Source organism: Barbus barbus (assembly GCF_936440315.1).
Source record: "Barbus barbus genome assembly, chromosome: 24".
NCBI classification, from domain to species: Eukaryota; Metazoa; Chordata; class Actinopteri; order Cypriniformes; family Cyprinidae; genus Barbus; species Barbus barbus.
In genome coordinates, this window is record NC_136752.1 from 13,198,630 (window position 1) to 13,258,257 (window position 59,628).

At 37.8% G+C, this 59,628-nt stretch overlaps 3 protein-coding genes across 4 annotated transcripts in view; 2 read left to right on the plus strand and 1 right to left on the minus strand.

Annotated features, from left to right (window-relative positions):
• Nucleotides 1-5,379, plus strand: part of LOC306843853 (uncharacterized protein) — a 6,208-nt gene extending 829 nt beyond the window's left edge. Inside the window, exons 2-3 of the mRNA XM_079375542.1 lie at nt 3,079-3,734; nt 4,551-5,379. Coding sequence (XP_079231668.1) covers nt 3,226-3,734; nt 4,551-4,698 — 657 coding nt within the window. The 5' untranslated portion in view covers nt 3,079-3,225 and the 3' untranslated portion in view covers nt 4,699-5,379. The remainder of the gene's footprint in view (nt 1-3,078; nt 3,735-4,550) is intronic.
• A 1,651-nt stretch (nt 5,380-7,030) lies between these two features.
• chrna2b (cholinergic receptor, nicotinic, alpha 2b (neuronal)) lies at nt 7,031-15,549 on the plus strand (the record flags this gene model as incomplete). Its single annotated transcript, XM_079376191.1, has 6 exons — nt 7,031-7,100; nt 11,429-11,580; nt 12,026-12,070; nt 12,278-12,387; nt 13,250-14,393; nt 15,424-15,549. 6 exons carry the CDS (start codon nt 7,031-7,033, stop codon nt 15,547-15,549), a joined length of 1,647 nt encoding a protein of 548 aa, XP_079232317.1.
• ptk2bb (protein tyrosine kinase 2 beta, b) lies at nt 15,031-31,639 on the minus strand. 2 transcript variants are annotated; one of them, XM_079375784.1, is made up of 31 exons: nt 31,520-31,639; nt 27,828-28,060; nt 27,106-27,284; nt 26,923-27,010; nt 26,748-26,827; nt 26,438-26,500; nt 26,296-26,350; nt 25,385-25,525; nt 25,204-25,278; nt 24,994-25,095; nt 24,764-24,896; nt 24,424-24,463; nt 24,209-24,237; nt 24,054-24,101; nt 23,845-23,939; nt 23,555-23,636; nt 23,027-23,127; nt 22,338-22,453; nt 21,539-21,639; nt 21,246-21,335; nt 19,914-20,118; nt 19,562-19,670; nt 19,405-19,464; nt 19,090-19,212; nt 18,692-18,841; nt 18,554-18,589; nt 18,396-18,420; nt 18,194-18,240; nt 17,946-18,080; nt 17,765-17,845; nt 15,031-17,586 (listed from the first exon to the last, which is right to left on the minus strand). In XM_079375784.1, exons 2-31 carry the CDS (start codon nt 28,017-28,019, stop codon nt 17,350-17,352), a joined length of 3,018 nt encoding a protein of 1,005 aa, XP_079231910.1. In that variant the 5' UTR covers nt 28,020-28,060; nt 31,520-31,639; the 3' UTR covers nt 15,031-17,349. The 2 variants fall into 2 exon arrangements, with proteins under 2 accessions (XP_079231910.1, XP_079231911.1); XM_079375785.1 differs by having other exon boundaries at nt 27,828-27,986; nt 31,520-31,577.
• Nucleotides 31,640-59,628: the final 27,989 nt, after the last annotated feature.

Here is a 59,628-nt window from a genome sequence, read left to right on the forward strand (position 1 = left end):
GGCTTTTATGGTTCCAATAACATCATTTAAGTATCTAAAAGGTTTAACTGTTTTCTCCGTTGTAAAACATTACGAGCTCTGGATTGGCATTGCGAGCAGTTGTGTGGGATCAAAACGAAGAGACTAATCAAATCAAGACTTTTGTGCCATTGTTCATTTACAATGTTGATCAGTAATGTTTGCATATGATGTCCTTTTGCACTGCTTGGTTAAGGAACAATATGCATCATTCCGAGACATGAAAACCAGTTTCAATATTTATTTTTCTCATCTCAATACATTTGACACTTTCAGACTTAATTAAAAAATAAAACACCTTGCAAAAACATTTAAGTTTTTAATTTTAACTGTGAAAAAAATAATAAGAGATTCATTCATTTTCTCAAAGTGCTTCAGGACTAAATGAAAAATAAATCACTGCTTTCATCATTGCATGCACAGCAGAGCAGAAGTTCATTACAGGCTGTGCCGGTCTGTTGAGTTACAGATATTATCCTTCCTTCATGAAGCACAAATGTCAATCAGCAAGCATGAACAACAAATTACTGCTGTAGAGAGGCAAAGATGCTCTTGATTGTACTCCTTTAAATTGTTCTTTACTAAAAGAGCTTGATTGTGATTGATAGTGTCTTTGTTTTTTTTTTATTTTAAAATACCTACAGATTTGACAGGTTACTATACTGACTTGAAAAACTGAATGCAATCCCAAAAGTCAAACCTTTAAAAAAGATGACTGCAATAAACCAACAGATTTGATATTCTACTACAATAATGCGAAAAAATATAAATACATAAGCAGAAAAATGAAATTTTCATGCTGCCCAGAACATGCACAGTAAGATTTTTTTCAGGCAAAGCCTGCTGAACTACTGCAGAATCCAAAAGTGCTCACACTGTGGAAAAGAGAGCCGTCTTCCCTCGAAGACAAATATCGCATTTCACACATTTCCAGATGTTGAGAGGAGTGTTGGGACGCCCTGGAGTAAGACAGAACATTGAAAGAGATTGTGTGAGTTGTCAGTTCAGTCACATCTGGAGACATGAGAGATGAGGTGATGAGCCCTCTCTGCATCAGAGAGCAGGAGATTTTAAATTAGACTTTATTAAAACATCTTTAACAACCTATGATACAAAATTAATTATTTTTCTTTGCCAATTAAAAAATCAAATTCCTTCCTTTTTTTCAAGAAAACACAAACTTCTCTACATTTTGTTGTGCTTAAAATAAGAAACACTTTTTCAGTTGATCTATTGTCATATTTATTTGAATATTCAACTTAAAAAACAAACTTTTTTCAATTTATAAAACCAATTAAAACACCCAGGAATGTCCAAGAATAATCCAAGATTATGCTTTTTAACCCCAAGGGCACTATGCAGAAACTGTAAAAAGTAAAGAGTCTTAAGCCTGCGTGATTGTATTAAGATGGGGCTCACAATTTTTCTTTGAAAGGGTGAAAAAAGAGAGAGCGAGAGAGGGGTAGAGGGCACTCTTCCTTGTACATGGAAGACTAAACAAACAACCTCCCCTTCCAGAGAGGTCATGTGCTACACCTCAGGGCCCTCACATAAATGAATGTGTTCGCTACACACACCAGCAGGAAAAACCCTGTAAAAGTCTACTGCTTCATTTAGCATTCACAGTGCAGTTGGCAGACAGTATAGTTTCAGAAATACAGTAACAACTTCTGACCTCTCATTATCTTGTTTTAAAATACGTTTCAGAAAATGATGGTTCAGTCAGGACCTCTTAAGTCAAAAAGAATACCATAGACAAGCCTTTAATTCAACTTTTATTGCATATTTACTAAAGTTACATTTGGCGGTATGGCTCTGTTCCAAGTTCCCTGTCCTTTTCATGAGCTCCATGAAAGCCAAGTCAGGGAAACAGCAGCCACTTCAGGGGCAACCCTCCCATTTTAGGAATAGGAGAGTAGCACAACCCCCCCCAGAACAGAGCAAGCAACAATGACAACAAAATGACATTAAGTTAAACAAGTTAAAGGAGGAGATGGGGAGGAGGTGGGATGCAAGCAGTGTACAGAGGAAGCAGCAAAGCAAGCAAACAGAAGCCGGGTTTAAGTAAGGCGCCCTGTTTGAGATTGGCCAATTGAGAGCTTGGGAGCCGGATCAGCTGATAGGGGCCGGGTTTGAATTTCTCCAATCAGCTAATAGCGGAGCTTGACTACGAGGCCTGCCTGAACTAACGCAGAATGCTTGATTAAGATATGTGTTTTTCTTGATTAGTTTTTATTCTTTAGCTTTTCTTTAACTCTGTAAACATTTTTCCCAATTTTAAGCTGTAAAAACATTTTATAGGAAAGCTTGTTTCCACCATGGAATAAAAATAAATAAATAAAGGTAATTCTGACATTTTCCCTCACAATTCTGTGTTTCATCTGATCATTCAGATTTTTTTTTTCTCAGAATTGTGAGATATAAACTATATATATTCACATTTCTGAAAAGAAAAGTCTAAATTCTGCAATATAAACTAACAATTGCAAGAACTATTTCAGAACTGTGAGATAAAAAGTTATATTTTATTGCATGGTGGAAATAAAAGAGAATTGCAAGATGTAAACTTGACATCCTTAGGGAAAAACTCAGAAAGTAAGTGTTTATTTTACATTTCTGACTTATTTTCTCCGAATTGCAAGTTTATATCTCACTTTTTTTGTATGTGGCAGAAACAGGCTAACATAGCTTTCAACATTGATAATAAAAATCAACGTTTCTTGAGCACCAAATACGCATATTAGAATGATTTCTGAAAGATCATGTGATACTGAAGACTTAATTGCTGCTGATAATTCAGCTTTGTCATCACAGGAATAAATCACATTTTAAAATATATTCAAATAAATTGTAATAATATTTCACAATATTACTGTTTTTACTGTATTTTTGATCAAATTCATGCAACCTCAGTGAGCATGAGAGCCTTTCAAAAACATTAAAAACAAAACCTTACAGACTCCAAATTATTGAACAATGCTGAATAGTTTCCATTGAAGAAAAGCTTTGGTCTGTTCTCAAAGCAAAACATTACTTAAGCATCTGTTTATTTCTTCACAGATGAGGTCAGAGCTTTGCAGCAGTGGTGATTGTGTGGAAAAACTCTTGAGGGGCTCAAGAGGGACCTCACATTTGTCATCGCTTGGGTTCTCATCCATTACTCCGTCAAGCCCCAGGTCATAGAGGTCCTCCCGCTTCTCGGCCATTATGAGGCTTCACTCTACTCTGGGCACTTGGCTCTTCACACTCCTAGTGATGCCAGTCTACTGCCAGAGTGGTGATGATGGAGAGTGGGGATCTGGTGATGTCTCTGGGACAGCAGTCACTGTCAACTCCTCCGCTTCAGTCTTCCATGCAGTCGGGGACGAGCCAGACAGGACCAGGCCAGTTTTTCAGAGCCTGCCAGAGACAGAAGGCGGCGACTGTTATGTCAACTTTCACACCAGCCAAGTCATGTTAAGGCGGTTACGAGCTTTCAGAGAGGAAGTTACTTATCTAAAGGCCCTTCAACATGGGAACCAGGCAGTGATGGAGAATCTTGTCCAGTTTGTAGGAGCAGAGATGGGAGATCAACGCTACGAGGAGGTGATCCAAGAGAACATTGTTGGAATCAAGGAGGATCACGTGAGCTGTGAGAGCGTGGTGACAGAAGCAGCAGAGGAGTTGGAGAGTCAGCTGGAGGGAGACGCTCAAGCTACTTTGGCTGGAATTCAGAAGTGAGATGAGTTGAATCTTAATCAGACAGTCATATGCTCATGTCTTCAAGGCAAAACCTTTTAACAATTTAAGATGCTAAGGCAACAAACCTGAATGATAAAGAGGAGAGAGGAAAGTCTAATACAATTTGCTGTTTACACATGAGAAATGGTGATGGAAGATCAGAGGTGAAAATGTCTATATTTTTCTAAATATATAGGTATACTGTGCATCCCATAATAACTTATAATAACTGTTCTGTTCTATTTGAATATATTTTAAAATGTAATTTATTCCTGTGATGCAAAACTGAATTTTCATTGGAATTACTCCAGTCTTCAGTGTAACATGATCCGTCAGAAACCATTCTAATATTCTGATTTGCTGCTCAAGAAACATTTCTTATTATTATCAATGTTGAAAATGTGCTGCTTAAAATTTTTCAAAAGAAAATAATTTATGTGAAATAGAAATCTTACTGTCACTTTGATCAATTTAATTGCTTATCATTAATTTTTAAAAATATTATTAAAATATTTAATTCTATATATATATATATATATATATATAAACACAGTGATGAGTGTAAAAAAGCTTGTAGATCGGGTAGAGCCTCAGACTAACCACAATGACGTGACATTGATTCTGGTCTCTGGGTTTTCCATCACCAGCCTGGACAGTTAGAAGGAATGTGAATTTCAGCCCCTTTGAGGCCCCTGGTTCAAGAAAAACTATGCTGAGGCCCTAAGGAGGCCCCTGTTCATTTCCTTCTTTGCCTCTCTCTGTCTCTCTCTGAGTATTTCTGATGTTGTGTCTACTTTATATCTTTATCTAAGAATAAAAGAGGAGTCCCTTGCCTTTGAAGAAATGCTGCGTACCGCGGCGGACATCGCCACTCGACTGGAGAGCTCCTCACGAACCCTGCATGTGGAGATGATCGAACAGCTGAGAAAGAACATGAGACAGCCGCGCAAAACTAAATGATTCAGTGGGAAGCCGTCCAACCTGGAAAAACAGATAAAAGTGTTATATGGCATGTCACATCTATATTTATCCACAATGTTTTAATAACAGTAAAACAATGTTGTCACCTTAAACAGTCCATATGTGGACCATTTGATTGCATTTTTTAAATATTTTATCTCCCTGGCCTACTATGTTTTTAAAAGCAGTATTGTCAGAGAATAGACTGAAATGCAAACTATATTTTTCTTTCTTGTTCGATGTTCATTTGTGAGCCATAATGAAAACATAATGGCTTTGTGTACAACGAAATTTAAAAATCTTGGCAGTGAGGTGACATCTTAAAAGAATATTCTCTTTCCAAGTATAGACAACCCCGCAGCTATTGTCTGGCTGTCTTGGCGCTAGGGAGCAGATGGTGAAAATACTGTATGAGGGTCTGGAAATCAGCAAGCATGAACTCTTATACGTCGGAGAGCGAGAGCAAGATGGAAAAGAAAAAAGAAAGAAAGAAAAAAACATGGCAGTGATGTCACTGAGAAATAAATAAAAATGTGACTTGGCAGCTTGGACCCAGAATCTAAAAGAATCAGAAGAAAGAATCAGAAATGTTTGCGAATGTTATTTTAAAATATGTTGTAATTACTCGAGTATGATTAAATATACTGTAAGTATACTATTAAAATACAAGTGTATTACTCTATTCAGTTGTGGTCACTTTTACTATATGTGTTTCTGCGGGATTTCTGTGTGTACGCTGGCAGCTATTATTTTCATAGATGCTTGTGTGAATGAATGAGTTTTAGTGACTAGCTAGGCTAAATACTATATTGAGTATTCTGTATTTATATACTGGCAGAATACTCTGCAGTCGTGGCCTAATGTATAGAGAGTTGGACTTGTAACCTGAAGGTCGTGGGCTCGAGTCTCAGGTCCGGCAGGGATTGTAGGTGGGGGATAACCAACACTCTCTCCACCCTCAATACCACGACTGAGGTGAGACCCTTGAGCAAGACACCAAATCCCCAACTGCTCCCTGGGCACCACAGCATTGCCTGCCCACTGCTCTGGGTGTATGTTCACGACTGTGTGTACACAGTACACAGAGTGTGGATCACCATACTTGGCCACACACCACTTCCCCCTTGATGGTGGGTTATAATCACTCTTTAAGTTGCTGAATATGATATTCACAAAAAGTAAATAAGTAGCAACAATTAGAGAAGGTATTTTTTTCAAGTCATTTTTCTGCTAGAAATTGCTCATTGAGAGTGTGAACTCTATAAATTGATTAAATTTAAAAGCCCCACAAACGACTGTAAAGTAAATGTCATTGAAAAGCCATAGTTATTTATCGGTCAAAAGGTGGGAACCCTGAAATGCAACTAATTATTATTATTAGTTTTTTTTATTATTATTATTGGTAAATTTTTTATGATGCTTTGTCTTGGTAACATCTATATACAAATAGCAATGAGACATAAGTACTGCCTTCTTCTACGGTCTTGTGTGTTTAATCAGCATAATAATTATTAATAATAGATGTCTCTAAACTTATCCACAGTAAAAACCTGCATTTCAGTTTCACCTTCTGAGTTCTCGCTCCACTTCAGCATTTATTCAGCTACCCTGACCTCTAGCGGAGGTTAACTGCTATAACAACTCAATCACTTCATGCAATAGGGATGGCCCTGATTTGACAAGGATTGTCTCAATACGAGTTCGCGAACGTATCCATTAAACGTGAGTTAATTAACCTATGTTGTTTTTATTTGAAAAAGAAAAATAATTCAGATTTGTTGAAAGCAGACATCGGGCAATTTGGAATGTGGTCAAGCTCGTGAACTTGTGATGTGTTCCCTCCCTCCCTTTCTGTCTGACATGAAAGTGGGTAGGCGGATTGAGAGAGAGATGCTCAGTCTGGAGTAAACCCTGGAAACAGCAGGAAGCAGGTCATGAGTGCATCTATACACTGTGTGACACAAATGGAGTTGCTTTGGGAAATATCTGCTTCTAAAAATCCTTATTTTTGGATGCATATGGAGATAAATAATACTTTTGCAGAACGGAATCTGATCTTCCGCTGAACAGGTGCGCAAAACTTTTTCACGTAGAGAGAAAGAAACTTCAGGGTTGGATAAATAGCCTATGGATAAACACTGGATTTATGTTACTTAATTCGAAACATTTTTACGAAAAACTGATTTTTGCCAACACTTATAATACATGTGATAAAAAATAAAAATAAAAACTTGACGAGAACATTTAACCCTGAATACAACCAGCAGATGATGCAGAGTATGACACCACAACAGCAGATGAACATATAGAAATGTATTGAATTGGCTGTATGATGGAGCGCTTTCAGAATCAGCGGTTTTTCCTGAGGATTTCTCTTCTCTGCACTATCCTATGTGAGTCAAGTAAGTTTCACTTCTGATTTTTTTCACATTTTCTCACATTTTCTCACATCTTTCTTATTGCTTAAGAAAAGAAACCAGAGAGACTCTTGGAACATGGTAGCTGGTTTCTAGTCCAAACTGGCTATTAATTGTTAATGCTCATTTCCAAAAACCACACTGACCACCTTAATCTGGTTATGATAGCGGCTTTGATGCTGGTCTAAATCGGTCTGTCAGCTTGAACCAGCATGGCCACTCTAAACCAGAATCTTTTCTAAAAAAGGAGCCTTAAAAATAAGCCACAGAGTTTATATTTGATTGCTTTACTTTAGGCATTTCCAACGTGCATTGATTAATTCGATTGTCAGTTAAGAACAAACTCTGCTTAAATATCTCAAAATATCCAGCGTAATCTGGTTTTTAGCTGGTCACAGTGGGAGACCAGTTTATTTTAAACCAGCAATCCATGAGCTGGTTTAAGATGCAGATGCTTTCATCCACAGTCAGAGATGTGTAGACATTAGAATGGCACGCACGATTGCCAGTAAAATTAAATGTCCTCTCCACGGCCAAGCTGACGCTTAAATCAAGGCAGATTTATTGGGCTTGCTCATCACTCTGCGTTTACGCGCGCACTCTCCACGAGCGTCTCTTCATTTATGTGTCCGCTCGCTGTCAGCAGCCGCTGGACTCCTGATGAATGAATATCACTGCGGGCATCTGACGAGCTTGCAGCTGGATGCACTTTACCGCCTCTATTTGCATCGGGTTTGCTTAAGAACATCCCAAGCTCTGGAAAGTTTCCAGAGTTGAACGGGGATACGAGAAGAAGGTCACCATCCAATTCCAATTCCAGTTTCCAATTTGTCCGAGGCTTTGATCTAACAGCCTACAAGTCTGTATAGTGAAATCCGTCCACCTGCTCTGCTCCTCACAGATGCGCTGTTATCGCTGTTTGAGCGGCTGCAGAACTGACGGAGACTTCACCGCTCCAAACTGGAATTGAGAACGAGCCTAGAATTCTGATGTTCTTTTACATGATATACAAACATTATCACGGTAACCACAGTTTCTGTAGTAGCCTACAGTTAATGCTACTTGAGAAAAATCACTCTATTAATATGAATTAAAATATAGCCTACAACTTTTAGTTATACATGTAAATTAAACATTTTTAGAATAAAACTTTTATTATATAAAATAATGTTTTAAAGTAAAATTGTGGTGCAATAGTTATATCTATAAGTTCGCTGCACTTTAAATTTAATTACTGATGAAAATAATTAGACAGTCACCTTAAAAACTCAACAAATGAAAACATGTTTGCAGTGTAAAAGGTTTATCAACCTTCCATCATTTTTTTCACAAAGATGAAAATACCAAGACAACACAGTTTACCTTGTTTTAGTGAAAATTATAAATAAATCAATTCAGTTGTTATTTATTTAAAATAAATTATTAATGATAATAATAATAATAATACACTAGCTCTTGAAGAAAACTCCACATTGCACCAAAAATGTTTTTTATTTATTTGATGTTTTATTAAACATTTTATTCAAGTGAAAAGTTTCATGAATAAAATAAAATATTATTAATAACAATACAAATCTATTGTGAAGCAACAGAAAACACATTTTCTCTAATTAAACCATATTGCCTGTTGGTTAATGAGCATTTTTTCTTTTATTTTAAGGTATAAATATTACATCACTACTATATAGTTTTGTTTTTCTTCTAAAAATACCAAATTGCTAGCCTCAGAGTAATAATAACTTTGAACTGCATGCCCTGTCCATAATATGCTTAAAAAGCAAGAAATGTGCCAGAGGTGAGAAAATATTTTCCTCCGCTGACTGTAGTCGGTGCTGTGCTTGGGTTTCATATCATGTGTGCTAATGCCCTGTGGTGCAGACCCTAAATCTGACTTGTTAATGACATGTTGTCACTTGCCCAGAGTGTGACTCATTGTGCCAGCATGACCCAAGGGAGCTCAGTTCTCCACACAGCAAATGACTGCTCTCAGAGAGCAACTCCAGCCACGCTTCAGCACTCAAATAGCAGGCCTGACACATACTATGTGCAAACACTGTCCTCGGGGTTCTGTGTTAATGCCTCCTCAGCTCAGAGATGAGACCTGAGTGGGCCATCTTAATGGTGTCTAGCCTCTGTCCTGCATAGGTGTCAACCAACGTGCAGAGATTACAGGACATCTACAATTGGAAAAAGAAGAGAATCAGTCATCATTCAGTTGGCCCACGTATCATTAAAAATTGTTGACTTCACACATATCAGGTGTTTGAAGCAATGTTCTTGAGAGCATTTTTTCCTTAGTAGCCTATATACAGGTAGGCCCAAATAAAAACTTAAATAGAGAACATATTATAAGTATTATTAATAAAAATCAAACGTAATATATTCATCATGTGGTCACTGTCTCGTGATTTCAGACATACTAGTAGCCTAATCACTGAATCTGAATATGCCTACTTCCATTCAATATGAAGCACAGTATGCCAAAAGACGGCATTGGCCTGCTCTAACCCGATCTCATGAATGTGCTTTTCAATGGCACGATTTTCTGTTTCTATTTGGCGTAATATTTATACGCAAAAATGGACTTTGGCGTGCATATGATACGCAGTTGGTAGGTTTAGGGGTGTGGGGTAGGTATTATATGGACGCCAACAAAGCGCGTATCTGCACAGTCAGTTTCTGCATATAAATAACATGTAAAATACCAAAACAATTGAATAAAATAGATATAGATATGCATTTTCATGAGACCTGGCTCGCCAGTCAGTCCAGTGAAAAAATTGTAGGTCTATGCTTTTTTTTTTTTTTTTTTGGAAAATAAACTACTTTTAAAGACAAAATCTAAATTGACCATTTTTATTTTGTATGGAATACTGAATAATTTAATATGTGTCCTCATCTTTAATCAAAGTAAATAGACTGGCATTTTGAATGATTCATATTTTTGTTGTTGTTGTTGTTTGTGACGAACTTCACATTACCCACAGTAGAGCTACTCTCTCTTTGCACTCTCACATTAACAACTTTTTTTTTATTTTGTATAAAAAGTTACGTAATGTAGCTTTGAGCACCGCCTTAAAAAGCAGTGTCATGTATCCTACAAGAGCATGTTTACTGTCCATAAAAAAACAATCGAAAAGCAAGGCTGAATACAAAAAAATATTTTCTGTGTGAGCTATAAATATATATTTTTATGGGATATAAGAGTAAGAATAATAGGTTTATGTTTTTAGTGAGTGTGATATTTCAGATTCAGCAACTGATTCGCTCAAACTAACTGATTCAATCATGATCGAAAACACTGCTTGCTCTGAGACGCGCACGCACAAGGATTCTTTTTTTTTTTGTAAGCATTTTCGTTGTCAGATCAACAACAGACTAATTAACAGGCAAAATTGTTGCTTAAAACGTGAGTTAATCAAAATTAACTTCTTATACTGTTGTGTATAAGCAGTATCAGACTCCCAAACGATGCTGTTTTTCGGCTGTAATTACCTGAGGCAGTCGGCAGACAGCTGATTTTTGGAATACAGCACTCTTCTCACGTGATATTGCTGAAGTTTAACCGTGTGGAATAATTTGCCTGGAAACATTTTTGAGCAAATCCATTACAGTCGACAGATGAGAAGTGATGATGCGTGTAATTATATATGATCAAAGAAATGAATGGGAGTTAATCCCCTGATGAAGCGCTTTAATACTAGGCTATATGTTTTAGTTATTTAACATGCAAATAGTGCGGTCAGTGAGCCCTAGATAAATTAATAGGCTCTCTTTCCCATTAGTTCATTTAAGTATTTAAACTCTAGCTCTGTAAATTCGCACACTTGCTTAATAATTTGTCATGCTACACTCAAATCTATAAGAAAACTTTCCAAATAAGCTGAGCGTGTGAAAGCGCTTATAGCTTCTCCAGCAATCTGAATGTTTGGCACTTCAGTATGAACCAAGTTCACTAATAAGATGATGAAATTTGCTTTATAACTGCCATTTATATGCCAAGTTGTGGACAGGACAGTAGAACAATAATTCAAAATGCCTCCACTTTCTCATTATCATATGTTTTAATGTGAAAAGAGCTTTATAGAAGTCGAAATAGACTCTATATACAGGATGTAAAATTCTTTCTGTATATGCTAAGGTTAAAAAATAGGCTGTGTGTTCTGTTCACCAAACAGTAGCAGCATTAAATGATAAAAAATCTTAGGTTTGTAATAAGATATCTTATTATATATATATTACATTTTCTTTTAGATCTAGTAGGCCACAAGTATTAGCTGTTTGAAATTTAATGTCTTCTATTCCACTTGCAGTCTCTTGTTGCGAGAAGACTCATTCACACGCTGAAGATCAACTCTTCAAAAAGCTCTTTGATGGCTACAACAAGTGGTCAAGGCCTGTACCAAACACCTCTGATGTTGTCATTGTCAAGTTCGGTTTATCTATTTCCCAGCTGATTGATGTGGTAAGTTAAATTAACTATTTAAAAAAAAAAAATTTTTTTTAAATGTAATTTATTCCTGTGATGCCAAAGCAAAATTTTCAACATCATTACTCCAATTTTCAGTGTCACACGATCCTTCAGAAATCATTCTAATATGCTGGTCTGCTGCTCAAGAAACATTTATTATATATTTATTAATTATTTTTAAAATTTTGTTTACAGATGTGCTGAAATATTTATTTCATAAGGCAGTAATGCCAACCTCCTACTGTATATATTAAGGGCCCTAAAACCTTCGAATCTTGATGAATTAGGGTACATGGTCCTTGAAGGCTCCAAGTCCATCAGAAGATTAAAATGATAAGGTGTTTGTGACCTTTCTGAACCAAAAGCTTTCTGCTGGAGCAAACCCAGCATCCTGACTCATCTAATACCCACTGTCCTTCCTTCTTTTTCTCCTCCACAGGACGAGAAGAATCAGATGATGACAACAAATGTCTGGCTAAAGCAGGTGTGTGGAGCAGGAAAGTTAATATGTGGAATGGAGAAAAAAATTGTAATGATCTGGCACCGTAAATTAAAGCAAAGTTGGCAAAATAGTAAAATGATTCAATAATAATAATAATCAAAATAAAATTGGCAGATAAGTATAATGGTGGCAGACTTTTTGTAGTGATTTAGTTATTAATTTCCTGAACATTTGTGCCCTCTCGCTCAGGAGTGGAATGACTATAAACTACGCTGGAAGCCTTCAGACTACGACAATGTGACTTCTATCAGGGTTCCGTCAGAACTAATCTGGGTCCCGGATATAGTTTTGTACAACAAGTGAGTAACAATTTATCTGAGCTAAACAACACTCATAAATCACCACAAGTTAAATGCAAAGAAATCAAGCCAGATGTTAACTGTGTAGTGCTGTGTAGACTGTTTTAAATGCCAAGTTAGTTCTCAGAAGCGCACAAGCAGTGACATGATCTATAAGGTGTACTGTACTGTATGTGTACTGTATACCATGCCATTGGAGTTGCACTGAAATGAACTCACACACTTCTTTAGACTGCCATCCACTGTTTGAGTGTGGCGCTACACCAGCTTAGATTCAATGAACTCTCCATAAGCAGTTCATACACCGTTTAACTGCCGAATCATTAAAACAAATCTGTCCTCATTGAAAGACTTAAAATGATCAAGAAACTCCATGTAAAAGGAATCATTTATTCAATACTTCATTAATCCAGTTATTTATCTTAAATGTACAATATGTCATATAACTAAAATAAGCCAATAACCTAAGTTCTACAACCAAACCGTGTGCATGTGTAAAATGATTTGGAACATAATAATAATAATTGTTTGTTTATTTGATTGGTTTTATTTTTTATAAGTAGGGTGTGGGGATATACCGGTAGACACGATTAACTGGTAGTAAGTTGTCAACCTGTAGAGATTTTGGACTATCATCTCTATCGCGGTTACACCTTCACGTGACATTGCTGTGCTACGTGGACATGAAAATGTATTGTTTGCACATGTTTTTAAGTATTACAGTTTGAAAACACTTCTATGTGTCAAATGCCATCTTTGCAAGTATCCTCCTGAACACTTAAGTGTTCTTAAGTGAAAGCAAACAGCTGAGAAAGAAAACACGTGTAACATCTGATCAAAGGAATGTTGTTGTCCCCTTCAGTGCAGACGGGGAGTTTGCGGTGACCCACATGACCAAAGCCCACCTCTTCCACACAGGTAAAGTGCGCTGGGTTCCACCTGCCATCTACAAGAGCTCATGCAGCATCGATGTCACCTTCTTCCCCTTTGACCAGCAGAACTGCAAGATGAAATTCGGCTCGTGGACTTACGACAAAGCCAAGATCGACCTGGAGCGCATCGAGAAAACAGTCGACTTGAAAGATTACTGGGAGAGTGGCGAGTGGGCCATCATCAATGCTGTCGGCACCTACAACACCAAGAAGTACGACTGCTGCCATGAGATCTACCCAGACATCACCTACTTCTTCATCATCCGCCGTCTGCCACTCTTCTACACCATAAACCTCATCATTCCCTGCCTGCTCATCTCCTGCCTGACCGTGCTGGTCTTCTACCTCCCATCAGATTGTGGTGAGAAGATCACGCTGTGTATCTCAGTCCTCCTCTCGCTCACCGTCTTCCTGCTGCTCATCACAGAAATCATCCCGTCTACCTCGCTGGTGATCCCGCTCATTGGCGAATACCTTCTCTTCACTATGATCTTCGTCACCTTGTCCATCGTCATCACCGTCTTTGTGCTTAACGTCCACCACCGCTCGCCCAGTACTCATAAGATGCCCCGTTGGGTTCATTCAGTCTTCTTGGATTTGATCCCACGGTGGTTGTTTATGCGTAGACCTGCACCGGACAGCCGTCGCAGGCAGAAACTCCTCCTCCTGCAGCAGCAGGGCCAAGGAATGACATCACGGGTGCTTGGACCGGCAAACGCAACCCTCAGTACATCTACTAGCTGGATCAGAGGGGAGGACGAGTCCCGCAGACGCTTCTGTTATAAAGACTTAGAACTGGGAACGCTGTCCTCGGCGATCTCGCTTTCACTCCAAACCCCTTCGCCCTGCCCTCTCTCCTCAACTCCACCTCCTCTACATAAATTTGTCCCCTCCTCTAGACTGGAGTTGGGCCTGGCTACCAGGCAGCTTGGTGGAAGAGTTCATGTCACAAAGCGGCCTGACAACATGATGCCAGACAACCCAGGGTTCCCTCTGTCCCCCAGTGTCCTGCAAGCTCTGGAAGGGGTTCACTACATAGCAGACCACCTGAGAGCAGAAGATGCTGACTTTAGTGTAAGTTTCTTTCAAATTCTCTAACATGAAAAATAAATGTAAAAAAAGTGCTGTATTTACACTGCTGTTCAAAAGTTTAGGGTCATTTTTTCCAACTGTTTTTGAAATAAGCACACAGGCTGCATTTATTTGATCAAAATACAGTAAAAATATAAAAAGAAAATTTATGTTTTAAAATGTGAGTTATTCCTGCTGGCAAAGCTGAATATTCAGTAGCCATTACTCCAGTCTTTAGTGTCACATGACCCTTCAGAAATCATTCTAATATGATCATCTAATGCTCAAGAAACATATTTATTATCAAAGTTGAAAACAGATGTGAATGTTTTGTGAAAACTGACATTTTTTCAGGAATCTTTGATTAATATAAGTTATTTGAAATGGACATCTTTTGAAATATTTAAAATGTCTTTACTGGCATTTTTAATCCATTTAGTGTGACTTTGCTAAATAAAAGTGTTAATTACTTTAAAAAAGAAAAACATGTTGACTTCAAACGTTTAAACAATATTTTTTGATTTACTATTTATGTATAAAATAATTGTAACCTATGGCTTTTAAGCTCAAATTTGGCACAGAACTACAGCCTGTTCAGAACAATTTTCAACCTTTGAGCAATGATTTGTCAAGCTAATGTCAAAGTTTATGACAAACGTTTATTAAAAACTAAGAAGAGAGTCACAAATGAAAGAAGTTTGTCTGTGAAAACACTTGTATTTGAATATATAACCATAAATATTATTGTGAAAATTAAAAGTGCCAACTGGAAAAGAGACACGGTGACTTTCTGTAACTGACTACACAAAACCACTGAGGTTGTTATTTCTAATTTCTTGTTCCTCTTCATAGTAAAAAGTGCACACTAAAGAGATAAAGATAAAGTGGTTTGTGGGTATATATTTGAGTCTGTATTGGTACCACCCTTCTGATATGACTTAAAGGGATAGTTTTGTTATAAACTTTACTTTTCTACTTACATGTTGTGTTACTGCTATAATAATCCATTCCATTCTCTTATCTCTTCACACAGGTAAAAGAGGACTGGAAGTATGTTGCTATGGTAATAGACAGAATCTTCCTATGGATGTTCATCATAGTTTGTTTGCTGGGCACAATCGGACTCTTTCTCCCACCCTGGCTTGCAGGCATGATCTAGAAAACACACTAGTGAGTATATTATATGAACAATAAGTACTTCTAACGTTTAGGCTTCCACAGGAAGAACCAGCATGGGGACACAACGCCCCTTCTAGCAGGGAACATCACGCATGAGATTGCGTGCTGAGATTTCCCAGATGCATGTTTGACATCAGGATTGTGGCATCAAATACCTGACATTTACTTAGGTCAGATATTGAGAGGAAAGTCACAAATTAAAGAAGCTTGTCTATGAAAACGCTTGTATTTGAATGTATAACATTAAATATTATTGTAAAAATAAAAAGTGCCAACTGGAAGGAACTACACAAATTTAACTGACTACGCAAATAAAGGCGCTTAGGTTGCTATTTCTCATGTCTTGTTACTCTTCATATCAAAGAGTGCACACTAAAGAGATAAGACAAAGTGGTTTGTGGTTATGTGTGTGTGTGTCTGTCTTGGTACCAACCTCCTGATATAATTTAAAGGGATGTTTTACCAAAAAATGAAATTTCTGTCATTTATAGTACTTACTCATGTCTTTACAGAATGGTATGCATGTCTGTCTTCTGTAAAACATGAACAAGACATTTTCATAATTAATTTTTTTTTTCTTCATACAGTGGAAGTCACCAAAACCAATGTTCTTCAAAACCTCTTTTATGTCCCAAAGAAGAAAATCATTAATACAGGGATGGAATGGCATGAGGGAGACTAAATGATGACAGAATATTCATTTTAGAGGAAATTTTACCTTCAATACAGACACAGATATAAATACATATATCCGTTATCTTATGTCTCTCTTGTTCTGTGTTGTATTTGGAAGTCACGTTTATGAGTAACTACACATTTTAATGTTGTTTGCAAGCATAAAAAGCATATTTGAGCATTATGTGTATCTCTTACATTGTTTTGGTCTACAATATAAACGCATATTTAATAAGACAAGATGTCCAGATGAATGTTCGGTCGTGTACCATAGAGGATTTAGCAAGCTATGTTATTAACATTTGTACAATACTTTTCTCAAAAGAAAATCTAGAATCAAAGTAAACAAATATGCTTGGGAGGTATTCCAGAAAGTAGGTCAAGTATAGTTTATGGATACGTGAATAACCTCAACTTTCAGTTATGTAAGTCATTATAACAGCAAATTCTCTGAACATAATCTGCTCTGGAGCTTATTATATAAGGTAAGGTTATTATTTCAGAGGTATTCACCACTTAAGTTCACTATTGATGAGGCTCCAGTGACAAAAGTTTTAAAGCACAATTATAACATAAAGTAACATTTATTTTATTTTACTAAAATGTATTCCCATCACACATTGTGCATATGCATTCAGAATGTGTTTTTTTCTACAGGACATTTTTATAATGTATTTTTATTATAAAAATACCACACATACACCAAACGTTGAAAGAAAATGGCTAAAAGAAAACTGCAAGCACAAATTATTTTTGTTCAATCAATCTTACATGTACAAATTTTTTTCACAGTAATAAAGAAATTGCTGATTAACTATTAAAAGTTAGCAGATGCATTTTTGGAACACATTTCTTTGGGTTAATCAACCAGTTCTGGGTATTTGTGACTGTAAAGTTAACCCTGCTTTCTGGAATACCTGAAATCATAAATGTTTACATGAAGCACTTAACATGATATGATCGCAGTACAAGCCTGAATTTTTATTGGCTGTTTCATGTCCCACACTGGTGTTGGTTTTGCCCTGTTACTGCATTGCAATCTTATACAGATGAATCAGTCTGTCCTGTACTCAAGCTGTGAGTCAGAATGTCCCAAGCTGCTCTTCTAGTCTGTCGGTGAATTTGGGCCCTCAGGTCTGGGTTTGGCCAAGTTTGAGTGCACTCGGGCCTGGTCTACAGCATCTAACAGGTTCTTGGCATCCATGGCCAAAGTGTGGGCCGCTGCCAGCATCTGTTTCTTGCACTCTTCCTTCAGAGAGGTGATGGCGTTCTGCTGGGCCAGACGCATCTTACTGATGAGCTCAGCCAAGTCCTTATTCAACAACTTCTGAGTTCCTTCGATCTGAGAGAAACATTTATACACTTATTAAAATCTCAGCTGGAATTGAGAAGATTAAACTCACTTTTAGCACCACATTTCACTGCATTGATTTGAACCAAGTATTTCAAGTTTTACAAAAACGTACAGACATTATATGAAATCAGGTTGCAGAAACAGATTTAAACAAGGCCGATACTACCTCTGTTCTACAGGAAACATGCAGAGTTGGTAATATATCATCCACACTGTTGATCAGATTTCTTAATGAGAGTCCAACAGTCTGTAGACAAAAACGTTAAAATGACAGTATGTGAAACTATTAATGGAAATATTGATCATAAACGGGATCAGATTTAAATCAAGGCTTTTGTTTTTGTCACCTTGACTGGAGAAATGTAATCAGTAGACGGCAGTGTGTTGATGTCGTTTTTCAGCTGCACTACCACCTTCACTACGTCCATGACACACTGGTACACACTGTCCTCGAAGCGGTCCAGCTCTGCTGTAGGTGTAGGCTGAAGACGCGTGAAACTGAATTAAGCTTCCTATCATTGTACTAGGAAAGTAGTGTCAAATATTTAACATGTACAACCTGCATACCGTACATACATGTACGACTAGTCCTTACCTGCATTGCAATTCTGGGTGGTTTTGAAGGAGGTTGATGGAGCTCAGCTTTAAGTAATACAGGATACAGTCAGTATAGCAGGAAATGTTAATAATATGTAATATGGCACAATAATTATATTAATTTTCTCAACAAATATTAAAATGCGATTAATTCTTTAAAATTTGTTAAAATAATCACCTGTAGAATGCAGAAGACTTACCATAACTAAGTGGTGGTTCAGGTGTCTGGTAATAAAAAAATAAAAAAATCATTATTGGGGTTGTATATGACCATTAAATTTTACAATTTTTAAAAAAATACATTAGATACATGAAACGAAAATGTTATTGATGAAATGTATGTAATAAAAATACAAACCTCTGGAATCCTTGTGTCTTCATGAACCATTGGGTCCTGAGAAAGAACAGCAAGCTTGAAATGTATGTTATAACTAATATTAAAGGCAAACCTATATTATCAAACATAAGAGATTGGTAAATAGTCTTTCCTTCTTACCAGAAGCTTCTCCTCCTTCTTTAACCATTTTGTGTCCTCCTCCATCTGTTCTTTCTGCATCTTCAAAATATCCTGCATGCACTCCTTCTCTACCTGCCACAGCCGCTGAGCATCTTCCTTACTGGTCGGCCCGAAACTAAACTCGCCCTCCTACCCCATGCACACACAGAAACTTAGATAGCTTCAAATGAAATATTATTAATTATTAAAACAATTTTAAAAAGCTCTGGTGAAATCCGATTATTTTATCATTTCAAAATCAAATCAAAATCAAATAAATAATTATATTATTTATGTTATTATATTTTCATTATATAATATTATTAAATAATGAAAATACATCAAAAAGAATAAATGAATAGAGAAAGCAGAACATTAAATAATAGGCCTAATTTTACCCCAAGACTGCGGCGACGGGGTGGCGATGTGGTAATGGCGAGGATGTTAGTTGAGTCCACTGGTGACTGGTAATCACATGGGCTGGCCAGGTCTGGTGAACTGGCACATAAAGCCTCATTAAGCTGGTGAAAATAAAAGCACAACATATCAAATTAATACAACATATACCTAAAATATAATGACTTTATGTATATTATTTATTAAATTCTATTTAGAAAACATATTTATAAATGAATACACAATTAAATATTCTATATTTACAAGAACAATTTAGTGCTTAGTGTCTTGATATTTAAACAAAATGAACACACTACCTGAAGATGTAGGCCGACACCAAGGGTATTTCCGAAACGGCTAGTATTGACTCTGGAAGGCTGGAGGTGTAAACAAAATACATTGACTGTTAGGCCGAATGTGCTGCTGTAACTGAGTGTAAGAGCAAACAAACAGCATGTGAAAGCTGACAGCTACTTTTGGTGGAGGTTCACTAATGTTAAGCTTGGGCTCCAGGATCCGGGTGTTACGGGCTTTGTCTCTCTCTCTCTCCACCTCTAACTCCTTCTCCATTTGGTGGACATCACTGTTTAAAAAAAGCATGTTGGTTCAAATTAATCTTTTTGACCAAAGAAATAAAATTTCAGTCACTGCAATCAGCTCATGAGTATGTTAGAATAAATAAAAAATTGCATATTAATAACATTGATTACACCGCTATGTGATTTTTAACTCAGGATCATCAAATTACAGTAGGTAATATTAGTTGTTTTTTTCACAAATGCACAAGATACAGGGCTACATTATTATAGGGCATGAAGGGAGAAACCTGATGTTGAAGGCCAGTTCGTTGAAGGTGGGTCTCTCGCGGGGGTCGTAGCTCCAGCAGCGGGTCATGAGAGAGTACAGGGCTGGAGGGCACTGGTCAGGTTTGGGCAGCCTGTTGCCCTGTTCCAGCTGGTTAATCACATCACGGTTGTCCAGCCAGTGGAACGGCTGTTTACCTCGGCTAATAATCTCCCACACGCACACAGCTGGACGGGAGCAACACGAGAGGATAAAATGGAAGTGAGGGGGAAATTACATGGAAGGTTTGACAGACTTTTGTGCATTTTATATCTCTGGTGTTTAGGAATATCATATGATCATATAAAGATAAGAAAATGTTAAAAGGATAGTTCACCCAAAAATGAAAATTGTTATCATGTACTAACCTTCAGGCCATTTCAAACCTGTATGCATTACTTTCTTCTGTGGAACACAAAATATCAAAGAGTTTCCCACTTTTTTTGTCTGTACCATTCTTCAAAATATCTTCTTTTATTTTCCACAGAAGAAAGAAAGTCATACAGGTTTGCAATGACATGAGGGGGAATTATACTTCAGATGCTCTTTTCTGAAAAAAGGCTAAAGCTTCAGTAACTGTGTTGGGATCATCTGTCCATGACTTTCTCCTTGCTTCAGTACTGATGATGGTGCATCTGGAGGGACATCACTCTTATGTGAAGCCATCAATCAGAGAAACTGAGTGAAAGTTCAAGATTCACAGAACATGGCAGCGGAGCTCCAGAAACAGAGGGCTCTCTGTCTGTCTAGTTGTGATATTTAACCAACGAGGGGCTTCAGAACTAAAATCTATTCATGTCTCAACTCCAGTATTTACAATAATATTAATTAAAAACAAATATAAATTGCAGTACAGAAACATTTACAGTTGTGTTTTACATCAAAATAATTATTGCACCTAGAAATTAGATTAAAATGAATTGGCAAATTGTAAAAAGTTGTGACGGAAATTAAAGTCTATTATTGTATGACAATTTGTATAAATTAAGCCTTTATTAAGCTTAATAGTGGCCCTGGAGTGCTGAATAATGTTTGTAAGCACAGGACGGTTCAGCATGCCAAAACTGGAAATTGGATTCATAAAAAAGAATTATGTGCCCTGTGGGAATTTTACAATGACTAATATAGAGGCACGAAGGCAATTTTAGAAAAACTGGTTTCTGAACACCATTTCAGATTTAAAATACATATGCTCAAAATTTTGGCAATATTAATTAATCAAACAAGCGAGTGTCTGTCTAAATTAATGTAACAAGTGTCATTGTTTGGTACAATGGACATGTCGAAATCTGTCGGTTTTCTTCTATTCACTCACCGAACATCCACACATCACTGGCTGCGGTGAAGCGTCTGAAGTTAATAGATTCAGGAGCCATCCATTTGATCGGTAAACGAGTAACAGATGCTGCAGACATAATGCAAGGTAATGAGAAATTGCTATGCTTGTTAAACGGAATACAAAAAAACCCAACAAAGGATATTTTAGAAGATTTTATAACGTGACAGAGGAGTTAAGATGATTATAGTTGCAACAGAGAATGGAATGATGAATCATAAAATGATTAAACAAATCATAACTTTATGAGTGTGTAAAACAGCTGAGGTAACCTTTGTAATATTCTTCATCCTCTATGTATCTGGAAAGGCCAAAGTCACCCAGCTTCACCGACTCAGGTGTGGCAACGAGCACATTTCGTACAGCTATGTCTCTGTCAAGCAGATCACCCCAACACACACAACAAATGACAACAGTAGTGAAATTTTAAATCCATTAGTCCACTTAGTGAAAATTATTCTGTTTTGTAGCTTTGTCCATATTAGGTTTATATTATCAGCATAACAATGTGAGAGAACATCCTGTGATTTTACATCACAATTGAAAAAAATCATAAAAATATCTGTTTATTTCCAGGCATGGTCTCAGACTTTTCTGCCCACTGTATGCATTTACTGTAAACAATTTGAGTGATTTCCAAGAATGCTCTGTGTTAAAAATGTAAAAACATTACAACGATAATACATTTATTCAAAAGTTACAGTAAAGAATTTTTTAATGTTAAGAAATTTCAATTTAATGCTATTCTTTTAAACTTTCTATTCAAAGAATCCTGCAAAAATGTATCAATGTTTCCACAAATGTATTAAGCAGCACAAGCGCTTTCAAAATTGATAATAATAAGAAATGTTTCATGAGCAGCAAATTAGCATATTAGAATGATTTCTGAAGGATCATGTGACACTGAAGACAGGAATAATGATCCTGATTATTCAGTCTTGCCATAATTACATTTTAAAATATATTACAATAGAAAACAGTTATTTAAATTACAATAATATTTCACAATCCAATAAACGCAGCCACCACATGGATAATAAAGAATGACAAATATTGAAGTGCATGTCGCACCTGTGGACCATGTTCATTCCCTGTAGGTAAACAAGCGCTTTGCAGATCTGTAGGCTGAAGAGTACCAGAGTTACGTTGGTCAAACTCTGCTGACTTTTTGTCAAGTACTTCCCCAGCTGTGAACACAAAACAAGTATTTTTAGTATTAGCATAGCAACACTTTATTAAAGTGAAGCATTACACATACAGGCAATACAACTAGGCTTTGCGCTGCCCTGAGATGCATTTTTCAGACCCTATGAGGGTTTCTTAAGTTGGTTCATTAAATCATGCACATTTTAGAGTTCACCACTTGTTGACTGCTCAAGCCAGTCATTCTATACTTGACAAGACGCAGTGTTGTTGATTCATTCAATACTGAACTTCATGTGAGCTTGTAAACAGTTTATGACTCTTTTACAGACCCTGTAAATGTTAATAGAGCCATATCTATGGCATTCACTTAATTTAGTTTGTTAAATCAATCACAGCGGTTCTGGCAAATGGAATTACTATGGATTGAAAGGGAATTTTATTGATTTAATTTAAAAGTTACGTAAAACCCTCTATCTCATATAATATATTACCACCCTCCCCAAAATAATCACTCATAGTGACAACATTATTGGTCCTGCAATTTTCCAAAAGACGTGCTTTGACATATAATACAAATAAGAGTGATAACATCCAGAATCTGGGCTGTTGTTTACCTCCCCGTGCTGACACAGCTCCATGACAATCCATACTGGGTCTTGCTCAATCACTCCAATCAGTCGCACTACGTGTGGATGGTCCAGGTTCTTCATGATAACTGAATTCAGATAAAAGAATACAGTTACTCATTATTATATTTTATTGTTTATTTCTGCTACATTTCAAATGTCTAATATAGACTGTTTCAAAATCTGGGACACAGATTTTCTTAAAATATGAAAACTCATTAAAACAAATAACTGATGTATTACATAAAACCTCAAAATTTAATATGTGAAAACGATTTATTAAACCCAATACATCATTTGAGATATGCTAGAAAAAAAAACCCTGACACTTCAGAAAACAATGACAGAATTCCCTGGTGATTGATGAATATACACATTCGCTGTATCTACACAAATTTAATATGTTGTGATAATTTATAATCTAAAAGTCCACAGTTACAAAAGTGGCCATAGTTGAAGAAACATCTTTTGACTTTAATAGGCTATAATAAGTACCCTGAGTTTTCATTTACGTACCAGCTTCACCCACAAACTTCTCTCTGACATCAGGTGCACATTCTTTACAGGTCTTCACCGCAACATTAATCTTCTCCCCATTCTAACCAAGACAATTAAAAATATTCTATTAAAAAATGAAACTAATCATATTAGCTAAGTCACTAATCATGAGATTTGCTAATGTTATTGTAAGACATCTAAAACCATTATGCTAAATGTACTGTAAAAGGAAAATCCAGATTTGACCTGCAAAACCATTTTAGTTTTTATTGCATCATCACATGACTACAGTGTCTAGTACTGCTTGCCCTTTTCTGGTAAACTCCTTCATGAACCTCCCCAAAGAAGCCTTCACCCAGCATACATTTCAGGATAATATCTTTCCTGGACAGTCCAACCTTTGCTATTGCAAAACACATGAAGAGCACATCAGTACAAAATATAATGAGTAAGTGCACGATTTTACAGTGATACTGACCCTGAACCTATATATAAAAAAAACTATTTCCATACATACCAGGTGGTGGCGGCTTTTCATCTGGGATTTCACAGTATATATCAGAGTCTGAAAGATAGATTTGATGTTATATTGTCCTGAACTTAACATAATACAGCAAATATCATGCTGAGTGTTTGAATTGGATTGTAACTAAAGGAGGGTCTGATACTCACTGCTGTATCTGAAGGTTTCCGTTTCGTTCCTAACAGCAGGAAAGAGTGAAAAGAGAGGACAGTGAAATGAAGTATACAAAATGTACGTACAAATCCATTTCAGTTTGTGAATTATTCCATGAGAGATCACTTTAGAGTTATAGCAGTTAACAATTATTCTGTGTTGTAGTCCAGAGGAGAAGAAAACAGAAATAGAGGAATGTTGATGTACTCACCCGGAGGGAATTTCAGGAAGAGAGTTGCGCAACTGCACACCTAAGACAGCGAAGATAAATCTCAGTTTGCAATACAGAGAAATATGGCAATCCCCAAACCCACATTAATCACAAAAGACAAGATTGAAAACGCACAACATTCAGAAGAGTGCTGCCATAAACTCTCAGCATTTCAGAAGATGTCAAGTCATTTATCTCAGATTTTTTCCAGATGACAAGAATTTAGAAAATAAATAATGATCAATCCTCTGGAAGTAGTTCACACAAGCTTTAACTCTTCTAAATGACTCTTTGTAAAATGACTATTGACATTCGCAGACATACATTCATTGGGGCTTACCTTTAGGAGATTTACTTTTATTTGGACCAACTATCAAAGATGAGTCTGTGTGGTTAAGCAACCGACAGTAGCCATCGATCAGATCAGCCATGTTCTCTGCAATGGCCAGAGATGCCACACTGATGGAAAGAGGCTAGGAATGGAAACAAAAGCCACGGCTAGTTTGCCACAAGAGTGGCATTGTGCTTATGAAGTTTAACAACCTAATACTGAAGTGAGAACATTCTCACCTGTTTGGCACCCTCAATTTCGATAAGTAACAACGTTCTACCATCACTCTGTGTGTTATACTTGATACTTCGGATCTGTTTAAATTCAGCAAGGCAAACAGCCTGGGGAGAGTAAACGAGCATGAACTTGAAACAACATTTGGACAATGACAACTAGCATGAAAATATGCAGTAAATACTTGATTGGAAATTAAGTATGAAGTTGCTCACAGTGGAGTCTGCTTTGGTACGTTGCCGAATGCCTTTGGGACCAATGACTAAATCCACTGCTAAACTCCAACCTTGCTGTGTAGATTAAGAGCGACTTTAGTAAATTAAAATTAAATCACATTAAATCTTCCACTTTGAATAAACCCCAACATTTTTTTAACACCTAAGTTGGAGAACTTACCACTAGCTCACAAGGAAATATTTCCTCGTCAAAGTTGGAGAATTCCCCATAGGTCTCGAAGAACCTGATCATACATTCATCCTCCTTTAATAATGCATACTGCTGAAACGTTTGCTGGATGAGCTTCCTGAGTTGCTTGGGCTGTTAAAACCAACATTTTACAGTTTAGATGTAGAATTTCAGTGTGTTAAACTCTCATAAGCTGCCACTTGTTTATTTTTTTCAGTTTATTTTATCAGGGTCCTGATTTATTTTGACTGGCTAACTGCATATTATCCCTTTCTTCTCTGCATTTTCTCGATTCATTTAAAAAAGATTACATATGACCAAATCTGAATTTATGCTGAATTTAAATGTCTTGGTAAAAGGTTTGCAATTGGAAAAAAAAAACAAATTACATTGAACACAAACAACTTACAACTTCAATTTTAACTCTGGAAATGGTTTGTTAAAGGAGAACTTAATTTCGAGAATAAAAAATTCCTGATAATTTACTCACCCGAATGTCATCCAAGATGTTCATGTCTTTGAACATGCTCATGTTTCATGTCTGTTCATTGCAAGACGAGCATTTGTAGTTAAAAAGTATATAAGATTGTATTTTCTTAGAAAATGACCAATTGCTTCACTAGATAAGACCGTTATTCCTCAGCTGGGATCATGTAGCGAACTCTTTGAACTGCAATTCGGACCTTCAACCCGTTGGCCACCATTGAAGTCCACTATATGGGGAAAAATATATGGAATGTTTTCCTCAAAAACTTTCAATTCTTTTTCGACTGAAGAAAGAAAGACATGAACATCTTGGATCACATGGCGGTGAGTAAATTATCAGGCAATTTTCATTCTGGAAGTGAACTTCTCCTTTAATAAAAAAATGGCACCACAGAAAAGAGGAAAACAAATATAACCTTCATACTGTCAATAAGTCCCTTAGAAAAGAACAGGTCCAGACCAACATCTTTTCTAAATAAAAAAGCACCATATAAGTAAACATTTAAAAAAATCACCTTTTTAAAATTACTTACGTACAAATGAAAAATACGAACTTACTCTAGCAAGTCAAAGTTGGACCTTTTCTCTAGACCTTTGGCATTCATATCTTTATAAAACCTCCTGAAAGACAGAACAAACCATACATGTGATGCAATGCTCTGAAATTACCTCACAAATGAATAATATTTTGTACCTAGAGTAATGTAAATTGAATGATTGAATAATTGAACATTGCTCATTTTAGTTCTGGGAAAACTCTGTTTATAGCATTGGAAATATTTACTCAGTTGCTGGTCATGAAGCCCTGCAGTTACACTGGATAATCAGACAATATCAATAAAAGCAAACAGACTATGCTTTTTGTTACCTGATCTCCAAACAGCCCAGCTGAAGTGCCATGCCATCGCTAACTTTGCTAGCATGATGCTGCATGTAGTCACAACGCACCTGCCAGAAGAGGAACAGTATTTACATGAACTCACTAACAAAATATAACCACATACAACCACAGACAGGAAGCAAATTTGGAAATGTTTGCTGACCTGTTGATAGAAATACAAAAGTAGCGTCCTGTCCTCTTTTAACCTCTTTATGAAATCAGTGGGAATGTAGCGAATCCTAAGATCATATCTGAAATAAAACCCATACGCACATTTATGAAAAGTTCAAATAATGGCCAGTGATTGGTTATATGAGTCAAGAGTGACCACCGCATTCTCCCTCACCTCCACTCCGCCTCGGCGTGATGGCTCTCATAGCGTTGCTCAACCTCTCCTACAGTCAGGTCTGGATGAAGCCAGTGGTGCTCCTCAGATTTGAGGTGTTTGAGTCTTAGCCCAAAGCATCCTGGGTTTTGCACATTTGGGCCCAAACGCCCACTGATCAGAATAGACTGGATGATAGTCTGATGGATAAGCAAAACACCAAGTGTCCAGACACCGTATTCCAACATTTGGCATAATATTACTAGAAATACCATAATTCAGTTTTTCTAGTCATACAGATTACCATTAAAACATTTGGGGGAAGTAAGATTTTTCACTTTTATTCAGCAAGGGCACATTTAAAATGACAGCAAAGTCATTTATAATATTACAAAAGATTCACATAAATGCTTTTCTTTTGAAGTCCACAAAAATATTAAGTATCATATCTGTGTTAAACATTGATAATAATAATAGAAAAAGTTTGAGCACCAAATGCATATTAGAATGAATTCTGAAAGACCATGTGACACTGAAGACTGGAGTAATGACTGCTGAAAATTCAGCTTTGCCATCACAGGAATAAATTACATTTTAAAATATATCAGATATAATATTAATAATACTATTCACATTATGACTTTTTTCACTGCATTTTTGATAAATAAATGCAGCCTAGGTGAACATGAGACACTTCTTTCAAAAACATTAAATAAAACTTTCGAGCAGTAGTGTATGTGTACCTTGATCTGCCATGAGCTGTCACATTTGACCAGTTTGAAGTTTTTGCTGAGGTTGTTGCTGCTGCTGAAGCACACTTTGATGATCTTCACAGGATCACCATCTCCAACAGGTCCCAGGTCAGGGCTTTTGATGCCCCCATCCCAGTCCTGTGTGGGTACCTTCCAGGAAAGGGTGTTTGCATCACTCGCCATGTCCTCAAAGATATCCACACACCATTACACAATCATCTCATCTGGTAGTAAGGCCAGTTTGGAAACACAAGAACAGGGTTTATAGTTAACTGAACCATGTGTGGCATGTGCTAAGGCATTTTGCATTAACGGCAATATATATAATTAATTATACTTTTATACACTTGTACTATTTTGTCTAAATAAATAAAAAATAAAAAACAAAAAGCAGTCATTTTAAAAGAGAAAATGGATTTATGCATCACAACATTATAATTTACAGCATGAAAATAGACATTCATTTTGAGATTTGTTAAAGATTACATTTAAATATTAACTTTAAGTGAGGGTTAGATGATGGCACAGATCTACACACAAAAATGAGGGAAATCAGCATGAACAATTATATATATGATATCAATAGATACAATGCATTTAAAAACTCTAAACTCTAATACAGGTGCACCTCAAAAAATTAGAATATCGTGAAAAAGTCTTTTTTTTGTAACATTTCAAAAAGTGAAAAAAAGTGACTTACAAATATTCTAGATTCATTACACGCAAAGTAAAACATTTCAAAAGTTTTTTTTTGTTTTAATTTTGATGATTTGAGCTTACAGCTCATGAAAGTCCAAAAATCCAGTATCTCAAAATTTGAGTTTCGTTAAATGATCATCCCTACAGTATAAATTCTGGGTATCTCTTGTTCTTTGAAACCACAATAATGGAGAAGACTGCTGACTTGGCAATGGTCCAGAAGACAATCACTGACACCCTCCACAAAGAGGGTAAGTCACAGAAGGTCTTTACTGAAAGGAGTGGCTGTTCACAGAGTGCTGTATCAAAGCATATTAAATGCAAAGTTGACTGGAAGGAAGAAGTTGGGTAGGAAAAGGTTCACAAGCAACAGGGATGACTGCAAGCTTGAGAATACTGTCAAGCAAAGCTGATTCAAACACTTGGGAGAGCTTCACAAGGAGTGGACTGAAGCTGGAGTCAGTGCATCAAGAGTCACCACGCTCAGACGTCTTCAGTAAAAGGGCCCAAGCCACTTCTGAAACAGAAACAGAAACGTCAGAAGCATCTTACCTGGGCTGTGGAGAAAAAGAACTGGACTGTTGCTCAGTGGTCCAAATTCCTCTTTTCAGATAAAGGTAAATTTTGCATTTCATGAGGAAATCAAGGTCTGGACTCTGGAGGAAGACTGGAGAGGCACAGAATCCAAGCTGCTTGAAGTCCAGTGTGAAGTTTCCGAAGTCAGTGATGATTTGGGGTGCCATGATGCCTGCTGGTTTTGGTCCATTGTGTTTTATCAAGTCCAAAGTCAATGCAGCCGTCTACCAGGAGATTTTGGAGCACTTTATGCTTCCACCTGCTGACAAGCTTTATGGAGATGCTGTTTTCCTTTTCCAGCAGGACTTTAGCATCTGCCCACAGTGCCAAAACCACTTCCAAGTGGTTTGCTGACCATGATATCACTGTGCTTGATTGGCCAGCCAACATGCCTGACCTGAACCCCATATGGAATTTATGGTATATTGTCAAGAGAAAGATAAGTAACACCCAACCAAACAATACAGACTAGTTGAAGGCCGCTATCAAGGCAACCTGGGCTTCAATAATGCCTCAGCAGTGCCACAGACTGATCATCTCCATGCCACGTCACATTGAAGCAGTAATTTGTGCAAAAGCAGCCCCCATCAAGTACTGAGTGCATAATTAAACCTACTTTGGAGATTTTGAACATTTCTGTTTTGTAAATCTTTTTTGATTGGTCTTTGAGAAAATTTTAATTTTAAATTTAAATTTTCCTAAGCTGTGAGTCGTAACCATCAGAATTAAAAAAAAAAAAACCTCTTGAAATATTTCAGTTTGTGTGCAATGAATCTAGAATATAAGAAAATTAGCTTTTTTTGAATTAAATAACAAAAAATAAAGACCTTTTCCATGATATTCTAATTTTTTGAGATGCACCTGTATATGGTATGGTACCCATATAATGTGCATAGCTATTAGACAACCTAAAACCTTACCAGATTCAAAAGCCTTCACATACCATTCACTTACTTCAATGCATCCATTTAGACCCAAGTTTACACTGTTTGCTCACAGTGGTTGTGTTTCTGTGCTTAATAAATATATCTCTCACATCCATGTGATTGTATTTACTGGAATGCAGAGCTGATACAGTATGGACTAATTTGCAGTGTGGTGTCATACTGTTTAGATTGTGAAAGGCACGGCAATATGCTAGTTTATGAATGTATGTATGTATGTGAGTGCGTGTTTCTGTGTATGTATTCCCATTTAGGGCTTGCCTTGCTGTGTTGTTTGCCTGAGGCAATGAATTCCTAGAAGTAAGGCTACATGTCATGAATGCCAAGAATAAATGTCTGTTTTATTGGTTTCGGTTTTAAGTCTTCTTTTAAGTGACTAATTATTTGATTACACAGGACTAAAGTTTCAGTGTCACACTTGAGTAAAGCTGAGATTGTTTTTAAAGTTTGGTTAGTTTAAAAAAATAATCATCAGTGTAGCAACCAGAATGAATTGATGTTGTGAAATAGCTAATCTAGCAAAGATAACAAGTATGTGGGATTTGACCTAGAGGCTATAGATTTTGGAAGCTAACACCAGCTCCGAGCTACAGAGCACAAAGACAATACAGGAGGACCAACACAAGGGAGGAGCCCTACATATGAAAACAGATTTATATTTACTTGGGAAAAAAGTATTTCAATGTTAGATTATAACACAACAAAGATGCTACAGATTTTTAATAGTTACTTTTATGTGTCTAACATTTTTATTAGACATTTATAAGTAATTAAATTATATATAGTTATATGTTTGTTATATGCCCTGACTGAGAGCAGGAAGCAAATAAATAAATAAATATTGACAGACACTCTTGTTTTCTGTTGTTCATATATTGTTTTATATAAGTTGATGTTCTTGTTGATTTTCCTCACTATTTTATGGCAATAAAGTATATATGCACCTATATAATGCATAGCTTTTAATTATATAATTGCATGTGGTTTCCTGGAACATAATCCTCCTCACCCAAAACAGGCCTGTATTGCCTTGCAGTTATCGTTTATCAAATGGTGAAACACTTGGCAACCTTAAACTCCTTCTTAAGACGAAACAGACACTGAGTTAAGGCAGACCTCACTATTAAATCCTCGATAGCAGGTTTCGTGGACAGACTCTCCACGCGCTCTACGGAGACACTGGAATGCGCGTGCACATAACTGTACCTGCGCAGACTTGCCCTCCCAAACACACATATAGCTTACGTATATAAACGCAAATAAAAGAGTTTTAATATACAATTATGTATTTTAAGTAACATTATATCCATATATTACGGCACATTTGGATCATTCTTGAATACATTACAAATTTTAATGAGTGAATTATTAACAATTTGGTGTGACTATTCGTGCAAAATAAAAGTTAGTGCTATGTTTCGCTCACCGCCATCAGCCCTGTATTCAATTAAATTGCTCACTAACCTTGCGAAGATGTGCTCTAGGTTTTTTCCTATTTCCTTAAAGTTCCCCAGTCAAAGTCCAGCTCTCAGACTCAGGTAGACAGAGAGACTGCTGCTGAAGCCACTCCCTTCGCTAGAGTGCACTTCCTATTCTTGGCACTGGTCACCACTAATAACACGTTGTCGTATTGTTATATGCATATTTGATTAGAAATTCCTTTCTAGTTCGCAAAAGTCATAATATGTTTTAACAGATGTTTCATGGGCAATGCTCAAATGATAGGAATAATAATAATAATAATAATAAAGTCTACCTCATTTTCCTCAATTTTGAATGTATCCAACAAAAATATTTTTCTACACTCACCTTAATCATTTATTCGTTATTTATTTTAGACACGACTGACATCTAGTGGCCACCTACCGGAACAACTATTTTAGACTTTGCCCTTCAATTGTAGGGTGACACAATTTTTTACTTTGTGATGTTTACATTGTTACCAAATCAAATAATCATTAGTGATGTGCACTGCAATTTTACATAACAAATCTGAATAAGTGAGGGACAATGAACTTTAGCCTGTAACATTATTAGCTTTGACTGACGTTAAATTAACATTGTTTTTCCCCTCCCACAACAGTTACATTCAGATTAATCTATATTCCCTTAAACGCCGCCATTGTTTAGTGTTGTTACTGTTAACTAAAACTATTTCAAATTACTTTTGCTATTACTATTTGAAATAAATTATAAAATATTATGTTGAAAAACTTACATTTAAAAAACATAAAATCAAGGAAAATCTTGCCTTGGCAGGTTAGTGAAATAAATAAGTTTAAGTATTATAATTAAAAAGTAAAATAAAGCTATAGCGATTATAAAAATTACAAAAGCACATAGCAAAATGAATAAAAATTAAACAAAACAATTCAAAATATTAATACATAGTTTATAATACTAAAACAGCACTGCCATAGCCCTGCACTATATCAGCATTCTTGTAGGAATGCTGCTCAGCCAATTGGGTTAAAGCACCGGAACTGTTTTGTATTAGGCCTATATGCTAGTTTATTACTGTCTAATGTCTGGGAAGAACACAGCAACAGTTCTGCAACAAATTTGAATTAATCATTGAACCTTAAACTGTCTGCCTCAGTAGATGGCAGTATATTCACGACAACACTAGAAAAACATCCCTTCATCTTCTGTCATGAAAAAACAGCTGAATGTAATTCTTTGTGCCTTAGGAAATGACAATATGGTTGATTTCCTGGTAACAGACATTGCATGGACCTTAAACTTATTTTTGACAGCTTGACCCCTTCAGGATGAATGAAGCATGCGTGAGGGACTCCAGTGCTGTGGGCAGATGGAAGTCACACTGATCAGTCGTTAATAATCAGACTGTTTAATGTGCAGAAGAATCACAATGTAGACACGCACATCAAGAGCAGACTCATATTACAGAGGTTACTGCTTTAATTAGGGTTCTATATTCTATAAGAACAATATTTCTGAACTACAAATTTAAAAGTAGGCTATCATCTGTCAGTTTCATTCTTGGATCTTTGATTTGTGTCCGACTATATAATGACTATGAAATTAGAGCTGTTCCTGCATCAGACATAGTGCCTGTTCTGTTCTGAGGTAACTCAACCAAGAAGAATTCCAACTGTTAAGCTTTAATGGGACACGTTTAAATGCTCATTATATTGATGGTCACACCTATTGCTCTTTTTGCTGTCATTCTGTCACCACATGGGCAGAAACGGGTCGAGCAGTCATCTAACTATGCAAACACTCTTTCTCGAGGTGCGACACTGTAAAAAATTATGACGTGGATTTACAGTATATACATTTAGAATATTTTTTAAATAGTAGTAGTTCTACAGTGTACTACAGGCAGCTGCATAGAGTAACTTCATAGTGAACACACTCTGAGAAAAATAATGTATCAAGTAGGGCCCAATATATTGTGTTAATTTTAAAAAATTTCTGCATTGATTTTCATAGGTGTTTTGAATTACGCATAGTATCATTGTGTTGTGTTTTATATTATAAATACCTAGCCTGAATTGATTTCACTGTAAACTCCTAAATTAGTTTTATCATAACATATTACTGTTAAATATTATAAAATCCCGCCATTGTTTTCACAGATTAATGTCTAGGATTGGTGCTATTTTAGTATCATTTAGATAATGTTATAATGTTTATTATACTGTTTTGAGACAGTTTTATTGTTAGTATAATAGCATATTTAGTCAAATAGAATAGCAATTTCATTGTGTCATAATTATATTATTATCATTAGGAATAGGTGAAATTAAAAAGTTTTTTCAGTTAAAATTTATTGTTTTGAATAATGAAAGGTTTTTTAATGGTTTTAGTTTTTTGGGATCAAGAGCATAAAATGTTGAACAAAGACATGAACACATGACAGAACATATTACATTGCAAGTAGTAAATGTACTGATTCATAAGCAAGTTAGTGAGCTCTTCATGATGTGGCCCATTTTAATTAGAGTCAGGTAGCTCATGTGGGAGGACATCACACCTGTGGCTCATGACACCCCAATTGCTGCTTTGCTGCTTATCAGAGTGCAGGTCGGCTATTACTGCTGCTTCCCACTGTACCATGAGGGCAAAGTGGGCTGTGCTGGGTCTTCTATGTTATAATTAAATTAGACTTTATTACAGTGACACTAAGCTTGTGAGCAAACACACACACACACACACACACACACACACATGCACTTAAATGTCAAACATCAATGGAATAATGAGAGCTGCATAACCACATCTGCCATCTGTGTTGTTACATATAAACCTCCCTAATTTAGAGGTGGACGGTTAATTTTAATAATTATTATTAAATCATATTTTTACTGTTTTGATCAATTAATTCTGTACCCGAGGTCAGGTCAATAGAATTTCCAAAAGAAAATCTGAAAGGTAAACCATAATATTTTGACTTGATATACAAAAAAAAACAAAAAAAAACCCTGCTTTTCAACAAGTATATAAATATATACTTACCCCATATAGCTTGTGTAATAATTGTGTATCACAGTTTTCACAAAGATATTATGCAGTACAACCGTTTTCAACATTGATAATAATTGAATGATTGGAATGAGTTCTGAATGATTATTTCCACAATCATCATATTGCCATCATATTGCCATCACAAATAAATTACATTTAAATATATTATTCAAAGAGGAAACCTTTATTTTAAAATAATATTTCATAATATTACTCATTTTACTGTATTTGATCAAATAAATACTTGGTCTTGGCAAGCAAAAATATTTAAATATTAGTCCTGGAATTTTGTAGGTCGGTGGATAAATGCATTTATAAACTAGTATGTAGCAATTATTTTTTTCAGTATGAGTGGTTTGTTTCTGAAATTCCAGCACATGTTTGTTACGGAAGCAGACTCACACAGAGGATAAATTCAACAACAGGTGTTATTATTGAACAGCTGAGTAAAGCAGATGGGAGAAGGTAAGTAAGAGCTTAAATTGACAGGTTGAATGAGCGATGAGTAAGTAATGGAATGGCTTTGCCTTAACAGGAACTCGTGGATCAATGGTCGGAGCACACACCTCACACAGGCTGATTCGATGGCTTCAGACACGGCCAGTGCCCAGAGATGAGTGAACGGAATGAATGAGGGGGGTGCGTTGAGCCCTGGGGACATATTGTAAACCGGGTGGACAGCCCGGCGGAGTAGCCGTGGAAGCATTGGTGGAGGAGATAGAGTCAGAATCCCACTGGATAGGACTCACAATTATCTTTTCTGGGATGACAGACTCTGGTTCGTCGTTGGCTTCTTCTGGAGCATAAAGGTAAGACAAAGCATCCGCTTTCACATTCTTGGGACCTGAACAATAGGAGATAGTAAAGTTAAAGCATGTGAAAAAGAGTGCCCACCGAGCCTGGCGAGGGTTGAGCCTCTTGGCATCTCGTAAGTATTGTAGATTCTTATGATCTGTGAGAACTGTGAACTGGCGTTGAGCATCCTCCAACTAATGCCTCCACTTCTCGAGGGCCAGTTTGATGGCAAGGAGTTCCTTGTTACCAATATCGTAGTTTCTTTCTGCCGGGCTGAGTTTGCGAGAAAAGAAGGCACATGGATGGATTTTGACTGGATTCCCCTGCTGCTGAGACAATACGGCTCCGACTCCTGAGGTGGAAGCATTGACTTCAACAACGAATGGCTTACTGGGATCCGGGTGTACAAGGAGAGGTGCGCTGGTAAACGCTTTCTTGGGTCTGTCAAAGGCTTCTGAGGCGGCAGGTGTCCAGTTTAGAGACTTGGGTTTGTTGCACAACAGGATTGTTAAGGGGCTGGTGATGGTACTGTAATTATGGATAAACCTTCTGTAGAAATTTGAGAAACCCAGGAAGCGTTAGAGTTCCTTGATGGTAGCAGTAGTGGGCCAGTTCTTTATGGTGTCCACCTTCCCCTCGTCCATCTGGATGCCATCGCTGTCTATGTTATACCCATGGAACTGCACTGAGGGTTGATGGAAGGAACATTTTTCCGCCATAAGGAACAGCTGGTACTCTCTCGGGCGTTTCAGGACCTCCGCAACGTGGAGGCAATGTTCGGCCATGCTCCAGGCGTAGATGAGGATGTCATCTATGTAGATCAGAACAAATCGATGGAGATACTCCTGGAGAATCTCATGCATGAAATCCTGGAGCACGGAGGGGGCGTTGACTAGACCATACGGCATGACGAAATATTCGTAGTGGCCAGTAGGGGTCACAAAGACTGTCGTCCACTCGTCCCCCTAATGTACCCAGATGAGGTTGTAAGCGCTGCGGAGGTCCAACTTGGTGAAGACGGTGGCTAGGCGAAGGTATTCAAGGGCCGCTGGGACGAGAGGAAGGGGATAAGTGAACTTTACCGTAATTTTATTAAGTGCCCGGTAATCGATGCAAGGTCAGAAGCCTCCATCCTTCTTAGCCACAAAGAAGAAACTCGAAGCAGCAGGTGATGTTGAAGAGCGGATGTACCCTTGTTGTAATGCCTCCTCAATATACTCCTCCATGGCCTTCTGTTCTGGGAGTGATGGATAAATCTTTCCGCGGGGCACTGGCTCACCCGGTATTAGATCTATTGCGCAGTCCCATGGCCGGTGTGGAGGTAACTGGGAGGCCTTCTTCAGGCAGAATACGTCACTGAAGTGGGAATAACAGGCTGGAAATCGCAACTGACTGCTTCTCCAGGGGGGCTTTCAATGGACATGAAATTGAGGGCTATAGACCATTTCAACGGATATTCGGCGGTATAAGGAAGTGACGTCTTTGGTCCACGGACGTTTCCGGTTAGTGTTCAAAACAATGGCGGCAGGCGCTTGATACACAGTGGGATTGCGATTAATTTATTTAATCCTGCTGTTTAAAATGTAGAAATTAAAATTAGATCCTTGTAGTTCGGTGGTTGGGTGCTCCCGCTGGGCTCGAACTAACATTAATTTATAAATAATCGGAAATTAAAGGGTTAGATGCCCGAGAAACGCGCCTGGATTGCAGCAGTGAAGAAGCAGAATAGACACTAGCAACTCTAGGATATACAGCGCACATTTCCATTGAGGTAAGGACAAGCTCTTGTTTTTTTCATTGTTCGTGATTGTTCGTCATTGTTTACATATGCGCCCAGCGTTTTGATTCTTTTTAAGTGAAAAAGGCCAAGCTTTTATTTCTGTTTTATTGCAAGCGTTATGTAGGCTATACAAAATAAATATGAGTTCTCATTAGTTGTCTAGCTGTCTTGTAAGCAGATAAATGCAGTGAGTAACACGTCATAGAAATGTATTCTCTAAACTTGAATGTTGAATAGTGAAACAGTTAACTGCAGTAGTTTACAAAAGCTAACGGTAAACATTTGTCATCACTTATGCTTGTCTAATGTTAATTCCAACATGTACTGATGTATTAAACAATAATAGTATTATTTGTAAATGTTGTGCATTAAGTAAAATAATTGTTTTTCTACTTTTGTCTTTAGGAAAGCCATCATCTGTAATGTAAGACAGCTAAGACAGTGAGTGCTACAGGGAGACAGGACAGTGCCAAACCACATGTGACCATATGAACACCCAGATGTGTTTGAGAACTTGAGGATGCAATGTAATGTAGTACTCAAAGCTGCATATGGTCAGCCTGCTGCTTTTGATATTGATCACGTTAATAAATTTGCTGGAAACAGTCTCTGTCTTTTGTTTATATGCAGTACTGGTCAAATGTCTGGACACATTACTATTTTTTATGTTTTTAATACAGACAAAATCAGTAATATTGTCAAACGGTTTTCTGTTTTAATATTCGTTATATTTCTGTGATGCAAAGCTGGATTTTGATCAGCCATTACTCCAGTCTTAAGTGTCACATGATCCTTCAGAGATCATTCTAATGTGCTGATTTGATATTTGGTTAGTGTCAGTGTTGGAAACAATTGTGCTGCTTAATATTTTTTTCTGGAACCTGTGATGCTTTATACAGGATTGATTAATTAAATCCAGACAGGAATTTTCAAAATTATAGAAATCTTTTTTAACAGTGTCTTTACTATCACTTTTTAAAATCAATAAAAAAAAATTCTGAATAAATGTATTCATATTCTTAAAAAATAAAATAAATACTGACCCCAAACTTTTGAACAGTAGTGCATGTTGTTACAAAACATTTATATTACAAATAAATGCAGTTCTTTTATTCAAAGAATACTAAAATTATCTCAGTTTATAAACATGTTAAGCAGCACAACTTTTTCCATCACTGATAATAAATCATAATATTAGAATGATTTCTGAAGATCATGTGACACTGAAGACTGGAGTAATGATGCTGAAAATACAGATTTGATCACAGGAATAAATTACATTTTAAAGCATATTAAAATAGAAAACCATTATTTTAATTTGTAATATTTCAAAATATTACTGTTTTTGTCTATATTTTTGATCAATTAAATGCAGGCTTGATGAGCATTGGAGACTTATTTCAAAAACATTAATAGTGGCCACACTTTTTACCTGTATGTGTGTTTACAGTAAATGTGCATAAAAACATACATACCCACATATAATGTGTGTGCATTTATTAATCTGCTAGTAGGCTATACTTTATCTAAAAAAAACACGGTAGTCAGCACTGAACTGCATTCATCTTGTTTATTTATGACCACATGATGGCTCAGATAGAGCATTCTCGCACTGTTCCACAGCAACAAACTTGACCATACTAAGCACACATTATAAAACGATTGAAATCCGTAATAATGGGATGTAGTGCTTAGTTTATTAGCATTCATTTAGCATTGTAATAAACATGCATGTTCAGTAAAGCTGCAGTGAAACGATATGTATTGTGAAAAGCGCTGTACAAATAAAAATGAACGCGTAGACATACAGACTGACCCAGCAATGCAAGTGAAATGTCCACTAAAACCTCCCCTGACATCTTAGCACACACCATGATAAGATCGTAAGTAACACTGTTTGTCTTGCTTCAGTTTAACCGAACATAAGACTGATGTCATCCATCGTACAAACAAATGATCCCAACTTCTGAGGAGTTAATTGTAAGCATCCAGACTGCGATACGCGTTTAACGCCATCTCTCGTGTACACGCACACAGCATCAATCAGAGCCGTCCGGAACACTACTTTTAATGTTCTCTGTCATGTTTAAAGGGCAATTATTATTATTATTTTTTTAAATACCTAACTTGCGTTTTCGCTAGGCTTAAAAGGGATGCGCTTGCGCTAGTTATAGGTTTTTATAGATCTGAGATTTTAAAATGGCGCTACCGGAAATGCTTCAGGACCAGACATGCGCAGTAGCGCTCCAACGCCTTTGTTATTGTTTACGTCCGTGAAATGGTCTATAGTCTTGGCACGGAGAGAGGTTGGTTGAGGGATATGAGGAAAATAGCCAGGAAAACATTGGTTACCCCACTTCAGGACCTCACCAGTATGCCAGGAAATGATGGGTTGATGCTGTACAAACCATGGTCGCCCAAGAATGAGGTCTGCAGTGGATCCCTCCAGAACCAGTAGATGGATTTCCTCTTCATGTAGTTGCCCTATCTTCAACTGGATAGGACCGGCACTAAATCTAACATCTTTTAGACTGAGGGGTTTTCCCCTTTACCGATTGGACTTGGTAGATGGTTTTGGTGGCAGTGGTTGGGAGGTTGAGCTGGCGGCAGAGGTTCCCCAAAATAAAGTTCCCAGCTGAACCTGAGTCGAGGAGGGCATAGACTGGAAGAGAGACATCAGAGGCAGTAAGCATTGCAACGATAGAGAGAGGCTGTAGGTTTTGAATGGCCGGTTAAAAAAAAAAAAATCATACTCCACAAGAGTCGAGGAGAATGAACTGGACATGATGATCCGAGATGTCCGCCAGCCCCACAATATAAACATAAACCTAGGTTCAGATGCCTCTGCTGTTCAGTAAAAGATAGTCGAGTGTTGTCCATTTGCATGGGTTCATGAACTGATTCTGGAGGGTTATTTGTCTCTGGATGGCGAAGGAGTGGAGTGTAATGTGAGATTTGATTTTGTTCCTCAATACATGCTTGCATCCGAGTGGCACATCTAATGGATAACTGGATGAGATGTTCCAAACCGCAAGAGTCATCATAGGCAGCAAGTTGCAAACGTAATCTGGGTTCCAATCCTTGACGGTAGGTGGTGAGAAGAGATCGCTCACTCCATCCGCTGGCTGCTGCGAGGGTACGAAACTGAAGAGCATATTCGTTAATTGACATAGACCTTTGGTGAAGATTATATAATTTGTCACTGTTGGAAGTGTCTCCTGCGGGCTTGCCAAAAACTTCTCGGAAATGATTTATGAAATTGAGTGATTGAGTAGCAGTACCGGATTGAGCCCAGTACCGGATTGAGGTTTCTGCCCATTGTAACGCTCGTCCAGTCAACAGAGATATGATGAAGGCTATTTTAGCCCTCTCAGTGGGATACAGATACGGTTGCATTTCGAGAGCTAAGGAACATTGAAAGAGGAATCCGTTGCACTCCTCCGCCACTCCAGAGAAGGGTGCTGGCTTGGCCATGGGACTGGAGATTACTGTCGTAGAAGAACTGGTTGAATTGGTTACAGAAGTGATCGGTGGTTCTGGTGGTGGAGCCGGGGTGAGAACTCGGAGTGTGTCCACAAGTTCCTGGAAGGGATCGGGATTACTCATGCTGTTGTTTCGTCGGTGTTGGTCCGGTCTTCTATTACGGAAGCAGACTCACACAGAGGATAAATTCTACAACAGGTGTTTTTATTGAACAGCTGAGTAAAGCAGATGGGAGAAGGTAAGTAAGAGCTTCAACTGACAGGTTGAATGAGCAATGAGTAAGTAATGGAATGCTTTAACAGGAACTTGTGGATCAATGGTCGGAGCACACACCTCACACAGGCTGATTCGATGGCTTCAGACACGGGATTGCTGGAGGAGACAGACTTGGGAACACTGGAGATCAGACGCTGGAGAGGACACACAATGTCGGTAAGTAGCAGGTAAGTTGCTGTGATAGCATAGGGAGTCCACTTCGAATGAACGAGACCGGACATTGAAGTGCTATGAGGTGTGTGTCTTTATGGCAGAGTTGATGAGTATACAAATGTTGTGCAGGTGCGGGTGATTAGAATTCAGGTGAGGGTGTATGCTGTGATTGGGTGGTGAGAGAGCCTGGCCGATCTGTGACATTGTTCACCATTCATTACACCAACCACAAACAAAACAGAAAAACTCAACAGTTTCCGCTATTTGCCATAAGTCTGGGGGGCAAAACCAGTCATGGTAAAAAGAGGTGTTGACAGGTCGCCATTATTAATGATGCCTATGGACAGACAGTTCACACTAAAATAGAATAGTTGATTTAGCACGTCAAGCCACATTAATGTTAGCAGAAATTAGGTACAGGGTGAAGTCTCTTTTCCCTGTTGATCTTGGCAGATTATGTATGCTGCTGTTTTGCACATTTAAAGTAATTCTAGAGACATCGCTTCACTGCACAGAGACACACCTGCACTTGGCACAACAGCTTGTGGGAGAAAGAAAAGGACAGAGAGAGACTGACAGGCAGAGATAGACAGAGGGCGAAGGTAAAAACTTTAGTTGAAAGTATTTTATATGCAGAAAATATTCAAAAACCAGGTATAACTGAAAGAAAGAGACAGGCCCTTACTTGAATTTGGAGCAAGGCTTCCAAGAAACTGCACTGCCCTGAGCCAGTTTCACAAAGACAAAGGCTAAACAAACATTTGGATAAAGTTACCAAGCCCATTTCTAGATATAAAATGATATAAAACAGGTTTGTTTCTCAATATCCTGGTGACTGTCTGGACGGATTAGACAGCGGGACTTCTGGGACAGGAGACTCAGAGACTAGAGGGAATATGGCTGAGAGACTCAGTGACTCCCATCACAGTCATGCCTTGAGACACACACACACAGGGGACCTGAAATGCACTGATCTGTATCAGCTTAGAATGCCCCTACCTCCAAAACACAAGGGCCCAAGTGTGTGTATGTCTGGAGGCGCAATTCTCACGAAAGTGTACTTCTGTGAATTTTACTCCTTATACTGTGGGAGCATGTGACTTTTTTTCACTGAGAGTATGTTTCTTGTCTAGCACAAGCTAACTAACAATCTGTTTCTGTGTTGTTGTTCATAAATGTTGACAGATTTGTACATTTAATTGAGATTATTCCAACAGGATGTTATATAAAATTAAAAAATTGTTATGCTATGTAATAATGTTATACTATACCTGATCAATAGCATAACAACTTCAAAAAAAGCAATTACTTCACTGTTTAAGCAATAGAATGTTGTCTTATTCCTGTATTTTTTAGTCTTTAAGAACATTGTAATTGAAATCAATACACAGGGCTGCTTGTTAAAATTGACCCTTCGCAAAAAGCTTGATTGACAGACAATCTGACCAATCATAATGCCAGATCCGCCATTTTGCCCGACGACAAAAAAAAAAAAAAACAGACAGTAGAGTAGATTAACTTTGGTGGACTTAAACTTGAAAACTGTGTGTATTGACATCTTTCCGTGGTTGAAATAAAATATGTTCTGATGTTTATTCACGTGTCACTTGAACTGAGACGCTACAGCGATCTATTTTTATTTTATTTATTGTTTGAATTTCTTACAAAAAGACCAAATTTGAAAGCTGAGACGTTGTTTCATAACTAAAGTAACCTGCTCTGTCTTGTCTGTCGGTGTGTTGTCAGTTTCCTCTTTGCTCCGTGATGTATTTTTCTTATGCTATCTCATGACCAATTTGTAACCAATTCAAAGACATGCCCCCTTAGTTACTGTTGCAATGTCTGACAAGCCATGCCGCTCTCATGCCACACATGTTCTCACGTGGTGAAAAATCAACTCGATTTCATAACAATTTGTACATATTTTATGAGGTGGCTAATTCGTATGAATTTGCATGACCTCACAGGTACGATTTTGTATTATTTGTCTAGACCCCAGTGATGGGTGGGTTTAGGGGCGGGTTAGGTGTAGGTCAATCGTACGAATTCATCCGAATTGTGCAACTCATAAAATATGTACGATTTAGCAAACATTGTATGAATTTGGTTGTATGAATTCGTACGAATTAGCCGCCTCATAAAATATGTACAAATTGCCATGAAATCGAGTTGATTTTTCACCACGTGAGAACATGTGTGGCATGAGAGCGGCATGGCTTGTCAAACATTGCAACAGTAACTAAGGGGGCATGTCTTTGCGAAGGGTCTCTAGTGTTTCACGTCTTCAAATCACGCTAGCATTCTTCAGAAATAAGAGCAATCATTGAAAATTTCTTCAAACTCTCTTTTGTTACTGAAACAAAGTGCCATTTTGCATAACACACACCATACATCCCTATTGAAATACCATCTCAGTTTCACAGCTTTTACACTTTGACATGTTTCGTCACTTTCAAATATCTGTGTATCATGTCTTTGTTTAAGGATGTCAAACCTCTGAAATGACAGCTGTTGATTTATTTCTAAAGACGATAATGAATGATGAATTTGAATCGCTTGATAATGAGGACAGCATGTCTGTTCATCTCTTTCATTTCTTGTTGCCTTGACATTCAATACCACCATAACAACACCGTGGCAATTACACAGGGTAATTACATCAAGCTTGGACAAGTTTCAGACATCGACTTCTTTTAGTTTCTAGTCCCATTGTGCCGCTTTCTTTCTTTTCTATATTATTTAAAAGGCGTTTTTAACTCAAAGGAAGTCAAAATGTTTGAGAGGGCTTAAAAGTCAATTTATGTAAAGTATTTTAAAAATACTTTAACACATTACATTACATTACTAAAAATTTCTTTTTTAATTGACGCTTCACACATTTTAGTAATGGGAAAGGATCACAACTCAGGTCGTCTATTTTTTCTTGGCATTGAATAGATGTAATAAAAATATAGGCCTAGTGTTCTACTGAGAAGGTAACCTTAGCAACAGAAGGACGCATAAAGGCCCGTTCACACCAAGAATGGTAACCATAAAGATAACTATAAAGTTAATAGTGTCGAAACCAGCAGACGATATCTTCTGTTTGTTCTAAGCGCATGTGCGTCTGCTGCTTTAAATTCGAGCTCGAGTTCGTGATAGCAGGATTGATTCTGATTGGGTGTCAATGTTTTTATCGTTCATGAGATGGAAAAGAATAGTTTTGAAAGGGATTTTAACTATATCGTTTCTCTTTTATCATTATAGCTTTGGTATGGACTCTGCTGTTCTTTAAAACTGAGAACGATTTCTAGAACTCTATATTTATCGTTATCTTTATAGTTATCATCCTTGGTGTGACCAGGTCTTAAACATTTCAGATTATGAGCAGACGGACCCAGAGGTGTCATGCCCATTCAAAGTGAGGGGGCACGTGCCCCCACAGATTTTTGAGACGCAGATTTTTTAGATTTTGAATGCAGCTTCCAAAAGACAAAAAAAAAGGCCAAATAATACTTTCTATATTTTATACAATCGCAACTGCGTGATTAAATCGTTCAGCGCTAAATCATCAGCTGCTAAATTCAAATCTGCCATAGCTGAGCCAAAGACAGATGCCTTTGCACTGCGCATTATAACCAATCACACACGATGCTGTTGCGATGAGTCATGTTTTCTTCACTTGCTCCTGACTAAATACCTCTTTCTGGCGAATTCTCTCATTAGAAACAACAAAGAGCAGATGTGTGTATGAATCTGTAAGTAAGATATTCATTTCACAGCTTCAGTGATTTTAATGGTTTTTGAGAGTGCTTGAACTCTAGACTGTCGGTGAAAATCTTCTTTAATAATATAAACGTTCTTTCTGTACAATGAATAGATAGATAAATCGATAAATTGTTATGATACTCACATTATATTTAAAGTCGGTCGTTTTAAAAATATGTTATGGCATGACAGAATTTAGCCCATTTTCACCCTTAGTATTTTGTTGAAAACATCTTTAGTTGGTGTTTGATTAACTGCGGAAAAAAAGTTTCTTCCTTCCGAAATGTCTCTAAAATGTTGAGCCCCTCAAAGCTTCAAACTCTAAATTATTGCATAATATATACTAACAAAGCTGATTCACCTCTGGTCTTCTTCTGTCTGTTATTTATCTCTCTGGAGTCTCTTTTAACATCATCCTTGTTTGTTCACTGCAGATACAAGAGCAGAGGGGAGCCCTTAAATCAGCAGGACAATATTTGGAGCAAACCCAAAAGCGAAGTCAAACTGAGCCCTGCTCATTCTCTCAAGTCACTAAAACTTACAGTACGTTATGTCATTCCGCTCTCTCTATCTTTCTTTTATCAACTGTTCCATTCATTCAAAACACAGTCGGGGTCTAGTGGAGATATCAGCGATGGTCCCTGACCTTTCCCAGCCAACTGTTTGCACTCTCAGGGGTAAACGAATGGAAAGCACTCAAAACAGAATGATTACTTTCGCACACGACTGTTTCCAGACCCCTCCATTGCAATTAAACAACATTAAAGTGTAAGGTGAATAGACATCTTTAAAAATTAAGGAGGAAACAATATCGATCTGCTATTGTCCAGTATCCCTGTATCTGGGAGGGGAAAAAAGCTTTATCATTGTGGACTTTGGTGAGTAATGAGCAAAAGTTACTGTGAGGGATCATTACTAATATTTAGACTCTGAAAAAGATAAAAATAAATTAAATGACTACAATGTAGCATTGTAACCCCCCAACAAAAAACAGACATTACACGCTTTACTGATAAATTATGCTAATTTATTTATTTTTTGCAAACAGTAAGAATACAGCATTACTATTCACTGAAAGGAAATAATATCAAGTGGCTAAAAAGCATGAATCTCTACAAGTTATCTTGAGAACAAAATCAATGTCCAATTCCGCTGGATAGTTGTTTGGTGAAACCGGAGACTGCTCACACAGCTAATTTGTTTTTCGTTAAAGGGAAGAATGTTATTGCATGTTGTCTTGGCATAACTGGGCAATTAGTTTGTTTATACGACAGACAGACTGGAAATATTCTCCTTCCAATGTGTCAGTGAATATTATTTATTTGCAACACTTCCAATTCTTCTTGGTTCAACACACATATGCAAACACGCACCTACATTTTACCCAGGTCTCATGCTTTTTGCTGCAAGCTTTGCAAGATTTCAAGTTGTCATGTAAATCAACATTATGACCACACAAACATTTCTCCCTGCACAAACATTGGCAAAGGTCATTCAATATTTCATTCTTAATGTAGTTTCCTCAGCACTTACTCATGCAATACTGTCAGCCTGTGTGTTAATGAGAATTTACCCACTTTTTCATGCTGTCTTTGCATGTTCCCTATGAAGTCTTGACACCTAAGGAAATTGGAATGGGCTTTCTGATCCATTTTCTTGAATTAAAAGTGATAAAAGCCACAACTGGCTACTGCTTTTTTCTTTTCCTTTCTTTTCATTGATGAAGCTCTTCCCCACAAATAGTCTTAAAATAGCTGCAACAAATGTTCTGAGCCCGAGGTCCCACACTTATTCCCTAGGGAAACTTAGGTTATAGAAGTTAGTTATAGAAATGCAGCACTATTGGTTGGCATCAGGTGCCCTGTTGCCAGGGCAACCAGTCAGCATGCGTGATTTCATAAAGCAAAAAATAATAAAATTACTGAAAGACTGAGACCTTTTAATATGTTATAGATATAATAAACTGCGTTAAAGTACAGTAAATCTATGGGATAGTATAACTATAATCAGAGGTTAGAAGCTCTATCCTTATTTTGCTTTCACATGCACTCAACCTCTTGGTCCTGTAGGTTAGTGTGTCATAAGTTGTGAGTTAACATAGTTTGTATACAGATATACTCAGATATTCCAAACCGAAGGGAAATGTATAGCATGTTGACATAGTATTGGAAAGTTATATTTTTATTTCAGACAAAAGCATGAGAAAAATAGTATTACTGTAAATAACAGTCCTAAAACATATCTTATAAATGTTGTGACCAATTTAGATCTTGTAAAGTATTGTTTCATTGCTTAAATATCTCTGCAGAGCCATACAAATGAATAAAAAATGCAACAAATGCAGAGAGTTCATTTAATTTGAGAAGCTGAATTGAGCGCAACCAAAAATTGAACAAATAGCTGCCAACTCAAAACTTAGCAACTTAGTAAGCAATTTCAAACAAAATAATGACTGGAGATGAATGAAAATTCGAAGGAAGAGCAGGTAATGAGCCATCTGTCTTCATTCTGTTTACCTTCAAGATGTCACCATTGTTTCTAGAGGATTCATCATGCTATTCAGCACTATCCCAGAAACATATTGTGCCTGGCTGATGTTCATAATTCATCAAATGCCTCTAAGTGACTCACACAGTGTCATCAGAAAATAGGTTGAGTGTAAATGTGTTGATCTTTAAAATGCGGTACAGTGGATTGTGGTTCCTCATTAATGCTAGCTGGGCATATCAAACTTTCATCAGGTTGGAGGAGACGAGTTAATTGTTCAGTGGCATTAAATCTGCATTATGCATGGAGCTCCCTCATTGCCCCATAGATTGGCCGATTTTAAAACACCTTTCTCACAAAGCACGTTTGACAGGTGATATCATCAGATTTAACAAATTTAACCAAGGTGTGTTTATGCCATATCGTTATTACTGTTATTACGAGATATCAACTTGTAGAAAGCGTTCATGTCCCCGAAGAACTTGTAATTACAACTTGTGACCTGGGAGCTTTCCGAGAGCTACGAATTGTAATAACTGACCACTTCAGATTCATAAGGCACTATACTTGAGTGCGATAGTTTTGGGTCCAAGTCCAAGGGTGTGAACAGCTCCAAGTAGAATGTCATGTGTTGTCATGTCAAAATTACAGTAATTACGATATGGCGTGAATGCAGCATTAATTTTGTATTACTTTAAGGAGTTTGATTTCGATGTTGCCCCCACCAAGGCTTGCACTGCGATATTCAAATTTCTGAATGAAATGACACGTTTAGTGAATCAAAACCAAACAGTATTCCTGTAAATATATTTGCATACAATCTGATTCAACAAAAACAATCCTGAAACATCTCGTATAAATGTTGTAGTCACTTGTAATCTTGTATCATTGCCTCAATATCTTTACACAGCCATACAAATATGTCCTTACTACCTTTCTGGGTCTTAAAATGTTTCAGTTACATTACTGACTATGCAGTATAAGAAAGCTCTCAAATTTCATCAAAAATGTAATAATGTCTTACGGATTTGGAACGACATGAGGGTCAGTAATTAATGACAATTTTTATTTTTGGGTCAACTATTCCCTTTAACAAATTTAACTAGAGGAGCTTGAATCTTATGTTGCCCTTGTGGGATAGGCGCAAAACAAACTGCATTGTAATATTCAGATTTCCCAATGAAATGACTCTTAAGAGCTGGTTATTTTCAGTGAATCAACCACAAACAGTTTTACTGTAAATACATTTACAGAACAGTCCTGAAGCACATTATATAAATGCTTGACCAGTGTGGAATGATTCCAAAAACAAATGACTCTTTAGCTGGTTATTTATAGTTGAAAAAGACCCAGTTGATTTAGTCAGAAATACACTGTACATCTTGCAGCATTTATATGTAAGCAAACAGACCTTATGGTTAAATATACACAAATAAATCAGAATCAAAATGAATGAAACAGAAATCCAAATAGAACCTGAAGTAACGTGACATACAGTAGTTGGTGACTTATCCAGAGGGTGTCAGATATGTTCCAAGTCAAGAACATTCATTCCAACTGAGGTTTACTCACGTGCCCCTCCTGTGCTGGGCCAGATAAACCTGACTCAAGGGATGAGTCCATTTAATGGAGCTGAACACGCAAACCCTTTCTGTATCTGGGTGAGTGGCTCCATAAAGATGGAACTCTGTTTACTGAAGCAGGTAAATAGAGAGGAACCACACAGTCAAGCCTCATCAATCAGACCACACATAGAGCTGTTAGTACCAGGAGCATCCCAGCACAAACAAGCACATACAAGTCTGACACTCTTCAAAAACATATTTGAAGAATATATTTGTTGCCTTTTATTTATTTGATAAAATTATTTGAATGTCAGTGGAGAAATGCTGCAGTTATGACATCTACCAACAGGGTCAAGCTTACTAGACAAACATTGACCCACATCTAGTATTGTGACATCTAGTGTTGCCGTGTGTCTGAAAGTAAGTCATAAACCTGGAAAAAGAAAACAGAATAAGTAAAACATAGGCCTGTTCAGTTATCCTTATTGGTTTAAGAGAAAACTCTGTTTTTTTAAGTATTAACACATCAGTGATACTGGGAGCATCACGGAAACCCTCTGGGGGCTAAGTCTGTAACATTTAAAAACCCTTGCACAAAAAACAGCCCTCTTCCCATACTGCAGGAACATTCCTACACACACTTATATTCATGCATCCATGCACACACATTTAAGTACACACACAGAGTCTCATAAAGTGATGACTCCTGACAGCTCCACTTTCTGTGATGGGGAATCTGGGGTACTCACATCTAAACCTCTTTTTCTAATCCTCCTCACCAAGTGGCCATTTCAGCAGAAACAAAAAGTGCCACACACCAATAAAACCGCCATAAAATTTTAAACATTTAGCTAAATTTCTTGTCCTAGAGCCCCGGGCATTTTTAGAGCTGCCAGTCAGCTGAATATATGGATAACAGCACTAAAGAGCTCAGAAAAATATATTTAAATTAGATTTTTTTTAAGTTCCACATCGTGAACAATTACAGAACACATTAAAAGCCATTAATGACTCAGAAGTACAGAGAAGGTTATTTTGATTCACATGAGCAGATCGTATACTCTCAAAGAGCTGGCTTCTCAGCTGTCTATGAGCAATGTAATGGCTTTTAAAACCAACCAAGCGTTTCCTGTTTGAGGTCCAAAGGCACCTAATTACTAAAGAGTTTTTAAATTTGTTTAATTGGAACAAGAGCTCATGAGAGTATGTGTATTAGAAATGCTTTGGGGAAAAATGAATACAGAACAATCATTGTCCTTTTACGGTGAGAAGTCTTAACTGACTGCATAATCATTTATAGCAGTGATTCTCAAGCAGAGGGACGGGGCCCACTAGGGGTCCTCAGCAAACTTGCCTTTAGGATGACTTAAAATTATTTGAAATAAGACAAAACAAGCATCTAAATAAAATAAAACACCTAAAAGATATTTCTTATTTTAATTCACCCCCACAACAAAAAAACAGGGTTCTCACTTTCTTGTAAAACCTGGATATATGTGAGGAAGCCTAAGGATTTGTTTACACTTGTTGTTCAGTTCTCTTGGTTCTTGTCCGGAACAAAAAAGTAAATGATACATTTAGTCCTGGTTCACATTCACGCTTTCATTTAAAGCACCAAACCTAAAGACACAAAACAAAAGACATAAGGATACGGTCACAACTTCATTGGACAGCTTTTTGATGTATCTTTTGAGAAACTTAACAAACATCCAAAACTGATGTATGCTGGGCTAAATCCTTATCCTAAATCCACATACAGTAAATAAAAAAACTCATGGGAAAACTAATGAGCCCTTTTAATATTACTGGTGGGGGAGGGGGGGGGGGGGGGGCATATAAGCTAAACAGTATAAGCTAAATGAGGAATTATACAGCAATTAGTCCCCATCCTCTATTTTGTTTGGTCAGTTTGGAATTTTCACCATTTCACTGTTCTGTGTTTACGTGTTCCAGACAAACTGCCAGGTTACGTTTACACAACAACGATGCATCCCTTGCATTTTTTTTAAAGTTTCACATATACACAAAAACGTTTTTAAAATGATTCGCATTTACACATATCTGCAAAAACTGCCAAAATTGCTGTATTACGTATGCCAGACCAGTAGTTGGCACATGTCACCTTGTTGGTAAACAGTACCTGTGGGGAAGTGATGATTAGCTCTTTGTGGGTGTTCCGTCACTATAATCACCACACCAACTGTTGCTGTACTCCTCATTCATAGCGATAGCCGCTTTAGCTGCATTAGCAAACTCTTGAGCAGCAACAACACTACCATGTACTCCGCCACTGTTGTGTATGTTTGTTCGCACCCACACAATGTTACTTGTTCATCATTGTGTCAGTGTTTTATTCACAAGAACAACATAGTGACGAAACACATTCTGTAGAGCAGTTTGTTCGTTGAGGGCTACTGTATAAACATAGTGGCGCAAAATACCGACTTCCATGTACGGGGCACTTTTTTGGAATTGCGCTCTAGCACTAATTTTCCTTGTTTAGTAAATCTGGCCCTTGAACAGCAGCATCCTATATGATATTTCTTAAATTATTCTTTTTTTCTTTTTGAATAAATGCCACCCCACTGTCCCTGTTACCCATTGTTTTTATCTTTCAGTCCATGTTGGACCTTTACAGGAAGTTACAGGAATGTATTCTGTCTGCGTTCCTTCAGATTCAATCACTTCTGCTCTTCAGACCTAGAAAATTATAATGTAGAATTGTTGTTCTTGAATATAACAAGAGCAGAACAGTGATACATCCACAATCGTACTGTATAAAAAAGTGAATACCTGCATGGATGAATTCAGCTCTTCTGCTTGAGTAAAGAATCTTCTTTGTGCGCTGGCAGAGGGCTTATTATTGGATTTTTTGCCCAGAGGGTAATAAGGCAGAGAAGGTAACAGCCCACAGGAATGAAAATGAAACCAACAGACCCACCATGTCTTATCTGTAGATGTATACTTATCTGTATCCCACAATATTATATTCCCCTCCAGATCACCTCCAGATTTCCTACGTATCTCAACACACTGATAAAAAGACAAGACATGCTTGAGTGGCTTTAGAAGTAGAGGGATGAATTCTTTCTCTAGCTTGTCAGAAGTCAAGCTGCGAAGGCAGTCCTCAAGAGCTAGCTGCCACATTTCCCTCTGGGCATAATTAAGTCAGTCTTGCAGGTAAAGGCATTCAAGTGGCCTATACTATATGAGGAAAGGTATTTTTTAGCCAGACTGTAAAAAGTTTTAACTGCTCTAAATACCCATTATAGGATACCTACCTAAGATTTTAACTTGACTTGAGGTAAATGAATCATCTTGGTATGGATTGTGAACAGTAACTTTGCTTGGAAAAATTGTTAATATTCTGTTCAATAATATTTGACCTCAAAATGGGCCCAGGGGGTGCTTGGTAGCTTAAGCAATTATTAATCACATTTACCAAATTTGATACTATTCTAATTATTATTTGTAATATATTATATTGTATTATATTATTATTTTTATTAATTATTATTTCTAATCATTTTACACATGAGATGAACTAATTGATTATTTGGCAGCCATTGCTTTTAATCAACTTATACTGAGTTTTATGGAGGAAAAAAAAGATAAAAGAAAACTCCTTTGATATTCAGCCTGAACATGGTCAGAACATAATTTTACATGGAAACTGTGATGAAACTTAATTCATGTTTTATAGCTTTGCTGACAAGCATCCCTTTAAAAGTAAAAAATAACCACTATAGGGTACTATAGAGAGTAAAAAAGAGCACTATAGGGATACTGAGATGCTTACATGCCTAATTCATGTCTTCCTGTGTTTCTTCTGAAGAACAATGAGTTACACAGAGAGAAGGAAAACAAGGCTTTATAATGCAGTTAGCAGAGAAAAAAAAAATTATTTTAGGTGATGTTCAATTGTGAAAACAATATTTAAAACCAGCACCAGGTGAAACCTACTTGTTTTGATATGTCAAAATGCATGATGTTATGAAGTTTACAACTTGTAAATGATACAAGGTCTTTCATGTTATATTATATACATATATCATGATGCAACATAATTAAAAAAAAATCTCCTGCATTTGCATGATTTAAACGGAAATGACATGGCAGATTCTTTAATACTGGAGGGTAATCTGTTTTTTGGGCTGGTATATAAATGGATGGTTCTGTACGCTTCAGATGTCATTCTCCTTACATAAGACTGTATAGTGCCAAGCCACGACAGGCCTTAACAGTATGACACTGTGTTATACAACTGAAGAACACCAGCAGCAGCACGCTCATTGGTTTCACAAACTGACTAGAACTAAGACTGACTTTCAGAAGACAAGATGATTGCTGAAACATGGACAATCATGAGTGCTGGTTCAAAATTGGTTTATAATGTCAGACATCCCCTATCCACAAGACAGAAACAAGAAATGCTAACACAGGCTGATGCTAAAAATAGGGCTTTAAATCAATCCTCAAATGTATCCTCTGAAGATTAACAGTATATGTCTTCCAGTGGCTGCTACTGAGGCTTGTTTAGCAAAACAAAAAAATCTTCAATCGTTAGCGGTTCTCCAAGTTACACCAACCATATGCTGATAATTATGAAGCTCTGTGTTATAGAAAATTTACATTCTAATTGATACTTAGCAAGGATGTGTTAAATTGTGACAGTGAAGACATTTAAAATATAATAAAAGATTTAATTTAAAATAAATGTTGAACTTTTTATTCTTCAAATAATTCAGAAAAAAAATGTATCACAGTTTCCACAAAAATATTAAACAGCACAACTGTTTTCAACATGAATAATAAGATATGTTTCTTGAGCAGCAAATAAGCATATTAAAATAATTTATGAAGGATCATGTGACACTGAAGACTAGAGCAATGATGCTGAAATTTATATAATATTCATTTTAAGTTGCAATAACCTTTTCACAGCATTACTGTATTTTTTTATCAAATTATTAAACATAAGATACTTTAAAAACAAACAACAAAACTAGTGCTGTCAAATGATTAATCACATTCAAAATAAAAGTATTTCTGTCAGGACCACTATCGTCAAAATTATAGATACTTAGCATAAAGTTTGGTTTGGCGGTATGGTTCTGTTCTGTGGAAAAACTCCCTGCCTGTGACCCATGCAGCCTGTCATGAATGAGCAGGGAGAGCAGCAATAATAAACCTCCTACAGTAAACAAAACAGAACAAAGATAAATGAGTCTGATTCAGCAAGGAATACAGGTATCAGAGAGCCAAGTCCTGACTGTGCGAAAGGAGGAGTTGGGGATGGAGGAGGGTAATTTGCTCCTGAGCAAGTGGAAAAAGCTGCCGATTAATACTGAATAGAGCTTATATAGGAATACCACAATAGGTGTCATATTCCTATAGGTAGATGTGATCAGCTGAGAATCAGCTGATGCAGACTTGACTCACGTGACCTGCCAGAACTAACGCTAACACTTAATTTGTTTACATAATGTGTGTGTGTACATTTATTACATATATAAATAGACACATGCATTTGTATATTTTAGAAAAATGTTACACACACACACACACGGTTAGAATACAACAGGGGAGTTTTATTGCAATCGGTGGAGTCAGCGGTAAGCTGATGGAGGTGAGTAACAAGTTAAATGAACAGGCATAGTAGTGCGATGAGGGTGATAATGGAATATCCTTTGCTTTCACAGGAACTCGTGGATAGGGGAGACGAAGCACACACCTCACAATCCCGGAAAGGGGAGACACACTCGTGGAGATCCTTGGAGACACAGACGGTGGAGTAGAGCTGGGAAGAGTATGCTGGAGATGAGACAGAAGGGAAGTAGGAGATCAAGGGAATTACACAGGTAAGTTGCTGTAGTAGCATCAGTCCACTTCAAAAGGAAACGAGATCGGACAATGAGCTTCGTCTTCGTTTAAAGCGGTTCGCATTTTGCATTTCCGCCACCTACTGGGTTGGATGGACAATGAGCTGGTGTGAGGTGTGTGCTTTTATGTGCAGGCTGATGAGGGAGCTGATGAAGTGCAGGTGTGTGCAATTAATACTCAGGTGAAGGAGTGCGTTGTGATTGGAAGGTGAATGAGCCTGGCTGATCTGTGACAGATATACATACATACAGTGGTGTGAAAAAGTGTTGGCCCCCTTCCTGTTTTTTTATTCTATTGCATGTTTGTCACACTTTAATGTTTCAGATCATCAAACAAATTTAAATATTAATCAAAGATAACACAAGTAAACACAACATGCAGTTTTTAAATGAAGGGAAAACAAAATCCAAACTCACATGGCCCTGTGTGAAAAAGTGTTTTTGGTCTGGGGCTGTTTTGCTGCTTCAGGACCTGGAAGATTTGCTGTGATAAATGGAACCATGAATTCAGCTGTCTACCAAAACATCCTGAAGGACAATGTCCGGCCATCTGTTCGTGACCTCAAGCTGAAGCGAACTTGGGTTCTGCAGCAGGACAATGATACAAAACACACCAGCAAATCCACCTCTGAATGGCTGAAGAAAAACAAAATGAAGAATTTGGAGTGGCCTAGTAAAAGTCCTGACCTGAATCCTATTGAGATGCTGTGGCATGACCTTAAAAAGGCGGTTCATGCTCGAAAACCCTCCAATGTGGCTGAATTACAACAATTCTGCCAAGATGAGTGGGCCAAAATTCCTCTACAGCGCTGTAACAGACTCATTGCAAGTTATCGCAAATGCTTGATTGCAGTTGTTGCTGCTAAGGGTGGCCCAACCAGTTATTAGGTTTAGGGGGCAAGCACTTTTTCACACAGGGCCATGTGGGTTTGGATTTTGTTTTCCCTTCATAATAAAAAAAATCTTAATTCAAAAACTGCATGTTGTGTTTACTTGTGTTATCTTTGGTTAATATTTAAATTTGCTTGATGATCTGAAACATTAAAGTGTAACAAACATGCAAAAAAATAAAAAAAATCAGGAAGGGGGCCAACACTTTTTTACACCACTGTATATATACACAGTCCCCTCCATAAGTATTGGAACAGTAAAGACAAAATTGCTCTGTTAGCTGTGGAGTCAAGACATTTGCAAATATGATTAAAAGCTGAATATGAAACAAAACTACAGAATGTCACATTTTATTATTAGCCATTTCAACACATACATGTTTTACCAAATAAAAAGAACAGCATTTTAGAGTTCGTCCCACTCATTGATGTGAGCATAAGTATTGGGACAGTTGAACATAAGGCAGATATAAAAGATTAAAAGCTATTATTTAGTTGCAGATCCTTTGCGCACAATCACAGCAGTGAGTCTGTGACCCATAGACATCGCCAGACTCTTGCTCTCATCCTTTGAAATAATTTCCCCAGCCTATTCCAATTGTTGCTTGTTTTGGGGAGTTTCTGCCTTTACTCTCCTATTCAGCTGGTGAAATTCATGTTCAGTTGGATTTAAATTTGGAGATTGACTTGGGCAATCTAAGACTTTCCATTTCTTTGCCCTTATAAATTCCTTGACTGAACTGGTAGGGTGTTTTGGGTCATTTTCCTGATGCAATATGAAGTACTTCCCAATGAATCTGTTAGCATTTTTTTGGTAGGCAAGATGGTTTTGTACCCTTCCAAATTCATTCTGCTACTGTCATCAGTAAAGTTGAGAGGGCCTGTTCCAGAGGCAGCCATGCATGCCCAGGCCATGACACCACCTCCACCATGCTTTACAGATGAGGCTGTATGCTTGGGATCTTTTGCAGTTCCCTTTTTTTCTCCACATGTTTGCTTTCCCATCACTTAGATAAAGGTTCACCTTTGTCTCATCGGTCCATAAACACAGTTCCAAAACTCTTCTGGCTCACCTTTGTGTTTTTTTGCAAACTCTAATCTTGCCTTTCTAATTTTGGTGCTGTCAGAGGTTTGCATCTTGCTGTGTAGCATCTGTAATTCTGTGTCAAAGTCTCCTGACGACATTAGATTGTCAGAGCATCACCCCAGCTTTCTGGAAGTTGTTGGTGATTTTACAGATACGTCTTTTAAGTTTAATTTTCACAGCTTTTATGATTTGTCTGTCATCAACTACTGTTGTTTTCTCAGCCGATCAGGTCGTTGTTGGTTGCTGGTGTCGCTGGTGGTTTCCAAACTCTTGATTTCTCCATGCCCTTTGTTTTTGCTATAGCTCTAATTGACTTCCTCTTTTCTTTTAGCATCCAAATTGTTTACTTTTCTCTCAGAGTCAGCTCCCTCGTCTTCTTCCTGGTTTGTGTGCGTCATCATCGAATGCAAGATTCAGAATGCAGAAGTAATGGATATAACTGATACGACACATTCCCTGCTTTTAATATCTGAAGAATTAATGCAACAGGACACAGCTGATCCCTTAGAAAGACCTGTGAGGCAACTGTTCCAATACTTATGCTCACATCAGATAGGGGGATGAAACTCTAAAAGTGCTGATCTTCTTAGCTGGCAAAACATCTATGTGTTGAATCACCCAATAATAAAATGTGACATTCTGTAGTTCCTCTTCAGGAACTCGAGCTGCGTCCGAAGACGCTAGGGGAACGCCTTCAGTGTAACCGGCTCTGAATACAAGTGAAATCTGTCCAATGGATGGGTGAGTTGGACGACTGCTTTCTGCGGTTTAAGACTCCATCTCCACATCGGAGCATGCCTTTTTTCCCCAACCTCCACACTGAGGTGTAAAGGTCGTGGGGAAAACCATTCTCGGCCCGCCTCTTCGTCCCCTCATCGGATTACTATGGTAATGTGATAGGGACGAGTGAGCACGCTTACAGAGCGCTCGCGATCTATCTATTCCCCCACGTGGCATCGTCTCTGAAGGCTCCAACCCTGCCCACCAAGCCACTGCACTCTTCGTCGAAGCTTATGGGCAAGGGGTACGCGGTAGCAGGTCAGGCTGGCTCGTGTCTGCACACCATGGCGGTGTTACGTGCCTTAGACATGTGGAGACAACCTTGGTTCTTGTCTCAGGGCCCGGTGCTGGTAGCTCCATGTCGCTGCGTAACGCTAGCGACGGACGCGTCCCTCACCGGTTGGGGAGCGATCATGAATGGCCACCCTGCCCGCGGTCTGTGGAGTCGTCATCATCTCGCTTGGCACATCAACTGGCTGGAGATGCTGGCTGTGTTTCGTGCACTCAAAAACTTTCTCCCAGGCCTAAGAGATCACCATGTGTTGATGCGCACCGACAACACAGCGGTGGTCTCTTATATCAACCACCAAGGAGGTCTGCGGTCGCGCCCCCTGTACAGGCTGGTGCACCAGATCCTTGTATGGTCCCAGGGCAAACTCCTCTCACTGAGAGCAGTCTACATCCCTGGGCATCTCAATGTGGGAGCAGACATCCTGTCGAGACAGGGACCGTGGCCCGGGGAATGGATGTTTCACAACGAGGTGGTGAAGCAGATCTGGAGAGTATTTGGCCAGGCACAGGTGGACCTCTTCGCTACTCAGGAGACAGATCAATGTCCCCTCTGGTACTCTCTAGTTCATCCATTTCCCCCGATTGCTCTGCTCCCCGGAGTTCTGGAGAGAGTGCGCCGGGACGGGGTCCGGCTGCTGCTAGTAGCCCCATTCTGGCTAGGCCGAGTATGGTTCTTGGACCTGATTTCTTTCCTCGACGGCTCTCCATGGGAGAGTCCCATCAGGAGAGATCTCCTCTCACATGCAGGATGCACCCAGGAGATCGCCAGCTCGACCTAGTTAACTGCCCGGTTGGTATAGTGCTGTAGTTCCTGCAGGCTCGACTCTCCGCAGGGTTAGCCCACTCCACCTTGAAGGTTTATGTGGCTGTGATTTCGGCATACCACACCTCTCTTGGTGGACAGTCGGTGGGTAGACACCCCCTAGTTACCCGTTTTCTCTGTGGTGCATTGAGGCTAAGGCCCCCAGTACGGTCCCGGATTCCTCTTTGGGACCTGGCTGTGGTGTTGGATGCTCTCTGTAGGCCTCCCTTCGAGCCTATTGAGGAGATCTCTGATCACCATCTCACCCTGAAGACTTCTTCTGGCGATTTCTTCTCTGAAGAGAGTTGGGGATCTGTAGGCCCTGTCAGTGGCCCCTACTCATTTGGACTTTGCGCCCGGCATGGCCAAAGCCTTTTTGTCAGGTTCTATGGCTTGGACATGCGGGCCACTCCAGGCTCTTCCAGCCTCTTGCCCTAGATGTGCTCCGCAGGGATACACACTGGGCAGGGACTGGTAAGTCTGGCAGCATGGATATCTCGTTCCCCTAGCGTCTTCGGACGCAGCTCGAGTTCCTGAAGAGGAACATCTTAGGTTACGTATGTAACCCCAGTTCCTCGAGGGAACGAGATGCTGCGTCTCGATGCCACAATCCCTGCCAGCGCTTGCTTCATTCCAGAGGCTGACGCCAGTTTCACTGCACGTGCTTTTGTACCAGCTGGTCATTACATCACCTCGCCCGTGACATCTCGGCCATCAGCTTTCACTTGTATTCAGAGCCAGTTATGCTAAAGGCGTTCCCCTAGCGTCTTCAGACGCAGCATCTTGTTCCCTCAAGCAACTGGGGTTACATACGTAACCTAAGACGTTTTGTCTCACATTCATCTTTTAATCATATTTGTAAATGTCTTGACTCCACAGCCAACAAAGCAATTTTGTCTTTACTGTTCCAATATTTTTGGAGGGAACTGTATATATGTATATATGTATATGTATATATATATATATATATCTATATATATATATATATATATATTAAAGTATATGAATATAAATATATACATGTAAATATTTTCTAAATATATACTGTATGTGTGTGTAAACAA

Coding starts and splice junctions, on each gene's coding strand:
- ptk2bb (XM_079375784.1), bottom strand. CDS start 28,019: ATGGCGAGTGATGCAAACACCCTTTCCTGGAAGGTACCCACACAGGAC. Junction 23,637..23,844: donor AAGGAGTTTACCAGAAAAGG/GCAAGCAGTACT, acceptor TGTCTTGGTTAG/AATGGGGAGAAGATTAATGT. Junction 17,587..17,764: donor ATGTTTCCTGTAGAACAGAG/GTAGTATCGGCC, acceptor TGTTTCTCTCAG/ATCGAAGGAACTCAGAAGTT.